Source organism: Primulina eburnea, chromosome 9, assembly GCF_022965805.1.
Source record: "Primulina eburnea isolate SZY01 chromosome 9, ASM2296580v1, whole genome shotgun sequence".
Classification (NCBI taxonomy): domain Eukaryota; kingdom Viridiplantae; phylum Streptophyta; class Magnoliopsida; order Lamiales; family Gesneriaceae; genus Primulina; species Primulina eburnea.
In genome coordinates, this window is record NC_133109.1 from 5,953,999 (window position 1) to 6,014,946 (window position 60,948).

Sequence of the window (60,948 nt, forward strand, 5' to 3'; positions counted from 1 at the left end):
TGATAAGGAAATTCCTAAGGGAATGGATGACTTCACCAAGGACGATATGAAACTTATCTCTCAAAATGCTAAAGCTATGAATATTCTTCATTGTTCCCTAGATATGAATGAATACAACAGAATCTCGGCTTGCACCTCCGCCAAAGAGATTTGGGACAAATTGGAGATTTGCCACGAGGGAACCAATCAAGTCAAAGAAACGAAGATAGATCTTCTCTAACTCAAGTACGAGACCTTTGAGATGGAACCCAAGGAGGATATCGACACCATGTTCCGGCGGCTCACCCAAATCATCAATGAGCTTGCCCAACTTGGTGAGAACTACCCAACTAAACAAGTGTGGAGGAGAGCCCTTCGAGCACTACCGGCGGAATGGGATGCAAAGCGCACGGCTATCATTGAATCCAACAAGGGAGATGCGGCATCCTACGACCTTGATCAACTTCATGGGACCCTAAAGACCCATGAACTTGAAGTATCTACCCGAAAGGAGACAAAGAAAGATGACGACAAAGTAAAGGCGAAAGGGATCGCCTTGACCAGTCAACTTGAAGATAGCGACGATGAAGAAATGGCACTCCTCACTAGAAAGTTCAAAAGATTCATGCGGAGTTCCAACTTCAACAAGAAGGACAAAAAGATTGAGAAGGAAGTGACCTGCTACAACTGTCAACAAAAGAGTCACTATGCAAACGAGTGTCCCTCCAAGAAGAAGGCCGGCAAAGACAAGAAGAAGGCCCTTCTAGCCACGTGGAGCGACAGCGACAACGAAGAGGAGTCTACCCTATGCTTCATGGCGAAGGAAGATCATCTGACCGACTCGGATGATGACGAGGTACCCTCTTACGATGAATTACTCTCCGCTTACACTAGTATGTACAATAAGGCTAAGTCACTTAGAAATGAGAATAAGCAACTTAAAACTGAACTAGAAGCTAGGATGCATGACAACACTAAGCTCAAGACAAACCTAAGAGACTTAGAGAAAGCCTTCAACAAGTTCAATGTGAGTAGCGGTAAACTAGAAAACCTCTTGAGCATGCAAAGGTGTAACTTCGACAAAGGAGGTCTAGGATATGAAAAGAAATCAGTCAACTTCGCTAGTCTTATCGCAAAGGCAAAACCAAGAACACCTCCAACATGCACTTACTGTTGTAAGATAGGCCACATAAGACCTAAATGCAAGAAACTTAGACACCAACACAACAAGAATAGTTATTGGAAATGGATCCCCAAATCCCCAACTACTACTAACCTCAAAGGACCCAATGAAACGGGTACCAACTATCAAACTGTATCTCAATCTTGTAGGGACAAAGGGGAGACAAGTCATCGAGCACTTGGTATCTTGACAGTGGATGCTCTCGACACATGACGGGAGAAAAGAAGCTGCTACAATCCATTCGACCAAAAGAAAAGGGATCGGTGACCTTTGGAGACAACAGCAAAGGGATCATAGAAGGCATCGGCTCAATAAGTATATCTAACTCTACTATTATTGATGATGTACTTCTTGTGAAAGGACTTAAACATAACCTCCTAAGCATTAGTCAATTGTGCGATAGGGGTTATGAAGTCAAATTCACACCACACGATTGCACTGTATCACTCACAACTGACAAATCCATTAGTTTCAAAGGTTATAGAAGTGAAAATGTTTACAAGGTCGATTTAAAGATTTCATCTTTTTCAAAAATAAAAAGCCTTGTAACATTAAATGTCGATGACAACATTCTTTGGCATAGACGACTTGGTCATGTTGGGATGAGCACCATAGAAAAACTTTTAAAACTTGACCTAGTTTCCGGAATGCCAAAGCTGAATTTAAAATTAGATTCTTTTTGTGATGCTTGTCAACTTGGTAAACACACAAAGGAATCTTTCAAAAATAAAACTTTTGTATCCACTTCTATGCCCCTTGAATTACTTCACCTAGATTTATGTGGTCCCTCGAGGACAACTAGTCTAGGAGGTAAATCCTATGCTTTTGTCATTGTGGATGATTTTTCACGTTTTACTTGGACATTGTTTTTAGCCCACAAAAGTGATGCCTTTGATCATTTCAAAATTTTTGTCAAAAAGGTTGAAAATGAGAAAAATCTGTTGATCAAACAAATCCGTAGTGACCACGGAACGGAATTTCAAAATGAAAACTTTTCAATTTTTTGTCAAAGCAAAGGCATTGATCACAACTTTTCTTGTCCTAGAACTCCTCAACAAAACGGTGTCGTTGAGAGGAAGAATAGGACCCTAGTAGAGATTGCAAGGACCATGCTATGTGAGCATTCTCTACCAAAATATTTTTGGGCTGAAGCGATGAGTTCTGCTTGTTACATCATCAATCGCGTATCAATAAGGCCAATTCTCAAGAAAACTCCATACGAACTATGGAGAGGGAGAAAGCCTAACATTTCTTACTTCCGCGCTTTTGGATCAAAATGCTTCATCCACAACAATGGTAAGGACAACCTGGGTAAGTTCGATGCTAAATCGGACAAAGGTATCTTTCTTGGTTACTCTACTTCTAGCAAAGCATATAGAGTCTTTAATAAACGCACTTTACTAGTTGAAGAATCTATTCATGTCATATTTGATGAAACTAACCCTTGCTTGCCTAGACCTGTTGTTTCTGATGATGATGATATAGATATCCTTGGCGAAAAGTTGGAGTCCACAAGCCTAGAGGATGTTCCTAAAGATCAAGAGGACGCACCTCTTCCGAAGGAGTGGACTACACACAAGGATCATCCCATGGACCTCATCATTGGTAGCCCATCGAAGGGAGTATCTACTCGCTCTTCTAATATGTGCAATTATCTTGCTTTTCTTTCTCACATAGAGCCTAAGAACATAGAAGAAGCTTTACTTGATGATTCTTGGATTATTGCTATGCAAGATGAACTAAATGAATTTAGAAGGAATAAAGTTTGGAATCTTGTACCTAGACCCACTGATAGACCTGTCATAGGAACTAAATGGGTATTTAGGAACAAGTTAGATGAGCATGGTACAATCACTAGAAATAAAGCTAGGCTAGTAGCTAAAGGATATAGTCAAGAAGAGGGAATTGATTATGATGAGACTTATGCCCCTGTTGCTAGACTAGAATCCATTCGCATGCTACTTGCTTTTGCTTGCTCTAGAGACTTTAAATTGTTTCAAATGGATGTTAAAAGTGCTTTTCTTAATGGTGATTTGAAAGAAGAAGTGTATGTTGAGCAACCTGTTGGTTTTGAAGATGTGCACTTATCTGATTATGTGTATAAACTTGATAAGGCTTTGTATGGTTTGAAACAAGCTCCTAGAGCTTGGTATGAGAAATTGTCTACTTTCTTGCTGTCTAACGGTTTTAGTAGGGGTAAAGTTGATATTACCTTGTTTACCTTGACTAAAGATAATGATTTGCTGATAGTACAAATATATGTAGATGATATTATTTTTGGTGCTACTAATGAACACTTGTGTAGAGATTTTTCTAAGCTTATGCAGGATCACTTTGAGATGAGCATGATGGGCGAGCTCAACTACTTCCTTGGTCTCCAAATCAAGCAATGCAAGGATGGTTTCTTTGTCAACCAAGGGAAGTACATAAAGGAGATGCTCAAAAAGTTTGGGATGGAGTCTTCCAAAGCCTCATCCACACCTATGAGCACGACAGTCAGACTCGACAAAGATGAGGGAGGTAAACCTGTTGACCAAAAATTATTTCGTAGCATGATTGGCTCCCTACTCTATGCGACTGCTAGTAGACCTGACATTATGTTTAGTGTTTGCTTGTGTGCACGATTTCAATCATGTCCAAAGGAATCACACTTATTCGCCTTAAAACGCATTTTCAAATATCTTTCAAATACTCCAAATCTCGGATTATGGTATTCTAAGAACTCATTTTTCGATTTAAAAGCTTACTGTGATGCCGACTTTGGAGGATATAAGGTGGATAGAAAGAGCACTAGTGGTACTCGTTTCTTTTTGGGAAATTGCTTGGTGTCATGGTTTTCTAAAAAGCAAAACTGTGTTGCACTTTCAACGACCGAGGCCGAGTATATGGCTGCCGGTAGTTGTTGTGCACAAATTCTTTGGATGAAGTATCAATTACTCGACTATGGTGTTACTTTTTCAAAAATTCCAATCTTTTGTGATAATACAAGCACCATATGTCTAACAAAGAATCCAGTTCAACATTCTCGTACTAAACATATTGACATTCGACATCATTTTATTCGTGATCACATTGAGCAAAATGATGTTGAACTTCACTATGTTGACACCAAGAATCAAATTGCTGATATTTTTACAAAACCACTAGATGAATCTACTTTTACTCGTTTGCGTGGTGAACTTGGCATGATTGAGTTGTAAACATTGGACAAATACTCTCGTACATATTTGTTAAATTAAGGGGGAGTATAATTAATGTGAGCATTATAATGTCGGATAATACAAATTAATTGTATTTATCCATAATTATGGCTCAACATTCATTTATGTGTTAAATATTTTAAATTTTAGGTGTTCCTCATCTTGGCTACTTCGGAATCACCGTTCCTTATTCGGATGCTTCGTTTCACTTCGGATCCACCGAAGTGTTCGGATCGTTCGAGGATGCGGATTCTTAGCTTGTGTTTTTGTTATTTTTGTTTATTTTTATGCATCATTGTATAAAAGACTTGCATTTATTAGTGGATATTTTACCTGTTTATTTGTCTCTCTTTATGCTTATGTCTTTTTGATTATCGCAAAAAGGGGGAGAATTTATTTGGTTAAAATTGCTATTAATTCAACCTCTTAGACTTGTTATTTGATTAAGGGGGAGTTATTTAATAACCATTTAGATTATGTTGATTATTGTTTCTCAATTTTTAACCAAGTTTTGTGATCATCAAAAAGGGGGAGATTGTTACGCCTTAAACGCATACAAATCTCGAGGATGAGATTAATGTTTTTAATGCTGTAACATATCCCAAAGTTTTTGTTTTGATGATACCAAAACTTGGATTAAAAATGTACTAATGTTTTATATTGAGGCATGCAGGAAATTAAGAACAAGGTTACGTTCGGAAGATCCGAAATTTGGTTCGGACGTTCCGAAATTGTGCAAATCAGAAGCAAATTAGAAGCTGTTCGGAAGCTGCGAGGAGAAAGTTCGGACAGTCCGAAGACGTGATCGGACGTTCCGAACACAAGAAATCAAATCGCTTCAATCCGGAGACAAATTGATCTGACTGTTGATTGAGTAGATTTCGGACGCTACGATGGACATGATCGGAAGCTACGAAGTGTTGAAGATTTCAAATCTCCGGAAACGCGGGAATGTTCGGACGGTACGAACTGGAGTTCGGACCTTCCGAAGCTGTTCATACACTGTCTGAAAGAATTGTTCGGAAGAAACGGAGTTTGATCGGTCCCTCCGAAGCATATGTTCGGACCCTACGAAGTCAAGATCGGAAGATCCGAAGTCATTCCAGAATTACGCAAATTGATTTCAATCACATCGGACGTTCCGAAGTATAAACAGAAGATCCGAACCTTGGCGTCCAAGACTAGTATAAATAGGCCTTTGAGGATGCATTCTCAATCATCCCACTCCACTCTCTCTTGTCTCTTACAAAGCTTTCTACTATCTCTTGTGTGCGTTGATTAAAAGAATTGTAATATCAAAAGAGTTGTAGAAAAAGAGTGAAAGTAATACTCTCGAGTGGGTTGTAAAGTTCGTGGCTATCCTTGGAGCCCTCAAGGCCAAGTAGACGCATCGAGGCGTGGTTGTAAAAGCTAGCTTGGAGCTCCTAAAGCCAAGTCGTTATAGTGATACCTCGATCCTCATCGAGAAGGGGAGACGTAGACGATTCTTCGTCGAACTTCCATAAACATCTCTATCCCTCTTTACTTTACGCATTTACTTTACTACGCATTTATTTTACGCATTTACTTTACGCATTCATTTTTATTTGTGATTGTCCCTCAAGTCTTCCGCTTGCAATTTTTGCAAACTCGTTTTAAAAACGCTAAAGGGCCTTAAAGAACCTATTCACCCCCCCCTTAGGTTCTTCAATATACCTTATCACCATCAAATTCAAACTATTTCCGCAATTCATTATTTTTAGTGGTCTAGAGAAGCTAATCATTCAAAAATATTTGTCTTAACAACATTAAAAATGTTAGAACATCTCAATTTTAAGAAAATATTTTAAAAGAGTTTATTCGGTTCTTCTAAACTCTTATATAATCCTAACAAGTGGTCCGAGACAGCTAGCAGCAGCGAAAGGCAGGAAGGAGGCAATGGCGTGATGAAGTTGTGGTGGTTCGGCCGTGGGTCTTTAAAAAAGGGGAGGGGCCGATTTTCTTTTGTGAGGTTGAAAGAGATCTTGAGAGATTTTCTTTTGTTGTATATATCCATTTCTTATTAATCAACCATAGATTAACATTTATTGACTCTCAATTGTAGAGTTTCATTCCGACTCAGTTGGCTGAAACTCTTGTTTCAATGTTTGATAAAAACTCTAGCTCTAAATTTAAAACTCTTTCATGGAGTTTGATCAAAACATTCTAGCACACGTAGTCAAAACTCTTGCCTCGTATTTTGAATAAAAACAAGACTCTCCAAGTTAATTAATAAAATATTTAATAATCATGTGTCCATCGTAATCTCGATTTGTCATCTCCAATGAGACATGTATACAAAACTCATGATCTCCAAAGTATCATACGCCCACAGACCATAAGGCTATGATCATCTTGTAAATTGTAAGGAAAATCTGCAATGAATTTCCTTTTCCATATTTTGGCCAAGGAATCGAGTTTTCGGAACTTTGGAATCAAAGGCTTCACTCCAAGAACTCCTTGCGTAGAATCCTCGACATGGGAATCCAGTGAAAAAATAAGTCCATCAGCCCATTTAATACAACCCATGCATAGTCTTCACCCATCATTCCTGCTTCTTTTGCTTTTAGGAAAAGTTTTGAAGCGAGAGAATTTGAAACGTTCACCACAAATACCCTCGTTTGCACAGTTTTCATGTTATATAGCTCTTGCAGCAGAAAATCATCAGTTGTTGTCAGAGGGATCGATGATGCTTCTGTATGATACTCGAGCATTTACATATTGAAATAAGGCATTAAACAGAAATGGAACTGTAGAAATACATTTCCTAAGTTAATTTACATGTATCATTTGTAGAATTAGTCATGTATAGGTGGCTTTAGTTACTATTATCTCTCCTAGTTTTATGCCTTAGTAGTTAGTTTGTTATTAGGCTTAGGATCTCTTGTATACTGTATATATTCGTTCAAAGTGGAACGAGAATTAATAGCTTTTCAAAAGTTCCACATGGTATCAGAGCTTTTAAGCTAGATCATGGCAAAATCAGAAACATCAACTGAGCTCACCATACCCTTGATCATCAACCATAAACTCAATGGCCAAAACTATCTTCAATGGTCCCAATCCATACTCATGTTCCTCTGTGGCAAGAGCAAAGAAGATTTATCAACAGTCAGGCCCCATCTCCTATGGTTGATGACCCCTCATACAAGACATGGAAGGCAAATGACAGCATGGTTAAAACATGGCTCGTCGGCTCCATGAATCAAGATATTGGTGACCAGTTCTTGTTCTGCAATTCCGCTGCGGCTATATGTGAGGCTGGACAATTGACATATTCATGCACAGAGAACACTTCTGAATTATTTGCTACTGAAAGCTTACTATATGAGCTTCGACAAGGAGATTCCACCGTGACTCAGTTCTTCAGTGACTTGACACGGCTATGGCAAAAAATCGATCTCTACGACAATCACAAGTGGACATGCTCGGATGATAGCATACTCTACAATAAAGTTGTTGAGACCAAGCGAGTGTTCAAGTTTCTGAGTGGCCTTAACAAAGAACTTGATGATGTCCGTGGGCGAGTCCTTGGAACCAAGCCACTGCCTACCCTTTCCGAGGCATTCTCCAGTGTGCGCCATGAAGAGGGCCGAAGGAAGGTGATAATGGGGGGACCTGCAATACAAATCTCCGAAGGATCAGCCCTAGTAGTTGAAACTGAATCTCAGGCCTATGCAGCAAATGCACCGAGGATGTCCCGTCCGTACTGTGATCACTATCGCAAGCTTGGACATACCAAAGACACCTGCTGGAAAATCCACGGAAAACCACCAGATTGGAAGCCACGAGACCAAAACTCCCGGGGTGATCAAGGAGGAAAGGGCAATTCAGCCACTACAGCTACTGATGCATCTTCATTCCCATTCAGCAAGGATCAATTGGATCTACTCCGAGACCTCATCAGCAAGGCTGTTCAATCAGGCCGTCACCTACACAAAACTCGGGCATTGGAACCGTGGCCCAACGAGGTACTCATCCACAGGCTATGCATGTTAAAGCAGATGACTCATCTTGGATCATCGACTCCGGTGCTTCAGATCACATGACTGGTAATAGAACATTGTTTTCAACATACACCCCATGTACCCACAATATCTCGGTGACCATTGCTGACGGCACCCAATCATCTGTTGTGGGCATTGGGACAGTCATTATTTCACGCAACATCACACTCAAATCAGTGTTCTATATACCACGACTACAGTGCAACTTATTGTCTGTTCGTAAATTCAATGAAGATATGCAATGCATAACTATCTTTAAACCTCATTCATGTGAATTTCAGGATCCGGCTTCGGGGATGACGATTGGATGTGCTAAGCTGTACTCGGGACTCTTTCTCCTCACACCAGACATCAGCTCTAAATCCTTCGTATCATACCCATCTTGTTATTTTTCTGCCAATAAAGATAGTGAGATCATGTTGCTTCATTTCCGTTTAGGACACCCCAATTTCATGTATCTTGAACGCTTATTTCCTTCATTATTTCATAATAAAAAGACAAGTGATTTTTCATGTGACATATGTCAATTAGCAAAGCACACTCGCAACACATATGCACCTCGATCATACACTGCATCCCATCCTTTCTTGATTATTCATTGTGATATATGGGGACCTTCTCGGGTTGCGAATCTAAATGGAACTCGTTGGTTTCTACTGTTTGTAGATGATCACACTAGATTGAGTTGGGTGTTTCTTATGAAAGACAAATCCGAAGCTTGTCAGTTATTTAAACAATTCAATGTTATGGTTCAAAATCAATTTAACACCACCATCAATGTCTTCCACACTGACAATGCAGGTGAATTCTTCAGTGACCAACTTGGCAAATATTTAAGTGACCATGGGATAGTTCACACCAGCTCGTGTGTTAAAACACCCCAAAAAAATGGCATTGCCGAGCGTAAAAATAGACACCTATTAGAGGTAGCTAGATCTCTTATGTTCACAACCCATGTACCTAAACATTTCTGGGGGAAGCAGTTCTCACGACAGCGTTCCTGATCAATCGTATGCCAACTCGGGTCCTCAAACACACATCACCCTGCAAGGCTTTACTCTCAGTTTACCCACACACTAGGCTCATCTCTACCCTATCCCCAAAACTTTTCGGTTGTGAAGTATATGTTCATCTACACGACCAAAGCAAATGAGATCCAAAATCAATCAGATGTATCTTTATAGGGTCTTCACCAACACAAAAAGCTATAAGTGCTACTCACCTACCCTTTGCAAATATTACGTCTCCATGGATGTCACATTCTTCGAATCCACGCCATATTACACCAATCCTAGAATTCAGGGGGAGAATGATTCTAGGGAATTTAAGGATTGGTTCTCTTCCACTAACATTGTCCTAGAGCCTCATCACTCCTACTCTGAAACTCCACCACCCATGACTCCTTCTAGGTCTCAAGAAATTCAAGATGAAATACAGCAGCACACCCAAGACTCATCCACGATTCTGGGTGCAGATATCCATGAATCAGGTAACATTTCTCCACTGCCCACTTCATCTACTGAGTTAGATTTGCCCATCGCACTAAGAAAATCATCCAGATCTTGTGGTCCTTATCAAATTAGTGACTATGTGTATTATGGTAATATATCACCGAGTTTTCAAGGCTTTGTATCGCAGCTTGATCAGGTAAAAATACCTTACTCAGTGGAGGAGGCCTTCAAAGATCCTGCATGGAAGGCAGCCACATATGAAGAGATACGAGCCTTAGAAAAGAACTCCACATGGGACATTACTGACCTACCTCCTGGAAAAGAGCAGTTGGCTGCAGATGGTTGTTCACGATCAAACACAAACCAGATGGGTCAGTGGATAGATTCAATGCAAGGTTGGTAGCAAAGGGATACACTCAAGCATTTGGTGAAGACTATGGCGAGACATTTGCCCCTGTGGCTAAATTGAATACCGTCAGAGTTATCTTATCTCTTGCTGTGAATCTTGATTGGCCATTATTCCAACTCGATGTGAAGAATGCATTCCTTAATGGAATACTCGAGGAAGAAGTATACATGAAGATTCCTTCTGGTTTCAGTAACGAAGCTAATACTAACAAGGTATGCAAACTCAAAAAATCTCTCTATGGACTTAAGCAGTCACCGCGTGCTTGGTTCGAAAGGTTCACTCGAGTGCTTAAATACAATGGCTATCAACAGTCATGCAGATCACACACTATTTGTGAAACATTCATCATGTGGGAAACGATCTATATTGAGTGTTTACGTGGATGACATCGTGATTACGGGAGATGACTCCGATGAGAATCGGCGACTGAAGATCAGACTTGCCTCGGAGTTTGAATTAAAAGACCTTGGAAATATGAAGTACTTCCTTGGAATGGAGGTTGCTAGATCACAGACACGGATAACAGTATCTCAACGCAAGTACACCCTCGACCTACTCAAAGAAACCGGGATGCTAGGATGTAAACCAGCATCCAGTCCAATGGATCCAAATCTCAAGATGAATGCTAGAACCACGGAAGAACTTGTGGACAAGGGGAGATACCAGCGGCTTTTTGGAAAACTGATCTACCTCGCACATACTAGACCTAATATAAGTTTTGCAGTAAGTATGGTTAGTAGATTCATGAGCAATCCATCAGTCACACATATGGATGCTGTAATGACAATCCTCAGTTACCTAAAAGCTTCACCAGGGACTGGACTGTTTTTCAAAAAGACATCACAACGTGGAGTTGAAGTTTACACAGATGCGGACTGGGCAGGCTCAATCCCAGATCGACGATCAACCTCAGGAATGTGTTCTTACGTGTGGGGAAACCTAGTGACATGGAGAAGTAAGAAGCAAACGGTTGTTGCTCGAAGTAGTGAGGAAGCTAAACTTCGTTCACTTGCAAACGGAGTATGTGAGGGAATTTGGCTCCAAAAACTACTAGCAGACCTCAAGGTTGAAGTTGATGGAGCTGTACGGATGCTATGTGATAATCAAGCTGCTTTGAGTATTTCTCAAAACCCTGTCCAGCATGACCGCACGAAGCATATTGAAATTGATCGTCATTTTATAAGTGAGAAGGTGGTGAACAATGTAATATCACTGGACTATGTATAGTCTAAGTCACAAGTAGCAGATATTCTTACAAAGCCATTGCCTCGGCCCAACTTTCAAGAAATGTGTAACAAGCTTGCCTTGTTAAACATCTACCGTCTAGCTTGAGGGGGAGTGTAGAAATACATTTCCTAAGTTGATTTACATGTATCATTAGTAGAATTAGTCATGTATAGGTGGCTTTAGTTACTATTATATTTCCTAGTTTTATGCCTTAGTAGTTAGTTTGTTATTAGGCTTAGGATCTCTTGTACACTGTATATATTCGTTCAAAGTGGAATGAGAATTTCAAGCTTTTCAAAAGTTCCACAGAACTATCCCATTGCCATAATCTGAATCTTCGTATATGAGAACAACTTGATTCCAGTGAAAATATCCAACTATGGCAGCAATAGCACCTACTTGAGCTGCATCAGTTAGGCCTGTTTGAACAAAATATCGAGATCTGGGATGGAGTGAAGGACTTGTAGCAGAGACAAATTATTGGAACATTTGCTCTATATATCTCCAAGACCAATCACAAAGCTTGCTTGTGCAGATTTTTGAGGACCAATGATTGCATCAACTTCAACATCCTTCCATAAACTGTGAGCTGCATATCCTTGCAGACAATACATCCGATGAGTAAACATCAATATATAAATAACTAGAGGATAAAAATATTGGATGTGGGAAGTGGAGAACTGGAACCATCGCTATCTGTAAAAATGGAAAGAATTTGCACAAGGAGTAAATGGTCATGTATTTACCATTGGCTGCCGCATCAATGACTTGTCCCTTTGAGTCCCTTAGATGAAGCACGAGTTTGGTAGTATAATTGGGGTTCGTTGCATAGAAATCGGCCATCCCCAGAGATAAGCTGGTCAGTCCTATACGCCCAACCAAGGAATCAAAATCAAGAATCGCTCAAACTAGAAATGTTATTTTACGAGCATCCCTTTGCATATAATGTAGTAATATGTACGTATATGCATGGTGAAAGCTCGAAGAAAGTAAGATACTTTTATACAACTTATTCCTTGCAAACTGTGATATCTTGAGGAAAACTAATATCACAAAACAATTGGTTGAAATTTTCCATCAAAGTTTGATTTATTCGGGAATAAACTGAATTGGTAATTGTTAGATTTTATAATAAGAAATCTGAGGAAGACTTTACTCATATTTCTGCGAAGAATTATGTGGAAACCGCGTCGAAATTATTTTGGTAAAGGTGTCGAAATAAAGTAAAGGTTGGGATAAATAGAGTTAGATTGTAATGAGTTTAAATACAAAATTCTGATGATATGTTATTCCGTATTCGATGGTATGCGTTACATTTATGCAACAAGGTTATCATCCGGTGTTAATGGAAAAATGAATTTAGGTCCAATAAGTTCTTCAATTTTAAATTGTAATCCATTAAATTATCGTACTTTGATTTTGGTACTAACTTTTAAATTTCATCTATTTTGGTCTAACTGCTTAGTGTGACACTAAACACGTCTGTAATATTTGTTGTCAGGTCACAACTTTTCCGTATCACGTCAAAACTCCGACGAAATAGGAGAAAAAAATCAAAATTGCTGCACCAAAACCAAACATTAAACGCTTAGTGAACCAAAACCCAAAATACAAAAATTTAATTGACAAAAAAAATTATTTTCCTGTATTTAGTTTAGCATGTTTTTCATCTCCTCGGTCGACTTTGTTAAGATCCAAGATGCAAGCTGTTAAAACGATGAAGGATCCATATGTCGTATTCGCCGCGATCCAGTTAGATCATGAACCTGACCCGTGACATACGTAATATTTATTACTAGTACATAAATATAGATAGAAAACTCATCAAGAATGGGATTACATGCTACAGAGTCAATAGACGAATAGAGAAAGACAGTAGGAACTTCTATCCACCAACAATAGTAATAATGAAAATTTCAAATACATCTTTTTTCAAATCAAATTCCTTCTCCAAATAAAATATTCTTCCACCTCAATACAACTTTAATGCATTTCAGAAATTGTAATAAAAACTAAGGACAGCAATACATGCACATGAAAAAAATAAAAATAAAATTGGATCATTTGTCCCTTGGATCTGCAATGGGACATGTACCAGTAAATAGGGTAGTTTATTTATAGTCGGACATGATATGTAGATTGTCGAGTGACTTGAAAACACGCCCAAAAAAACAAAATGATGGTTATAGCAACAAAACCAAGTGAGAAGGATTGAAGTTCATTCCAAAAGAACCCCAAAATTGATGTGCAGCTTTTACATTACATGACTACCATTTTGTTGGCATTGAATTATTAATAAGCAACTCATGAGTCTCATCATTCATCACAGCTGAAAAACAAATGCAGTTTCTTTATTGTTACTGATATTTTGATCCAAACTTAAATGATCAAACATAGTCTATACCAACACAGTTTGTAGGCAGGACATAAATGAAAAATATATTCTGGTTGTAACAGTGATCGTCAATGTCACCTCATTCAGGAGTATCTGTGCGCAGAGCTGCAAAAGTAAAATAAACGTTTAGACTAGAACTGCAAATGAATAAATGAAAGAGGGTTAAAATAAACCATAGTAGAGTAGACATCAAACTTGCATCCTCATTCAATCCACGGTGAAACAGTAACACTGAAGCAGACAGAATTGGATCGACGAGAGAAAACTCGCCAACCAAAAAAAAAAACAATATTCGGTATGAAATTGTCTATAGTTTCTACCTATTCTAATCTGCAGTGGCTCAACCCCGGGAGCATCTTCTAATTTTAGTAGACAATAGTTTTATTTTTTTTGAAAAAAAAGGCAGGTTCACTTGCCTTTTCAAACCAATAAGTACATGTATTGGGATTTGTAACCACAGACTTTGTAAGACACCTGAGAGATCATACTTCGGATTAGTATGCCCTCTAATAGTTGTGTCCTACAAAATCCAAGTTCACCAGTATCAAAACAATTAAAATCATAATCAGTATTTAGAAGATGACTATATGTGACATTGGTGTTCCGAGGAAGAAGGGTTTTAACTTGGTGTATTTTTTGAATGTTGAAAGTGAGTAAAACTTCATAACAATTGAGACATTGGTTCACTAAAATAATTAGAGACAGAACTGGAAATAAGCAAAGACAAAGACAAGCTGTATACTGAGGGATAAGAGGTGGAGAGATGGGAATCACTCCCACAAACCAAACAGATTGACTTCGACAAAGAATCCGCTTTAAAGATTTTTAACCCCTTTTACAATCCTTCCCACGTAGTCTTAGAAAGCATGGAAATGCTGCCAAAGTGTAAATAGTAAACTTCTATTGAGAAGACATAGTTGTCGCTCGTGTGAGCACATGTTCATCACGGCCTTGTCAAACAGTCTTCAAACATGTAGTTGTATTGTTAACAAAGAGAGAAAAAGATGTCTATTGGTAAGCACTTTGCACATAGAAAGTAAATGATCAGAAGCCACAGTAAATGTGATAAGGGAACCAAATTTGTTTTAATAAAAAAAAGTTGAGATGATTCATTCCTGGAAGAATCGGAACCACGCAATCTAGTTGATAAATAGTTTTTTTAAAATTTAAATAAAGCCCATGTAAGAATCTAACAACAATACAAAAAACTCTTCTAACCATTTAAACAAGATGAGGGAATTGAGTGCATCACAGAATATCAAAGACTACATCAACACATACATTATCTATTTTCCACTTCCATGGCTAAACCATTTTACAGTTTCGACCAAAGCCAATATATCTTTCTAAATCCACTCGATGACCCATCAACAACGTCCCAATATCTGAATAATCTCACAACCAAACCATTTTCAGAACAACTTATCATTTCCCAGAAAGAATGTATTGTAATGCTCATATCAGGACAAATCCATATCAGCATAAATAATAAATAGGGGAACTTGAAGAAAGCAACAAACATTAACACGGCCGGTCAGTGAGGAATCAGGAGTACCACAAACCATAAGTCTCTATTCAAAAGACATACATTGATCCAAAATAATCAAAAACAAAAACCCAAGACAAGATAAACTTCTATCAAGGAGTACCATACCCCCTAAAGGCAAAGTCACTCACATTTGATAAACATAATAAACATATTCAATGTGTCTGTAATACTCAATAAAATGAATCATCAATCATAACATTTTTCACATTCAGTAAAGAATGATATAATTTTAGCAAAATACAAACTGAAGCACTCATCTTTTTACATGTTTGTGTAGCTTCAAAATAGATTCAGCGATAAGTACAGCCTTTAAACAGAACTTTTCTGATTTAGATATCATGTTCCACAGCACATCATTATCCACAACTTTAATCCGGTTCAAGTCAACATAAAAATTAGCACACACTAAAGCTTCCAATCAATCAAAAGCACAAAGATCAATTCCACAATAACAAATAAAAACCTAAGCAATAAATTACAATTGATAGACGAAGAGACAGATAAATCAACGATAACAACACAAAATAATAATAAGAATAAAAAAAAAGCAAAATATATAAAATGAAAAAAAGAAATTACTTGGCTTCTGGGGTTTCCCGTCAACCCATTGGGAAACAGAGAAATGGACCTTCTCTCGGTTCAAGGCTTCAGATTTGTAAGGTTCTTTGAGACACTGTCTCACCAAATTAGCGCAGAGATTAGAGTAAGTGATGTAAGTCATCCCCGCAGATCTCCAAAACGGCACCGCCGCGTTCGACGCCATACCTTCCTCCGCTCCTCTTTCTTTTTTCTCCTTGCCTTCTGCTATAGATCTCACCTCGTCGCACAGTTTGTCTGTGGGCCTTTTTTTGCTCCATTTGCACCTTCTTTTGGGCTATCTTTTCTGGGCCTGTCGACTCGTATGTCCAATTTCTGAATTTTCTTATTTTGTTGCCAAAATGTTTTCTTTAACTAATTATAATGTATTTATATTCTTTTGATCAATTTTAGTTATTTTTTCAAAAATAAAGTAATTAAAGACCAATTTTATTGTTAAGTTTTTGTAAGTACATGGTTAAAAAAATTTCTCGAGATATACACGTGTATTTGACAATATAATTATAAATTTTAACAAAGATATTAGTCAGTTATTTATATGATTTTGACTAAACGACAAAATTGATCAAAAGAATATAATTATAAGATTATAATTGATTTAATGAAACAAATAGGACTAAAATTATCACATACCAATATATATTGTATTAAAATTGATATTTTGCCTATTATTATTATTTTTGGAACCACTACTCTTCAATATTTTAATTCATTATATTACTATTATCATTTATTAACACACATTAAATATAAAAAAAATACATATCAACATGAACTATAAGAAGTATACTTAACAAACTTTATCACTATATGCAATTTAGCAACAAAATATGTCATGGAAATATCGGTTTTCAGATTAATATAGATTTTTAAAGTAGTAGTAAACTACAGAGCTTGCAATACAGCCAAAAATTGCATTCCACTGATTTGATCATCTGGTAAAATGGGAAACTATGTGCTCCATGTATGAACATACATAATTTGCTTCTTGCAAATTGCAACAACTTTTGACCAAACTGTAGTGCTAGAGCCCCAAATCCTCTTGACAAAATCTCTATTATTGCACAGAAATTTCATGACAAAAATGGCAAGAAAAGTTGTTGTGATACTCCCTGTGATTGCAAAGAGTAGTTCAAAATTTGCCAACGAAATTCTAGTCAAGCCACTTATGCCATCTAGATCATTACTATTTGAAGGGCTTTTCATATTCCACTGCCCCTCGATTTCAAATATTCGGCCACTATCCATTAGCTCAATCCATGTACGAGAGAGACGTCAGCTACTAACTGTGAACCTTTTGGGAAAGCACAAGCAAATCCATCAGTCGGATAGATAGATTGGGCCAACAGTTGTGTGCTTATCACCGTATTTTGATTAGAAAAGATTGGTATAAGGTTGTACGGAGAACAAGGCTGCTATGCCACCATTTTCGCTTCCTCTGGACAAGGCTTCCTGGCAAAGCTCTGGACTCTTGTAAGTTCTGATCTAGGACTTGTTGAAGCCCAAATGTTGCAATTACCCAACAAGGAAAGAACCATTGTGACATCCAACATAGTATTTGCCTGGTCCCCGCAAGAGCTTCAGGGGGTTAGTCCAAAGATCATGCAGCACCGCCTCAATATACTTCTTGAGACTCGACCAGTCAAACAAAAAAAGAAAATTTGGCCCTGAAAAAGACAAGATATTAAAAGAGCAGGTGGATGAGCTTCTTAGGGCAGGACACATACGGGAGGTCTTTTCCCAACATGGTAATCAAATGTGGTCCTGGTCCCTAAGAGCTCGGGAAAGTGGAGGATGTGCGTCGATTTCAGAGATCTTAACAAGGCCTGCACAAAAGATTGCTATCCATTTCCAATGATTGATCAGCTGGTTGACTCCACCGCAGGTCATCAATATCTATGCTTAATGGATGCTTATCGAGGATACCATCAGATACCATTAGCGGAGGAAGATAGCATAAAGTAAGCTTCATCACCTCTACGGGGATGTTCTGTTACGTGGTGATGCCTTTCAGATTAAAGAATGCGGGGGCTACTTACCAAAGGCTCGTGGACAAGGTTTTCTCAGCTCAAGTGGGAAAAAACGTAGAGGTTTACGTAGATGATATTTTGGTGAAGTCCAAGAGTCCAGCAGACCTCATAGCTGACCTCCAAGAGACTTTTGCCACACTAAGATCTTATGGGTTGAAGCTGAACCCCCAGAAGTGCACCTTCGAGGTCAGGAGCGGAAAGTTTATGGGATATATGGTAACGGAAAGATGAATTGAGGCCAACCCCGAGAAAGTAAAAGGCATTCAATCTATGTCACCTCCAGGGAATCAACAGGAGGTCCAGAAGCTTGCCGGGAGAATCGCAGCTTTATCGCGATTCATTTCAAGAGCAGCACACCGAAGTCTGCCTTTCTTCCTACTTCTCAGGAAAGCTAAGAAGTTTGAGTGGGATGAAGAATGTATGAAGGCATTCGATGATTTAAAGAAGTATTTAGCTGAGCTCCCAATACTAGCCAAGCCAGCTCCAGGAGAGCAGTTATATGTTTTTTTCTCGGCCACTGAAATTGCTGTAAGCTCAGTCTTGATCAGACAGAAAGGCACCGAACAGAGTCCCGTGTATTACATCTCTCACGTACTCAAAGGAGCGGAGCTCAGATATGCTGTGGTAGGAAAACTTGCTCTAGCTTTGGTCACCACGGCTCGAAGGCTAAAACCATACTTTTTATCTCACCCCATTATGGTCCTCACTAACAGCCCACTCGGGAAAATAATGACTCATGCTGATATCTCGGGAAGGTTGGTTAAGTGGACCACTGAACTGGGAGAATATGACATTCAATATGGACCCCAGACCTCAATCAAAGCGCAGGCCTTGGCTGATTTCCTAGCTGAGACGCAGCATGTCGAGGTGGAAGACCTTTGGAAGGCCTCTGTGGATGGCTCGTCCACCAAAGAAGGCAGCGGAGTGGGAGTGTTACTAATCTCTCCAAAAAGGGATGAACTAAAGTTGGCTGTAAGGTTAGACTTCAGGGAATCCAACAACGAGGCAGAGTATGAAGCGGTTTTAGCATGTCTAAGGGCAGCTTGGCAGGTCGGAGCAGCCCGGGTTCACATATTTTCTGATTCTCAGTTGGTGGCCCATCAAATGAATGGATCTTATGATATCAAGAATGAGAGATTGATAGAATACGTAAGGGAAGTAGAGGCGGCCAAAGAACTCTTTACGGAACTTGTGTTTAAGCAAATCCCTAGGGAGGAGAATGAGGGAGCCGACACCATTGCAAAAATGGCAAGCTCGCTTCACAGTTGGAAATCAAGATATGTGGTAATCCAAGTGAAACTAAGTACTTCTTTGAACTCCCCATCTCCCGAACCCAAAGATCATGACTGGTGCACTGAGTTATTAGGATACATGAAAAATGGAGAGCTCCCCAGAGATCCAAAAAAAGCATAATGATGAAGCGAAAGAGCCTTTGATTTATACTTGTCGATGGAGCTCTCTACAAGAGGTCACTCTCTCAACCTCTTCTCAAGTGCTTGGGTCCCAAGCAATCTAACTACGTGCTAAGAGAGATTCACGAAGTCTGTTGCGGAAATCACTTGGGATATTACTTCTTGGCACGAAAGGCACTTCTAGCCGGTTATTTCTGGCCAACTATGTTAAAAGACGCCATAGCTATTGTCACCTCGTGCAATAGTTGCCAACGTCATGCTAAGCTCCAATATCAACCGGCCGCACTAAGGAAGAGTATTGTGGCAGCCTGCCCATTTGATCAGTGGGGAATCGATATTGTGGGACTTTTTCCCATGGTCCCAGCCCAAAAGAAGTTCTTGCTTGTTGCCATTGATTATTTTTCAAAATGGGTGGAAGATGTGACTTTAGCTAAGATAACTGAAAGTGAGGTACTCAAATTTCTCTGGAAGAACATTGTCTGCAGGTTTGAGGTCCCGAGGAAGTTGATATCTGACAATGGAAGACAGTTTCAAGGAAGTCGAATCCAAGCCTGGTGCAAGGAAATGAAAATCCAGCAACACTTCACCTCTGCGGCTTACCCTCAGTGCAATGGCCAAGTGGAGGTCACCAACAGGTCCTTGGTGCAGAGCCTTAAAACCCGACTTGGGAACACAAAAGGTAATTGGGTGGAGGAACTCCCCAGTGTGATTTGGTCATAAAGGACTACTCCGAAGATTGGCATGGGGGAGACGTCTTTCAGCCTGGTTTATAGAAATGAGGCAGTGCTTCAGGCAGAGATCGGCGAAAAGACCACCCGAGTAATATTCTATGATGAGCAAAACAATGAGAGGCGAGCAGCGGACCTAGATTTCTTGGTTTTGTTGGCCAAATTAATTGTAAAGTTAAGTCCATTGTTGCACACCTTGAAGCATTAGAGAATGTTGTTAAAAAGGTGTTTCTTAACTATCGATTTGGTAACAAAAATCAAGTGGTTTTTAACAAGTTGTGTTGATTGAAATGTTGTATAAAATGTTAAAAAATAGGCTTGTTAGCTGTTTTTTTAGTTTTTAAGAAAATTTAAGCAGAGTTTCCTTTGTAAATGTGATATGCCGAAAATACAATAAGTAAACAAATCCCAAGTAACATGCATAATGTTAACAATATATTTCCAATAATGAAGTTTGGCTTTCAAGCCACATTTCCAAGTCTACAAATCAGAAAAACACTTGTCAAACCATGAAAAACATGTGCAAAAAATACGACTACTATTCCTAGTCTATGTTTTTAAATTCTTCATAATGTGTGTGGCATTGCATATGTATTAGGCATGCTTATCGGTTCCACCGGACCGGTTTCGGACCGGTTACTACCGGTTCTGGGTCCGGTGAGTTTGGAACCGGTCCATACCGGTTAGGAACCAGTTCTGGTTCCAAGTTCAAATATTTGGAACCAATCCAAACCAAGACCGGTTCGGCTTCTAATAAACCGGTTCCGTTTCAGGTCAAACCGGTTCCGAACTCTAATTTATTATTTTTACTATATAATTAAAATTAGTAATATTAATGGACAATTTTTTATTTAGTATTTTGATTGCAAATAATTGTGATTACATAAAAAAAATTTAACAGAATAACTTAAACATTTATTTTTACAATTGAACATCTAAAATTCATCACGATTTATTAAAATATATTTTGAATATTCTGGATCTTCATCGGAACTTAAGCTTTGGAATTCGTCGATCGCGCCAGAGGTCCTATTCGTTTTTTCTACTGCAAACCAATCTTGTAGGCACGTTAGCATGGAAAGTGTTTTTGGCTTTAAATTAGTTCTTTGGTCACCAATGATCCTTCCACATACTGAAAAAGCTGATTCAGAAGCAACACTTGAACTTTGAATGGGTAGGACATCTCTTGCAATTGCAGATAACACTGGATAAAGTTTAGAATTTATTTTTCACCAATCAAGAACATCGAAATTAGCCGTAGTCTCAATATATTGACTTAGATAAATTTGGATCTCATTGTAATTGGTTGTTGTCACCGATTTTCCTTTGAACTTTTGTTGTTTCAAACTTTGAAAGAAATTCAGTTCTCCACTTTTGCTCTTATATGTCGGCATATCCTCCGGCTGCGCACTCGGTTCATCACATTGTTCACTAGCATACAAATCAAACAATTCTTGGAGAGAATGCATGATTGACTTCTTTTGATCGTCAACATTCTTCCCAAAAAATTTAGCATAATATTCAAATAAAACACGTCTAATCCTCCTTGATTTTGAGTAGGATCAAGTAATGTGGCTAAACCATGCACAATTGGGATAGTTTCCCAATATTTTAAAAATTTGTTTTCCATATTTGAAACAAAATCACGCATAACAGAATCATCGCGATATTCAATAAAACATATTGAAAAGCAAAGGTAGAAACATGGTTGAAGTAGGGTAGTTAATGCCAGAAAATTTTTCGGTTGCTTTTTTAAAATTTCTAACAAATATACACATTTACTCAAAATATTCCAATCATCGTCACTTAGCATTAAACATTGTGTTGTAATATTATTATAATATGGAGTAACTAAATCTTGAAAACATAATAAAGTATGAAGCAAGTGATATAAAGAATTCCATCTAGTTTCAATAGGAAGAGGAAATTTTTTAAATTTAATTCCGGTTGATTCGACTAGTGTTTTCCAGTCACGTCCATATCTTCTTTCACGTAATAATTTACCACATAATTTGAATTTTTCTATTACAGTGGACATTTGCTCATCGCAGGCACATTTAACACATAAATTGATAATATGACACGCACATCTAACATGAAGCAAATTACCTTTTAAAATTGGTTTTAGTGAATCTTTAAGATATTTAATTGCAAGAGTATTGGCACTCGCATTATCGAAATTATTTTATTTTGTATGCCATAAATCTTAACAACATTTAAAAAATATCTAGCTATAGTGTATGCGTTGTGAGACGATTCTAAATGATCTAGCGCTAAAATTTTTTTTGCATTGTCCAAGTTTCGTCAATCCAATTACATGTAACAACAAGATATGATTCATATTTTAAATTAGTCCAAATATCAGTTGTCAAACTAACTCGACAAGAAATATTTGAAAGATGCGATTTTGGTGTTTCTTTATATTCTTTGTAAATATCAAAACAATATTTCTTAAGTGTGTGCCTAGAATTATTGTGAAAACCAGGTTGAATAGTACTAGTAAATTCCACAAAACCTTCTTGTTTAACTATTATAAAAGGTTGACAACATTTGGTAACAAACTTTACGATGACTTTCCGTGAAATTTCTTTTGTAATTGTAAAAGTTTTACCACTAAAAGGATTAATTTGTTGTTGTATTGGTTCCCTACCGAATGGTTGTAGCGTATCAGTGTCAAGTTTATGTACCTTAACTAAATGTTTTTTCAAAATACCGGTACCACCGGAACCACCACCCGTTGACATTGTTTTTGCTTGCTCGAGTAGACGATGGCGTCCCTACATCTTTGTTGGGGAGTTCCATGGCTTCTTCATCCTCGTGGCTAGGTTCGACTTCATCAAAGTCGGGGATATAGCCAAAATGTTCACCAAAATCGGGAGCGTATTCGCCGCCACCACCACGACGGTTTGAAGAAAATGCCATTGAAATTTGAATTATTTATTTGAGTAAATTGCGAAATAATAAATAAATAGCCTATAAAAATAATACGGATTATAGATAAAATTATAACACAATTATTGAATATATTTGGAAAATGATAGCAAAGAAATATATCGATTGTAGATAAATGAGAAGTTGAGAAAAAATTGATATGTGAAATATAAGAAATGACTTGTGGGGACCCGGACGCTAATCACGTTCTAAATCATAATTACGACTAATTAATCAATTAGTATAAACAGGGTCTAAATTTTTTTCCTTAAATTATACAGCGGAAACGTAATGTAATTAAATTCAAATTACATATTAAACATAACATACAATTATTGTATAATCTACAATAATCCGACTAGGTTCAACTACAAGTCAGTGCTGAATCCTAAGTTGCTTCAAAGCCCGGATCTCCACGCTATCTAGTCCAGCCTCGTTCTCTTCTTGACCCTGATCCTAGCCCACCTGTTGCCATGCACACATACAAAACAAGACAATAGCCGGATAACTCCGGTGAGATATAAATATCCCAATATAAATCATGTATACATGCTATCATATAAACAATATAAAAGCATATATCAAAAATCATATCATATATCAAAATCATGATATAAATCCATAACAAGAATAAATCATATTCTATACATGTCCCCTACTCCGGAACATAATTCAATATCAAGAATAAATTCCATTCTAAACATGTACCAACATCAGGAACATAATTCAACATCCATCAATATCAATCGATATAACTGTCACTCAAACTCGTGACTCTGCGTTTTAGACTAGACTCAATCCTAGCCTAGGGATCCCGGTTTCCAGACATTGGCATTCCATATCGACCAACAGTAATAGAAAAGACTCCAGTTCTATCCACGTCGATATAGTATCGATCACCAGTAATAGAAGAAGCTCTGTTTCTATCCACATCAGTATAGTATCGATCACCAGTAATAGAAGAACTCCAATTCTATCCACATCGATATAACATCGATCAACAGTAATAGAAGAAGTTATAATTCTATCCACATCGATACAATACTGATCACCAGTAATAGAAGGAGCTACAATTCTATCCACATCGATAGCCAATTATCCATTGACAGACTATGGCACTTCCGCCAATACAATATCTCATGACATCGTGCAATGTGCCCGTGGTATTCCTACCACTATCAGGCACTTCTGTCACAAGATTACTCGTCTAACACCTGTTATCTATAATTCAAGAGAACAAGTATATCAATCAACTCAATGCAAAATATCAATGCAATAAGTAAAGTATGTGATTTAGGGAAACTCAAGTCAAACCTCACTCGAGTTGTGCAATCCCAACTCAACATTAATTTATACCTTTATCTTCTCGCTCAGAAGAAGAAGAAGTCTCGACTCTATCTCGGTCCATTCTCAATCTGGTAATCACAATATCAAACAGATTTAATATCAATAAACAATTCAATTCAGAACATGTTCTGATCAATACTCAAATCAAAACACATAATCTGATCGATGTCACTTGAGATACAATCTAATCCATATCGACGATATCACGATATAATCAAAATCACTACCGAATCTGTTCAATATCAATCAACTGATGTTTCGACGGTATACCAATACAGTCTCGATAACCCCGTCAGTCCAAACATCACAGATATAATACCAGAATACCTAATCAGTATCGATACCAGTCATAATCTCAATAACAATACATATCTGATATGAATTCTCAGTCAAATCGATTCCAGAAATCATGAAAATTACATAATCAGTCTGTTTCTCAATCTGACTTCGATTCTACGATGTCTAACATGTCAAGAACATCATATATGAATCCTATTCAATTCTGACAATATCGTAATTTCAAAACATGTTAAAACGTAGCAAAACTTACGTCCAGTTGTAGCCTACGTTGATAGGAACTCAGTACCGAAGTCGGATTCAAAATCTAACACCTGTTATCTAGAGCTTCCCTCGGTTTTCTTCTTACAATGCTGAATAAACGTTTGTATGTATATGTATATATATATACACATCGCACCTCACAAGACAAGTGGCAAGTTTACGTTCTGCATGACTGGCGCATATGCGCCGGAAGTACTGTCCGGGCTACTGGACTACTCGCGCATATGCGTGAGACCTACTGCCTCGTGCCATCGATCACCCGCGCATATGCGCGTCCATCTCGGCGCATATGCGCCCAAGGTTCTGGACCTCCCGCGCATGTGCGCGCTTACACTCGCGCATGTGCGCGAACTTCTCTGGACTCGCTGTTGAACATTCGCATGGCTCGCGCATATGCGCGCACACTTTCCGCGCATATGCGCGAGACCTTCGGGTCACGCACACCCAGCCCTTCCATTTCGATTTTCTTTCGTCTTTCCCGGTCCGATCCGTTTCATTTATATTTACCGTAATTACTCAATATATCATTTCAGATTAATTCCAGATTACGGTAATATACTCAAATCATTTCAGATTACGATAATCCAATTCTCGGGCCTTACATGACTTGTATTTATAGATGATTTTGAGGGTTTAAAAAAAATAATAATTGCAATTTGGCCCCCAAAATTGAAAAAAAAATGGCACATTTCAGTAGCCGTTCAAATGCAGCCGTTGGCTGCTGGCCTGCTGCATTTGCAGCCTTTGGGCCAAAGGCCTTTTTTTATTTTTTATTTTTAAAAATTCGATTGCCGGGTATGGGTCCGGTTCCGGGTCGATTCCGGATACGGCCCGGAACCGGTTCGAAAACGGATCCGGAACCGGTTGAACCGGTTCAGATAATACTGAACCGGGTAAACCCACATATTAATGGATTATACTTGGTTTCGGGTCCGGTTCTCACATATCGGATCCGGTTCCGGGTTTATCGGACCGGTTCCGGGTCGGTTCCGGCCCGAACCGATCCGTTAAGCATGCCTAATATGTATGTGCTCAGGCAATGGAAAAGATTTCATCTAAGATTGATCATTTCCTTGAAATTGGCTAGTATATCTCCATGAGACAAGCTTCTCCCTTAAAAATGACCTTTGAAATTCTCAGATCCTAACATTTATCTTTCTAGCCATTCATACAGAATAATTGAGAACCAGGTGAGAAATAATGGTGTGGTAATCAACAAACTATTAATGCTAAAATAGTAAAGCAACATAACAAAGTGGAAAAAAACATCTACCAAGCAATATTTGGATAGAAGATCAAAAAAAATTGATGATAAAGTTCATTATTTTCAGAGACATTGTCATGAAATAGCATAGTATGTCATGAGCTTGAGGAAAGTAGTGGATATCTTGGTATGAGTTTTCTTAAATTTATTACTTTACATTCTCTGTACACATGCTTGCAAAATCAAAGAAATGCAAATGAAATTCAACTCAAAAAAAATTGAAGTTAAGCAGAAACTTAAGCTCTTTAGATTCAAGTTTCAAAGTTAATGAATTGATGAAGATCCAAGGTGAACCACAAGGAAAATATTGAACACACAAACCCTATTCATACAAAATCTCAAACACCTTGGGTGCATAGCATGAGAGCAGGAGAAATCGTAAAGCATTTGTGTCATGAAAAATAAAAATAAAAACGTTGAAATCTGTAGTGACCCGTTCCAGAATCACCTACTAATCAAGAACTAAGCATGCGATTAACTTAATTAAAAACAATCAGAATTAAAGGCGGAAAAACTGTCACCAAAAGATAGTTATACAACCCAATCGAAAATCCAGGACAACTAAACTAAAAGGAAATATACGGTACAACCATATCGAATCAAAAAGATACCGAAGAACTAAACCAACCAGCTACTCAACGTCCTCCTCCGCCTCCTCCTGAGCTGTCCAACCTGAGGCCTGCCCCGTGGGAATGGGGTGTCCAAGATAAACAAAACCGAGGACGTGAGCGATAAGAACGCCCAGTACAAAAGCATGAGTATACAAGCCTATATGAAATGCACATGCTATGATATGATACCAGGGTAGTCAAGAAACAGGAATCACAAAAGATCTCAAAATGCTCAGTCTAGAGGCGCCAAGTGGATAGTGCCGCGCGGTCCTACCTCTGGGTCACTGCATCTACTGCAAGAACAGACGTGGACCTAAAATGTCCCGGATCACCGAAGCCCTCCGGACCCGTCGGCCACTGTGTACTCTCGGTGTCCATGCGTCCACAAGACAAGACAGGGCTGAGCGGCCCCACAAGATATAGCTTATCTCGAAAGAGATACAGCTCAACAGTAAAGGCTATCTCGAAGGAGATACGGCTCAACATGAAATGCAACATGCATCATACAGCGTGACATAATAGCATGCATTATATGACATATATCAATGCACCACATAATCATGCAACACATATAAGAATGTATACTCGACCAGGATATCTCGGATAGTACTTTCGTACCTCTATCACAGCAAGCCTAGCCTTACGCAACACCGCTAATCAGGTCTAGAACAAGCCTACGCATCAAAAGCATACCTAATGAACAATACTACCATGCTCGACTAGCAAAACCAGTAATACCAAAGGTTTAGGGTTTACCTTCGTCCGTCGACAGTCCTTTGATGTCAATTGCCTCGTAACTCAGGCGTCGCTACGCTACCAATCCTGGCAGCTCTTGGCTATCGCTCGACCAACAACTAACCCTAGAAACCTTCCAAACCTCTCAACTAGGAGACACAACTTCAAGAATTTGCAATCCAAAATGAGGAATTCCGAGCACTATTTATAGGCTATGTTCGGATCCACCGAACACACTTCGGAACGTCCGAACTCCTACGTGTCCATCGGCTCTTGACACCTCATGATCGGATCCACCGAACCTACACTTCAGATCATCCGAACTTGCATGCAAACTGACGTGTCGATCAACTCTTGACACCTCATGATCGGATCCACCGAACCCACTTCGGATCGTCCGAACTCTTCGGTGCTACCGAACCATCTTCGGTCCGTCCGATCATGACCATGGTCAAAATTACACATTAAACCTTCTTAATCACCATTAATCCGTTAATTACCCAATTTGGAATTCAGGCTACTACATTCTCCCCCCCTTAAAAAGATTTCGTCCTCGAAATCAAGTTTAGAGGATGAACAAAAAGGAGTAACAACCTTGTTATTAAATCTCAATTGTTGCTGAATACAACTGATATTTCGATTACAACTGAAAACACAAACATAAACAAAGTATAACTCAAAAGAGCTCTGGATGCTCCGAACGCATACGACTCTCTAGCTCCCAAGTGGCTTCTTCAGTGCCTCTGCGCTGCCACTGAACTAAGACAAGAGGAATGATCTTATTCCGCAACACCTTGTCTTTGCGATCGAGGATCCGCACTGGTCGTTCTACGTAAGACAAGTCCGTATTTAGTTGAACTTCAGATGGATGCAAGATGTGAGACTCATCTGCTACATATCGTCTCAACAAAGATACGTGAAACACGTCATGAATCCCAGACAGATACGGAGGTAATGCTAACCTGTAAGCCAAATCTCCCACACATTCCAGAATCTCAAAAGGACCAATAAATCTCGAAGATAGCTTACCCTTGAGACCAAATCTCAAAATCCTGCGAAAAGGCGAAACTCGGAGAAACACTTTCTCACCTGGCTGAAAATAAAGAGGTCGCCGCTTGGTGTTCGCATAACTAGCCTGTCGATCCTGAGCGATCTTAATCCGTTTCTTGATTACTGCAACTATATCAATAGCCTGCTGGACTAACTCCGGTCTCTCAACATGTCGTTCCCCAACTTCGTCCCAGAATAATGGAGTACGACAACGTCGCCCATACAACGCCTCAAATGGTGCCATACCAATACTACGATGATAGCTGTTGTTGTACGCGAACTCAATTAAAGGCAAATGATCCTGCCAAGCGGGTCCGAAATCCATAACACAAGCTCGCAACATATCCTCAAGTGTACGGATAGTCCTCTCTGTTTGACCGTCGGTCTCTGGATGATAAGCCGTACTCAAACTTAGTGAAGTGCCCAATGCTGACTGGAAACTACCCCAAAATCGTGAGGTAAAACGAGGATCCCTGTCACTATCAATACTGACTGGTACCCCATGCAAACGTACAATCTCTTGAATGTACAATCGAGCCATACGATCGAAAGTGAAATCACGGTTATATGGCAGAAAATGAGCAGATTTGGTGAGTCGATCCACCACTACCCAAATAGCATCACTATTCCTCGAAGACAATGGCAAGTGAGTAATGAAATCCATCGTGATATGCTCCCACTTCCATTCAGGAATAGGTAGATTCAACAATAATCCTCCAGGTCGACGGTGCTCTGCCTTAACCTGCTGACAAACAAGACACTTGGAAACAAACTGATAAACACTGTGCTTCATCCCTTTCCACCAAAATCGTGTCCTCAAATCTTTATACATCTTATTGCTTCCTGGATGGACACTCAACTTGCTTCGATGAGCCTGAGCCAAGATCTCTTCCCTCAAAGTATCATCCTCTGGTACCACAACCCGATTAGACAAACACAGAAGACCATTAGACTGATAATGGAAATTGCTATCTCCACCAACCAATCGGGCTAATCTCTGAGTCTTGAGATCAGACATCTGTGCATCTCGAATCCGAGCGAACAAAGCTGGCTCAGATAAAATGGTAGCAACACGAATGCTCTCCATACCTTTCCGATGTTTGAAATTAAATCCCAATGAACAACAATCCTGGATAGTACTAATCATAGCACTGGTCTGAAGTGCAGAGGCTCTCACCTTGCGACTAAGAGCATCGGCTGTGAGATTCGCAGAACCTGGATGGTATTTGATCTCGCAGTCATAATCTTTAAGTAGATCCATCCAACGACGTTGTCTCATGTTCAACTCAGCCTGAGTGAACAGATACTTCAGACTCTTATGATCAGTAAAAATTTCAAACTTAACCCTGTACAAGTAATGACGCCAGATCTTCAGCGCGAACACAATAGCAGCTAGTTCTAGATCATGAATAGGATACTTTTCTTCGTGAGGTTTCAACTGCCTGGATGCGTAAGCGATCACATGATCATTCTGCGTCAACACACACCCTAAGCCTTGAAAAGAGGCATCGGTGTAAACACTGAAACCATCAGATCCTGACGGTAACGCCAAAACAGGTGCAGAAGTCAGAAGTCGACGAAGTTCTCTGAAACTATCTTCGCACTCAGATGACCACTCAAATGGAACATCCTTCCGAGTAAGTTGCGTCAAGGGTCTAGCTACCTGAGAGAAATTCACGATGAAGCGACGATAATACCCTGCCAGACCTAGAAAACTATGGATCTCAGCCACCGTCGTAGGACGTGACCAATTCAGCACTGCCTCAATCTTGCTGGGATCCACAGAAATTCCTTCCTTGGAAATCACATGACCAAGGAATACTACACGATCAATCCAGAACTCGCACTTACTCAGCTTAGCATACAATTGCTTCTCGCGAAGAATCTGCAACACAATCCTCAAGTGCTGGATATGCTCTTCCACACTGTGAGAATAAATCAAGATATCGTCGATGAAAACCACAACAAACTGATCTAGAAAATCTCGAAAGATTCGATTCATCAGATCCATGAACACTGCTGGCGCATTCGTCAATCCAAATGGCATAACTAGAAACTCGTAATGCCCATATCGAGTACGAAATGCAGTCTTGGAAATATCATCATCTCTAACTCTCATCTGATGATAACCCGATCGCAAGTCAATCTTGGAGTAAACAGAGGTACCCTGAAGCTGATCGAACAAATCATCGATACGAGGTAATGGATACTTGTTTTTGATCGTCACACGATTCAGCTGGCGATAATCAATGCACAATCGCATCGATCCATCCTTCTTCTTGACAAACAAAACTGGAGCTCCCCAAGGTGAAACACTCGGACGAATATAACCTTTATCAAGAAGATCCTGCAATTGCTGCTTCAATTCTCTCATCTCTGACGGAGCAAGACGATAGGGGGCACGAGAAATCGGTGCAGTCCCTGGCATTAACTCAATGCCAAATTCCACCTCTCTAACCGGAGGAAAACCAGGAATCTCATCTGGAAAAACATCAGGAAATTCACAAACCACTGGAATATCCTCTATACCAACACTACATGTGGATGTATCAATCGCATAGATGAGGTAGCCTTCCCCGCCCGCCTCTAAAGCACGACAGGCTTTCAGAGCAGATACCACTGGCATCGGAGGTCGCGCTCCCTCACCATAGAAAAACCAACTAGAGCTCTCAGTCGTACGAAACTGAACAAGCTTCTGGTAACAATCCACAGTAGCTCGGTAGGTAGTCAAAATGTCTATACCCAAAATACAATCAAAGTCTTCCATTTCCAGAATCATAAGATTCGCAGTCAATTTGTTACCCTCGAAATCTAAAGGACAACCCATCACTAGACGCTTGGCTAAAACCGAATGACCCATCGGGGTAGAAACAGAAAGAATAACGTCTAGAGAAACATACGGTAACTTATGACGCTTAACAAATCGTGCAGAAATGAATGAATGAGATGCTCCGGTATCTATAAGAACAAAAGCAGGAATACCGCATAAACAAAAAGTACCTGCTATGACTCTCCCGGTCTCATCTGCAGCCTGATCCTGGTTCAGCGCAAACACCTGACCTTGGGCACGAGGTCGAAGATTCGAACTACCCACTGCCTGACCCTGCCTCCTCTGCTGAATAGTCGTCTGAGATCTAGAACTGGATCCTGCTCCACCTCGCAACTGAGGACAATTCTTCTTGAGATGACCCATCTCTCCGCACTGAAAACAAGCTCCCGCGGCTGATCGGCATTGCTCCGATGGATGGTTCTTCCCACAATGCGCACAAGATTCCTTCTTCTTACCAAAACGGAAAACACCGCTAGATCGAGATCCAGATCCAGAAGAAGACGAACCAGATTTCTTGAAAGACTGAGATCGAGGGCTCAAAGTACTCGGAGGTCTAGAAGAAAGAATAGCCCTACCACGCTGGAGACTGATCTCTGCCTGGCGACACCGGTTCACTAACCCATCATACGAAGTAGGATTATCACAGACAGTGACTCGATCAAAAATCTCCTGGTTAAGACCCTGGAGGAAATGGTCATACTTGGCCTCAGAACTGCCACTGATATGAGGGGCAAAGGGTAACAACTCGAAGAACTTCTGCTGATATTCATCAACAGACATACTCCCCTGCTTAAGATTCAGGAGCTCAATCGTCTTTGCCTGGCGAAGGGCTGGAGGAAAATACAGCTGCATGAAAGCTGCACGGAAATCGGCCCAAGTCACCCTACCCTGGGACTGAACTATCGGCGCAGAAGTCGATCGCCACCACTTGCGCGCACGGCCCTCGAGAAGAAAACTAAGGGTCTCCATCCTCTGCTCCTCGGTGCACTGGAATGCTCGGAAACAACTCTCCATGCGCTCTAACCAATCCTCAGCATCATCGGGAGTCTCCCCGCCAACTAAAGGCTTAGGCCCCATCTGAATGAAACGGTGCAAATCAAAACGCCTAGGACCATCCCGACGATGACGATGTTCACGATGACGCCTACGATCGTCCTGGTCACCCCAACGACCTACACTTCCCTGACTACTCTCATCACCAAAATGGTCAGCCATCGCTACAAGATAGAATAGGGAAAATGGTAAAATGATCCACGAAAATCCCAAAACAGAATCTATATCCCAAAATCATAAGCATGCTCTGATACCATAAATGTAGTGACCCGTTCCAGAATCACCTACTAATCAAGAACTAAGCATGCGATTAACTTAATTAAAAACAATCAGAATTAAAGGCGGAAAACTGTCACCAAAAGATAGTTATACAACCCAATCGAAAATCCAGGACAACTAAACTAAAAGGAAATATACGGTACAACCATATCGAATCAAAAAGATACCGAAGAACTAAACCAACCAGCTAGTCAACGTCCTCCTCCGCCTCCTCCTGAGCTGTCCAACCTGAGGCCTGCCCCGTGGGAATGGGGTGTCCAAGATAAACAAAACCGAGGACGTGAGCAATAAGAACGCCCAGTACAAAAGCATGAGTATACAAGCCTATATGAAATGCACATGCTATGATATGATACCAGGGTAGTCAAGAAACAGGAATCACAAAAGATCTCAAAATGCTCAGTCTAGAGGCGCCAAGTGGATAGTGCCGCGCGGTCCTACCTCTGGGTCACTGCATCCACTGCAAGAACAGACGTGGACCTAAAATGTCCCGGATCACCGAAGCCCTCCGGACCCGTCGGCCACTGTGTACTCTCGGTGTCCATGCGTCCACAAGACAAGACAGGGCTGAGCGGCCCCACAAGATATAGCTTATCTCGAAAGAGATACAGCTCAACAGTAAAGGCTATCTCGAAGGAGATACGGCTCAACATGAAATGCAACATGCATCATACAGCGTGACATAATAGCATGCATTATATGACATATATCAATGCACCACATAATCATGCAACACATATAAGAATGTATACTCGACCAGGATATCTCGGATAGTACTTTCGTACCTCTATCACAGCAAGCCTAGCCTTACGCAACACCGCTAATCAGGTCTAGAACAAGCCTACGCATCAAAAGCATACCCAATGAACAATACTACCATGCTCGACTAGCAAAACCAGTAATACCAAAGGTTTAGGGTTTACCTTCGTCCGTCGACAGCCCTTTGATGTCAATTGCCTCGTAACTCAGGCGTCGCTACGCTACCAATCCTGGCAGCTCTTGGCTATCGCTCGACCAACAACTAACCCTAGAAACCTTCCAAACCTCTCAACTAGGAGACACAACTTCAAGAATTTGCAATCCAAAATGAGGAATTTCGAGCACTATTTATAGGCTATGTTCGGATCCACCGAACACACTTCGGAACGTCCGAACTCCTACGTGTCCATCGGCTCTTGACACCTCATGATCGGATCCACCGAACCTACACTTCGGATCATCCGAACTTGCATGCAAACTGACGTGTCGATCAACTCTTGACACCTCATGATCGGATCCACCGAACCCACTTCGGATCGTCCGAACTCTTCGGTGCTACCGAACCATCTTCGGTCCGTCCGATCATGACCATGGTCAAAATTACACATTAAACCTTCTTAATCACCATTAATCCGTTAATTACCCAATTTGGAATTCAGGCTACTACAAAATCTACCTCTTTGAGATGGTGTGGCTGGATGTGAAGGGGTTTGAAGATGGCGATTTGCTTGAAAGTTTAATGTTGTTCAGGTAGTGATCCACGATTCAGCGGCAACTGGCGAAAAATCATAAAAGAGAGTAAGAAAGCAATGATTTGTTGTGCCAAATGGGCTACATTGATTAGCATAAATTTGAGGGTGATTAGAGGAAAAAAGCCGGCTGAGAAGTGCATGCTTGAATTTGACAATTTGGGCCGGAGGAATGTAAGTTACTACAAACAACTTAGCTTCATGTCTCTGTAAGTACTCACATCAAGGAAATTTTAAATTGAGCCTCACTTGTGGATCAATAACAATGAATTGGACATTGTAGTCTTAGATATAGTCAAATTGGCTTAATGGCCAAATTGGCGGCAATTGTTGCACCCAAGTTCAACAAAAGCCCAAATTTTGCAAAAGCAAACAACAGGAAAAACACGTCAGCTTTTAAAACCCAAATTGTCAAAGCCTACGATGGACTTGGTTTGGGAGGAAGGTCGGACGACTGAGGAAGTTCATCCACGATCCATGATTTATGATCGTGAAAGATTGCTAAAACCGCTTAAAAGAATTCATCAACAAACAACTCTACAACAAAAAACTAATTCAAATTTCATTTAATCAAGTTCATCCTCGTTTGTTTATTTCCAGTTATCAGTGGCATAATTCCCTTAGTTTTTTTAGCATATTCGTTCAGCTTTTATTTTCATTTTTATTGGTAAAAAATGGTAAACCAAATTAATAATAATTGCAATTAATTTTGATGTTCATGAATTTCTCTTATGCAATTTTCGCCTAATTCTTTATTTAATCTCTTAATTTTTTGGCTTACTGATGTAGTTAGGACTAACAATCGAATCCAGATTCACGTCGCTTGATCGTAGAAATTAGATCATTCAAAAAATTGACAAGATTTCATGTCTGGAACGTCCTCAAATTTTATGTGAAAACAATAGTTTAAAAAATTAAATATTTATAAGAGTTAAATGTGTGAAAAAGCGAGTAGAAAAAATGTGTGAAATAGTAGTTTTACTGTTTTAGAATTAAGAAAAATGTTTCACCAAAAGGTAGTTACTATTCTACTATCTTTCTTTATTAATAGGATAGATGTGAGTGTCGACAAAGAATGAAGCAGAAGAGAATAGCAAGCAGCAAAATTTGAAGACGGAAAACGCGGAATTGACGAAATGAAGCAGAAGAGAAAACGCGTTTTTATACGCGTTTTCACACGGACAGGGGGCTCTATAAATAGAGCTCCCCTCTTCATTCTGAAATCATCTCTTTTTCGAGTTTTCTCTCATCTTATAAGCATTTGAATGCTTAGTTCTATAATATTTGTAAGGTGTTTTGTTCTCCTGTATTAAAAGAAAGAAAACACAGTGAGTGAGTTGTACACCGTAAAATATTATAGTGGAATTCTTTTCATCTTGCACGTGGTTTTCATTCTTAATAATTTTTAGGGGTTTTCCACGTAAATCTTTGTGTCCAGTTTATTCTTTACCTTCGTGTTTTATTATCTCAAATTTCGCACGTGGGATCAACAAGTGGTATCAGAGCCTAGTTCAAAATTTCTTAAAATTCTGAGTATGCTATGTGGTTGCAGTCTAGACTGATCTTCCACATCAGAAAAGATTTTTTGAGATTTTTTATTTAAGGTAGGATTATTTTGTCCAGTCTATAAAATTGTTGTAGACATAATGGCGGGAAGGTACGAGATAGCAAAGTTCAATGGAAGCAATTTTATACTGTGGAAAATAAAGATACACGCAGTTTTAAGAAAGGAGAATTGCTTGGCGGCTATTGGAGATAGACCGGTGGAAATTACGGATGATGAAAAGTGGAATGAGATGAATGATAATGTTGTTGCCAATTTACACTTGGCTATAGCAGACGAAGTTTTGTCAAGTATCTCTGAGATAAAAACAGCCGAAGTTATATGGGATACTCTGACAAAGATGTACGAGGTCAAGTCGTTACATAACATGATTTTCCTAAAGAGAAGACTTTATACTCTTCGGATGGCGGAATCCTCATCGATGACCGACCATATCAACACACTAAATACTCTATTTGCCCAACTCACTTCCATGGGACATAAAAATAGGGGAAAATGAACGTGCGGAGCTTCTACTTCAAAGTATACCAGACTCATATGATCAACTTATCATCAACATAACCAACAATATCTTATGGGCTTTCTAAGATTCGACGATGTCTTAACTGCGGTTCTCAGAGAAGAAAGTCGACGAAAGAATAAGGAATATAGGTTGGTAACCTCGAAGCATGCAGAGGCTTTACCGATGATAAGAGGAAGATTCATGGACCGTGACTCCAGTGGGAGCCAAAGACGAGGTAGATCAAAGTCAAGAAGTAAGAAGAAAAATATTTACTGCTTTAAATGTGACGGTAAAGGGCACTTCAAGAAAGAGTGTACGAGTATCGAGAAAAGTTCTCAAGGAAATATGTCCAGTACTTCAGACGGTGGTGAAATATTATTCAGCGAGACGTGGCACATGACGTCTCAAAGAGAATCGTTTGATCATTATGAACCAGTCTCAGGAAGATCTGTATTAATGGGAATTGATCATGCCTTGGAAATCACTGGGGTCGGTATTGTTAAAATTAAAATGTTTTATGGCACTATTCGCACCATACAGGAGATACGACATGTGAAAGTACTGACGAAGAATCTTTTGTCCTCGGGGCAATTGGATGACATCGGGTGCAAAACTCGGATCGAGAATGAGATCATGAAAATTGTGAAGGGTGCGCTTGTGGTTATGAAGGGGGAAAAGTTGCTTCAAATCTGTATGTACTTTTGGAGGAAACATACAAAGAGGCAAAACTAGCTGTTGCATCAATTGGTTCAGGAGAAGAATTAACAGTGTTATGACATAGAAAGCTCGGGCATATGCCAGAACGAGGGTTGAAAATTCTCTCAGAACGGAAGTTGCTGCCAAGACATACAAAAGTGTCACGACCCTTTTGTGAGCATTGTGCTACCAGTAAACAAAAATTAAAGTTTGGCACTTCTACTTCCAGAAGCAAAAGTATATTGGAACTGATTCATTCGGATGTTTGGCAAGAACCGGTTGTATCAATAGGAGGAGCGAGATACTTTGTCTCGTTCATTGATGATTTCTCTAGGAGATGTTGGGTGTATCTAATCAAGAAGAAATCAGATGTTTTCCAAGTCTTCAAAGATTTCAAAGCGCGGGTTGAACTTGATTCAGAAAAGAAAATCAAGTGTCTGAGAACTGACAATGGAGGAGAATATACCAGTGACGAATTTGATGCATATTGTCAACATGAGGGCATCAAAAGACAGTTTACGACGGCTTACACACCTCAACAGAATAGAGTGGCGGAGTGGATGAATAGAACCTTGTTGGACTTAACAAGAGCTATGTTGAGGATTGCGGGTCTAGACAATTCATTTTGGGCAGAAGCAGTCAAAACCGCTTGTTATATTATCAATCGTTCTCTTTCAGTGGCGATTGATCTGAAGACTCCGATGGAGATGTAGACTGGGAAGCCGACAGATTATTCTCATTTACATATATTTGGAAGTCCGGTGTACGTTCTGTACAATGAGCAAGAAAGATCAAAGTTGGGTTCGAATCCAGAAAATATATCTTCTTGGGTTATGCTGATGGAGTAAAGGGGTTTCGCTTGTAGGATCCTAATGTTCACAAGCTTGTCATCAGTAGGGATGGTATCTTCGAGGAAGATAAAGTAAAGGGATACAAAGGCACATCGAATTTAGAAACTACTATTTTTCAGGTGGAAAATAAGAAGGACGAAGGTCAAGTTTCTTGTGAAGCAGTACCAGAGCACGAAGAACAAGAACATGTTGAGTCTAATGTTTCCAATGTGAGGCAGTCAACTCGAGACAGAAGACCACTAGGTTGGCTTTCAGATTATGTCACTGAAAGCAACATTGCATATTGTCTATTATCAGAGGATGGTCAGCCATCGAGTTTCCACGAGGCTAATCAAAGCTCGGATGTATCCTTGTGGATGATAGCAATGCAAGAAGAATTGGAGGTATTAGACAGGAATAAAACTTGGGATCTCGTTACACTACCACGTGGGAGGAAAGCCATTAGAAACAGATGAGTCTATAAGATCAAGCGTGATGGCAATAACCAAGTGGAGCAGTATCGTGCTAGATTGATGGTAAAAAGGTATGCTCAGAAAGAATGCATTGATTTCAATGAGATATTTTCTCCTGTGGTTCGGCTTACAACAGTCAGAGTAGTGTTGGCATTGTGTGCGGTGTTTGACCTACATCTAGAAAAGCTAGATGTGAAAACATCATTTCTTCATGGAGATCTTGAAGAAGAAATTTATATGCTCCAGCCAGAAGGTTTTGCGGAAAAATGCAAAGAGAACTTGGTTTGTAGGTTGAACAAATATCTGTACGGTCTCAAACAGGCGACGAGGTGTTGGTACAAGAGATTTGATTCTTATATCACGAGCTTGGATACAACAGACTGAGTGCAGACCCTTGTACATATTTCAAGAGGTCTGGTGATGATTATATCATTTTGCTGTTGTATGTGGACGACATGTTGGTAGCAGGGCCCAACAAAGATCAGGTCCAAGGATTGAAGGCACAGTTGGCTAAGGAATTTGATATGAAGGACTTGGGACCAGCAAACAAGATTCTAGGGATGCAAGTTCACCGAGACAGACGTAACACAAAAATTTGGCTTTCCCAGAAAACTTATTTGAAGAAAGTCTTGCAACGCTTCAACATGCAAGAGAGTAAGCCATTATCGATCCCTCTTCCTGTTAACTTCAAGTTATCCTCCTAGATGTGTCCTAGCAGTGAAGCAGAGAGGATGGAGATGTCTCGAGTACCATACGCATCAGCAGTGAGAAGTTTGATGTTCGCTATGATATGTACAAGACCGGACATTGCTCAAGCAGTGGGAGCAGTTAGTCGGTATATGGCGAATCCTGTACGAGAGCATTGGAGCATTATTAAGAGGATCCTTAGATACATTAAGGGTATCTCGAATGTTGCATTATGTTATGGAGGATCGGATTTTACACTCAGGGGCTGTCTTGATTCAGATTATGCAGATGATCCTGATAAAAGAAATCTACTACTGGTTATGTGTTTACACTTGCGAGGGGAGCAGTAAGCTGGGTTTCAAAACTGCAGACAGTTGTGGCGTTATCTACAACGGAGGCAGAATACATGGCAGCTACTCAAGCTTGCAAGGAGGCAATGTGGATTAAAAGGTTATTGGAGGAGATCAGACACAAACAAGAGAATGTTTCTTTGTTTTGTGATAGTCAGAGTGCCTTGCACATTGCAAGGAATCCAGCCTTTCATTCCAGGACGAAACACATTGGAGTACAATTTCATTTTGTGCGAGAATTAGTAGAGGAAAGAAGTGTACATATATAGAAGATCCATACAAAGGATAACATAGCTGATTTTTTGGCCAAGCCAGTGAACACTGAAAAGTTTGAGTGGTGTAGATCCTCAAGTGGTCTAGCGGAAATGTAAGCATCAGGGAATTTGAAAGGATGTGTGCAGATGTGTTGATTCTCAATCAAATCTCCAAGTGGGAGAAATGTAGACAAAGAATAACAATGCATTAAATGCATTGTCATTTAGTTGGTCAACAAATGAGCTGGATTCAGTGAGAATAGCAAGCAGCAAAATTTGAAGACGAAAAACGCGGAATTGACGAAATGAAGCAAAAGAGAAAAGCGGACAAGGGGCTCTATAAATAGAGCTCTCATCTTCATTCTGAAATCATCCATTTTCGAGTTTTCTCTCGTTTTATAAGCATTTGAATGCTTAGTTCTATAATATTTGTGAGGTGTTTTGTTCTCCTGTATTAAGAAAGTGTGTGTTCTCTTTGGAAACACAGTGAGTGAGTTGTACACCGTAAAATATTATAGTGGAATTTTTTCATATTGCTCGTGGTTTTTATTCTAATAATTTGTAGGGGTTTTCCACGTAAATCTCGGTGTCCAGTTTATTCTTTATTTTCGTGTTTTATTATCTCAAATTTCACACGTGGACCAACACTGAGGAATTCATATAATTTGTTTGGACATTAAGAAAATTATTATCAGGGAAAGATAGATCAACTCACATATGTTAAGACACAATTTTGTATGAAGCATGATGCATTAAATGATCGCATTGTTCATGTTTTATCCAATGTTCAGCTCATTTTTACAAATTATTAGAGTTTATATATATATATATATATATATATATATATATATATATATATATATATATATATATATCGATTTTCATCCTTAGATTATACATCATTGTTATCTTAATTTCAAGAACTAAATAGTGCGTAAATATTAAAATTATCTTTTTTCTAATTCTATAACGTTTCTTACTCTTGAACATTCAAAATTCAGTTTTTGTAAGGTCGTCTTACTTTATTGAAAATTATACCTATCCCTATAAATTATTGGCATGTATAGTAAGAGATCTGTGCTCATTTTTAAATTTACCAAATTACATTTACTTTTGAGTAGGTCTCTTGTTAAACGGTCTCACGAATTTTTATCTGTAAGACGGGTAAATCCTATCGATATTCACAATAAAAAGTAATACTATTAGCATAAAAAGTAATATTTTTTATAGATGACTCAAATAAGAGATGTGTCTCACAAAATACGACTCGCGAGACCGTCTCACACAAATTTGTCTTTATTTTTTGAGCGGCCGTGGCTTAAAGGATTAATCCAAATCTTTCAATTAGCCTTATCTTTATCTCTAAGGCTGCGTTTGGTCGGAAGGATAGGATAAACTAATGATTAGTATGTAAATGATAAAGAAAATGATTGTGATAGAATTGTAATATATGATGTAAAATAATATTATGTTTGGTAAGATTTTTAAGTGTAGGATAATTTTAAATTTTTTGATGAAAAGACGAAATTGTCCTTCCCCTTCGCGACGGCGACAGTGGCGGCCGGGGGCCGGCGGAAATGGTCGATCGGAAAAGGTCAGCAGGTGAGACGGCCGGAAACGGCTGCCGGAAACTTACCGACGGATTCTCAAAGACCGTCGCTCATAGCGACGGTTTTTGGGAAACCGTCGCCGATCTTGTTTTGAGTTATTTTAATTACTAAAAATTAGATATTTAGCGACATTTTTTAAACGCACCGTCGCTAATTGCGACGTTTTATAAACAAACCGTCGCTAATAGCCACGGTGTTTTGACAAACCTTTCTACACAAACCGTCGCATGAGCGACGGTTTTTGAGAAACCGTCGCCGATCTTGTTTTGAGTTATTTTAATTACTAAAAATTAGACATTTAGCGACATTTTTTAAACGCACCGTCGCTAATTGCGACGTTTTATAAACAAACCGTCGCTAATAGCCACGGTGTTTTGACAAACCTTTCTACACAAACCGTCGCTAATAGCGACGTTGTTTTGACAAACCGTCGCTAACCGCTGTCGGCCGCTATTCGGCCGGTGGTCGGCAGTTCGTCGGTGGTCGGCCGGTGCTCGCCGCGGTCGGCGGTCTGTCTGTGGTTGGCCGGCGGCGGTCGGTGGCGGGAAATGGTGGTGAGTTTGAATTTAGGAGAAGGGTAAAATCGAAAAAATAGGAGGTATTAAGAGTGAGATAAATAATCCTAGGAGGTGAGGAGGTATTATTTTAACCTACCTAATATAACCTAATCATACCTAGGAGGGCTAAGGTATGTTTATTTAAAATTGAACCAAACACTTGATTGGGCCGGATAAATTAGTCTATCACTCTTAATTCCTCGAACCAAACGGGGTGTAAGTTTATTTTTATCTTTATTTGATTTAGGATTATGTTCGTTAGTTTTCTACGAGAATTTGGAATCTAATCGACGAAAATATTATTAATGTTTCAGGAGAACAAATTCTTGTTAGAGAATTTTCTCAACTGAAAGTGATACATTTTTTATTTCGCTCCACTTCTGTCCTAGACAAACCGATACGTCTAGATTACAGGAGCATGCAGATTTAGAGTTCAAAATTCAATTCCATTATTTGTCTGAAACAATACATATCGACCTATTTGTCATACCAACCATCCACTCCACTTTGTGACAAAAACTTGTCTGAAACAATCTCACGGATTGTATTTTGTGAGACAAATCTCTTATTTGAGTCATCCATTAAAAAGTACTTTTTATGCTAAGATTATTACTTTTTATTGTGAATATCGATAAAATTGATCCGCCTCACAGATAAAAATTCGAAATATCGTCTCACACAAAACATACTCCCTTTTTTTATTTAAAAAAAAAAGCTTAAATTTTTTAAAAATTTGTATTTGATCCATTTAGCGTATTACTATTAAATTTACCGATCTAAACATATTAAAACTTTAAGCTTAAACTTCTAATTTTTCATTTATTAAATTATCAAAACAATACCATTTTTACTTGAATCTTTATCAAAATTTGTTTACATTGAAATACCAAAGATTGTGCATGAGTCATGCACGCAAACGATGCCCGCATGATCAATCAGGTCTTTTATGAGACAATCTCACGAATCTTTACTTTTGAGTGCGACGTGTTTTACTAACTTTAAATGTCACAAAATAACGTGTTTTTTAAAACATTTGGAAAGTGGTTTTTACGCGGGTCTCGAACTCGATATCTATCTCATATCGGCCTACCATCTTGCAAGGTTATCGTTGAACCTTCATTGATTGATTACCCAATAGGTTTATCAGTCCAGTTTCCTTCGAAAAAAATGCTCGTGAAAGGACCTTGCACCGGTCTTGATTTTACCCTATCGAATGTTTTCACAAGTTATTGGCGATGAAATAAAGCTTCAAGTTCATACTTTAACTAGTGAAACGAAAATTGCTCCCAAAATTTAATGGACTAAGTCGGTACAATACCAAACAAAATAAATGTGTAAATATGGCCCTCGCCAATGCTTCTACACAAGCAAAACAGCATTGATACAACCATCGTTTTCAGGATTATTTGTGACTTGAGCATATTTCCCTGTGTTTACCATCCATCAAAAAATAAATATATAAGGTAAAAATTTACGTAGCTCAAATATCAGCCTAAATTATTAGGAAGATCGAACTTACCCCAAACAACTTTACCAGCAGGAGTGACAAGACCGAGTTCACTAACATTCACCTGAAATACGTAAAGAAATGGTATGATGAGCATTCAATGATAAGATAAACCTAAAAAAACTTCAAGTTGGAAGTATAGATTAAGGAGGAGCATGGACCTCAATTATGCTCCCTTTGGTCATGACACCGAGAGAAGTATACATGGGGCCATTTGGGTTTTTCTTTACACCAATAATCTCTAAATTAAAGGTACATTTAAGTTCCGGGTGAGTCACATGGGCTTTTGTAAAACGTAACCCAGATGGTCGAATGAAACGCTCATATTTTGGAGGTTTCCTAGTAAAACTTGGTCCAACGAACGTTGCTTTTGTTATCATCCTCTTCCACTGCTTAGCTGCAAATTGGAGGATACATTCACCAAAAGCACAGTTAGCATCATCTGTTGTTTCATGATATTCATGGTAGGATAAATAAACAGCAAAAATCTTCCCAACATTTCAGATAGTATCGTATAGAACAAGGAAATATCCATATCTGACATCCCTGGGATACTTACTCTTCCGTTTGCCAGATCTGACAACCCTAAACATCTCATCTTCAGCAACAGGTCTGACCTATGAAGTCAACAAATATTCCAATTCAGATATTTCTTGAATTCAAATTAGTAAATAGTAATACTTCTCAATCAAACAATCATCACCAGAAATACTACTGAACACAATCATGCGCGTATTTGAAAGTATGATAAGGCAAAGACGCACAATATTTTCAAAAGGTCACAAAAATGTTACACATAATAATATGGTTAAGTTTTCTACGTTACTTCAGTAGACAGCACCAATATTAAAATGTTTTCAGAAAGATAACCAGACAAAGATGATAACATAAGGTAGTGATGGATTAAGCTAATAAAAGATGAGAAGACCTCTTAAATGGTTATCTCCAATTGATTTAAGTACAAGGATCAAATATTTGTAATGGCTGTGAATCAAGGTATCACAGCCTTATAGATCTGTGCTCCATCTCAAGCCCTTACAAAAAAAGGCACAACAAAAAGGCACATCACATAGACAAGGGAGAAACTGCAGAGCATACCTTTGGTAGAGGCACCTCCCACTTCCCGGCTTTCTCTTTCCTCTTTTGTTTTATGGTGTTGCTAAGAACCTGGATATTGAAGGATGATATTTTCAGCGGTATTGGAAGATGGAGATTTTTATCCAAGGTTCATGTTTTCACTGAAAATTTATGAAATAAAGCAAACAAAATTAAGACTACCTTAGCCCTTGTTGTCTCGTCACGATCAAGAAGATAAGCAGGGATGGCACCTTCATGGACATTGTCATCAACCTTGCGCCGGACTGACGATTCTTCATGCATAGCCAATCTGTCAAATAATGATACCAAAGCAAGTATGCCAATTACAACAAGCACCAACACGTTCGTGAAAGGACAAAATTGATCTTGAAGAGATGTGGAATATGATATCAATCAGTATAATAAGCTTATAAACCAGGAAATTTAGCACTTGAGATCTATCAAAATGTTTGAGAAATGTATTGATGATAATCAGCATCTGTACAACCAATAGGAATTTCCACCTCAACAGTCGCAAACCAAGCGGATAATCAATATCTCTACAACCAAATGAAGCACACACAAAAACATAGCAGTGCAGTAAGAAAAATTCCACAGAAGCTTACGTTTTCTTCATCAGCGCCTTCTCAGCATACCGCTTCTTCGCAATGATCTTACCCTTGATACCCAACGCCTGATTCGATCAAATAAACAGTTACAACATCAAATCTTTACCTCAAAGACTGAATTAGACAAATAACCAAAAAATCAGAGTTAAGAATAACCTTCTGAGCAATTTCCGATCGTTTATGAACTTCTCGCGCCTCCTTCTTGCGTTTCCGCTCAAAATGGTCATGGCGGTAGCCATGCCTTTTCCTGTGAAGCTCTATATAATCTCCTTGCGGCTGAGAAATTAAATTTTTGTTAATTACACATGAAAAAACGAGTAGTACAACCCAATTTAAGCAAAGGAACCAAAATTCTTCGGAAATTAATAGATATTCGGAATGATGCATACCATGATGAATCTTTTGAAACCCTAATATTCGTTCGTCTGTGAAATCCGGCGTCTTAAGCCAGCGATGGAAACAGGCCTTCGCTTCATCTAACAAGTAATGGGCTGGGTTTCAAGTATGTTGGGTTGTACTATTGGGCCAATTACCAAACCAAGCCCATCAGAACCTCCACAAAATAAATATAGATATAAATATTTAAAAATAAACGATTCAGCCGGTGAGCTCTGTTATCGTCAACTTCGTCTTCCCATCTCTGCCACCCCCAAATCGTCAAATTTTGGTACATCAAATCCAAAAATTTCCCAATTTCAATCCCAAATGCTTCCACACATCCAATCTATCTCCTCTAGTGTTCCTCCTTCACTTTTCCCAGTAACCCATTTTCCCTTTCCTCTTGTTTCGCTTTCTGAACCCAGAAACAGAGTTCTCTTTAAGCCATTGAAAGTTGATAGATTAGCTGCCCGTAAGCCTTTAAAATGTTTGGTTTCAGTGGTTTCAGAACCGCTCCACTTGGAGTCAACCAACGGCCAGAGGCCTATTCCGGCTGAGGTTTCTAGAACTATTATGGAACTTTCCAGTGCGGGGACCCTTTCAACGGTGACGCCAGAGGGTTGGCCTTTGGGTTTTGGCGTTCGCTTTGCTGTTGATGGGAATGGAACGCCGGTTCTGTGCTTGAATGATTTCGCAAAAAAAATTTCTATTGATAGATGTAGTCTTCATGTTCAGGTGCGTGCGCCTCGATGATAGATTGATTATATCTCCTCTGGTAAAGTTTAATTCTTGATGGTCTTTCACTGTTTCTTGGTCATGTCCATTTGTGATGATGTGTATGATGGCATTTTTCTTTTTCTGCGAATTTGACTTTACCCCTTCATATGTTGTGGAAAGAAGTTGTTTGTATATGTGATTTGAGTTGATTTATGCCAGTTAGAGCAATCTGGGGTGCGGACGCCACAGTGCACGATTCAAGGGAACCTTGAAAAACCTAGAGATAGGATGGCTCTTCGGGTAAGAAGAAATCTCATTATTTTTAGTTTGTTTTCTCGAGTTGAATTTAAGTTTCCTAGCGTCTTACTACATAGTTTGTAAGTCTGTTATAGTTCATATCCATTTTAAGAAATTTATGCCTGTTCGAACGAGATGAGTGATTGATTGATTGTTAGATTTTTGTGAACAAATGGATGCATCCACTAACTACTGATATCGTCTCTAGTTTGACTGGGAACCATGCATATTGCCAAATACATTTAGCATAAGTTCAATTCTCATTTGCGTTTTCAACTTCATTTTGTCACAGAAACTCTGTTCAGCATGGAACAAACGATTTAATGAAGAAGTAGATGAAAGCTACATCTATGCAATTAATGTTGAGCGTGTGCTTCAGATGGAAGATTTTCCTGAGGTATGTTGTTAATTCAATGTCATTGTTCTTTAATTCACTCGATATATATTGTTATCAGATATTAAGAAATTGTGCTGGATATATATTGTTATCAGATATAAGAAATTGTGGATGGATTCATGAAATTTACTTGATAATGATTAGAACTATTACAGGATGGTATATGGGTAACTTCTCTGGAATATTCATCAGCAGACCCGGATCCTCTTCGAGATTGCGCAGAAAAGATCGTAGATGAGATAAATACCAACAACTTAGAAGATGTTTATCGTTTTAGCAACGTATTTGTGGATTCGGATTTCCAGGTTTGTGCCTCCAAAATTTCTGACTATTTTTTTGGTCATCTTTATTTATTGATTTAAGTTCCTGTTTTAACAATTTCGGGTCAAAACTTTATTCTTCTATCTGTTACTTCATAGCTAAATTCATAATTCAAGTAAAGTTTTATTTATTTGTGCTGGGGAGGTTGCATTGGAATCTGTGATTGTTTCTCAACAAGTCCATGTTGGTTCCAACAAATTGATAAATCATGAGATTTTGTGAAACAATAACAAGTAACGAAGTGAAAGCATGACAGACATCTTATACAGTTGAAGGACTGAGAATTTCATGCAATTCAATGGATTAATGTCAATTGATGCTTGATCAGGAGACTTTCGATTTTGTGGATGAATGAAAATTTAGTTGACCAAGAATAAGCTTTTTTCGGGCCGCATCTGTTAGAAATAAAACCATGCCAGCGCCATAAATGTTTATAAGAATTGTGAAACATGAGTGTGAGTGTTACATGTATTCAACTGAGTGTGTGTAACAATTGGATATTTTCTCTCAGTAAGTAAACTCATCGAGTGCATGTGTTTCATTAGGTGTTAGATGCCAAAATGGTGTGGATTGATCGTCTAGGATTTGATGTGCGTCTGAGATCAGTTCAAAAGGATGTATACGAGGTTCGAATTCCTTTCCCTAGAGAAGTGGCTGACGAAAAGGGTGCAAAATCTTCTTTCAACGGCATGTCTCAGTTTGCTTGGGAGGTGGAAAAAAATTACCATGTCCCTGAGTTCAATAAAGTGAAGCATCTGAAGAAGATCTCAAACACTGCCATATTAGTTGAATGAGGTTTATTTGAAATTTTTGTTATTCCTTTTATGCACAATTTCTGCAGTGTTTCATTCCCGGATCTATATAAATTTTTTAGATAAATTTTTGTAGTTTCTGGTGAGGCATTGTACAATGTTGTTGAGTTGTTTGTCACTAAAGAGAACATTGTGTTCGAATGAAAATGCTGACCCGGAAATTCTTCTTCATCTTGCTGTCTTGAGTGCAGAGGATTTTATCCTTTTTCATTTTATTTCAGAACAGCCAAAATAGCCACGTTAGAAAATAGCCCGTTACGGTTTTCGGATCAAAACCTGTTGATATGGTGGGTTGGTGATATTTTTTAAAATAGATAAAATGGATGAATGTCTAATTCTGTATCTGAGATTTAGGAATTTAAATTGATGAAGCATGTGCAAGAAAAAAAAAATGCACGCACTAACATTCTTGTTTTGCGAGAATCAAGGAAGATCGACAAGAAAGGCTCGGGACATCAAAATGTAATATTAGACTTTTTTATAAGTTTTATTTAATATATATATTTTTTATTTTCTAAAAATTTAGATATAATAATTAAGAGTGTTTTCATTTATATAAACATGCTTATTTGAAAAAATAATAATTTTTTAAAAAAATTTAAAATCGAAATGAATCTGACTTAGATCTGGTGGTTAATTGGGCTCGTAACCGTCTATTTACGGTTAAGGGTCAAGGATTTTCCCGACCCGAACTGGCTTGTGGCTAGGTCTACTTCAACCTACTTTGCTTAAAGAGCTTAGGCCATCTCCAACCCATATCCTCTATCATCTAAAATAGAGATTCATGATCTCTATTTTTAAAAATCTTCTCTAACATATATCATCTAAATATTACCAAATACTCTATTTTTTTAATTTACTAGTATTTAACCTGTGCAATGCACGGGATGATATTATTAAAAATTATTGAAAATGAATAGATATTTAAATTGAAAAAATAATATAATTATAAAATATAAAAAAAATATTTTCGTTGATTAAAAAACTTTCTTAAATACAATGCATGTCGATTAATGTTTTTGCTAATAATCAGTATCATATGTCAAAATTTTAGATTGTGTTAGCCTAAGATAATGACATGATGCTTACCATGTTTAGTGTATTGATGTCGGCAACAACCTTAATACATATTTAATTCTTTAATTTTCAAAAAACTATATATTATTATTTTGTAACATGTGATAAAAAAACTATTTTTAAATCACATTCAATAAATTTAATGATAAATACTTTTTAAAAAATTCAAAAATTTCGTCAATATCGACATTCATAAACAATTTTGTGACATGTCACGTATTTGACACATTGAATGATAATAATAATTGTTTCATCAATATCTTTATCCAAATGAGTTGTGATTTAATTTACAAAATCTATTCATTATATGCACAGCAGCTTATTACTCCGAAAGAAAAATGAAACATGTGATCATAAGTAAATTATGTATAAATCAGGAAAGTTATTTAATTAACATTTATTACGTATATTACAAAACAAAATCAATAAATTTTATAAGGTGTCGTTTAATAAGATGCTTAATTTTTTTAGAATTGGTTTAATCACTTCCATTACGGGCAATTTTATACTATCATCTATCCATGAACTTTGTAATATAGAAGAAAATTATCACATTAATAATACGTAATAATTAAAATTTTTGTATAAATAGATGAATAATATTTTTTACTTCTCAATCATGAAAGATAGACTTTAAAGTGTCTTGTTGTTCTCGTTGTTCTCATATATAGGTAGTTCATAACAACGAACAAATCTAAATTTAAACGAATCTTGGAAGGATTCAACTCATATATGATGCTGAAAAGAGGGTCATTTCAGAATGTAATTTTGGAGTAGATAAATTTAGTAAGATAAATAAAATAAAATTGGTTTCTAATATAGTATGCAATATTGCATTATTTATAATTTCAAATTCAAATAAGACATCCCAAGGTACAAAAATTATACATTGGATGCTTTTGACAGAATTATATCATACATTAACTCTTTCAAATTATAGAAATCTCGAATTGAATGCATTGGGTGTCAAATATTTCTGATTATTGAAGGTAATATACATGTTTGTTGAGAGTAATTTAATGTCAATTTGAAACTATTTTGAATCTCTATTTTAATTTTTTTGTGTTATCTTATTTGAATTTTTAAGTGACAATTCAAGATATATATAATATACATATGGTTTTGGAAGAAAACTACCAAGCATTAATTCTTTCAAATTAAGGTAATTTCGAAATAATATGTATTTGAGATAAAAAAAAATTATGATTAATAAATGGTAAATTAATGTTCATTGGAAAACTTTAGTGATAACTTTTAACACTCAACCAATTTTATTTTTAGAAAAATTAAATAAACTAATAAATATCGTATTTCTTTTTTAGTAAGTAATTTGGGTAGGAAATTACTTAAAATAGGAAAATTTATTTTTGAATGATTTACCTCATTAGTGATACTGAATATTGCAATCATTTGTATTTTAAATTTATTTATACATTTTTAATTGCACTGATTGATATAATCAATGCAAAATTTTTAATATAGTTTATTTTTTCAATAGAGTTTAGTTTTAATTTGAGTAAAAAAAAACATATAATACATAAATTACATTTGAATTAATATAAAAATTACTTAAATTCAAAATTGAATTAAATGAATTGATATAATCAATGCAAACAATAATTGAAGTCATCATTTATTGCAGTACACACACACACACACACACATATATATATATATATATATATGAGTGATGCTGAACATTGCAATCATTTGTATTTTAAATTTATTTATATAGTTTGTAATAAAAATTAAATAAATCATAGTAACACAAAATCATATCACAAATTAAGATTGAAATAATCAATGCAAAAATTTATTGTAGTTTATTTTTTCAATAGAGATTAATTTCAATTTAAATAAAAAATAAAAAACATATAATACATAAATTATATTTGAATTAATATAAAAATTAATTAAATTCAAAATTGAATTAAATGAATTGATATAATCAATGTAAACAATAATTGAAATGTTCATTTATTGCAGTACAGATATTTCAATATGCATAATATATATTTCTTTTTTAGAAATGACATTTTGTCGAGAAATTACTATTTGTGGCAAAAACTCTACTTATATATATATATATATATATATATATATATATATATATATTATATATATATATAATATATATATTTAATTTTCAACTCATTTCCTTTAAATATTAAGAAATACTCTATTTCTTTAATTTATTTCATTTTCAACTCATATCTTTTAAATATTATCAAATATTTCATTTCTCTAATTTATTTCATTTTCAAATACACACACACACACACATATATATAATTAATTAATTTCATAATGTATTATTTAACTAAACTTAATTAATTCGCTAAACATAACACAACTACATGTGTATTCGACTCGTTTATTTAAAACAATACATTTATTTTGTCATTAAATTGCAAACAAAAGACAACATTCATCAAACGGACATAAAATATAAATGAAGACAAACATAAACGACACATGATTTAAAGAACAACATACAAATTGACCATTAAAAATACTAATATTCCGAATTACTGTACTCCTCCCACAAATGGTCATAAGAGCATCTCGGAGTGCATAGTGAGCCGATTTATCTTTTATTTTACGATGGCGTGCAAGAAACTCTTGAAATCGGACATGCTCATCACGTGCCATTTCAACATCTGGGATGGGTGCCTCGCGATAATCTGTGACTGGCACATTCAATTCCCTTTAGTCTTCAATAATCATATTATGCATTATAATACATGTTGTCATGATATCATGCAGCACTTTTTTTGCTCCAAACTCGTGCAGGTCCAGTGATTATCGCCCACTTTGATTGCCATACTCTAAATGCTAGTTCAACATCTTTTCTACAACTTTCTTGTCGTGCTGCAAAATATTTCTTCTTTGGACATTGTGGATTGTGGATTGTTTGCACTAGAGTAGCCCACTTTGGATATATACCATCTGTTAGGTAGTATCCCATGGTATATTCTTTTCCTTGTATGACATAGTTAGCAGGGGGAGCTACACCATTGGCCAAATTAACAAAGAGATGAGATTTTGATAACACATTAATGTCATTGTTTGAACCTGGCAAACCAAAATATGCATGACATATCCACAACTCGTAATCTGCTACGGCCTCCAAAATGATGATTGGTTTTCCGCTACGACCAGCATATTGTCCAGCCCAACCTGTTGGACAGTTTTTCCACTTCCAATGCATACAATCTAGGCTTCCTAGCATCCCCGAGAATCCACGTTGTTTTCCAATAAGGAGAATCCTTTCAATGTTCTCAGAGATACCAGTCACCAAAAACCTCCACCACAGCCCGACAAAATCTTTTTAAACTTTCAATCGCAGTAGACTCCCCGATTTTAATATACTCATCTGTTGAATCTGCCGCCATACCGTATGCTAAGATACGCATTGCAGCTGTTATCTTCTGGTATGGGGACAACCCGGGCCTCCCCAACGCATCTACTTTCTGTACGAAGTAATTGTCATGTTGTTGAACGGATTCCATAATTCGCAAGAATAGCCGACGGGACATTCGAAAACGTCTCTTGAACATTGATTCATTGTACATTGGAGACTCAGAAAAATAGTCATTGTACACGCGTTGTTCGGCAGCTAATCTGTCTCGATTAATCACAACATGGCTAGTGATCGAGCCTTGTCGGTGCAAATTATCACTTTCTTGGAAGTAATTGGAGACAACGGTAGCACTGTTTATGAGCTGGCTTAAAACCATTTGTTGTTCGTCAATGCGATTCAACTCATTCTATACGTTGGCACTAGATTGATCTTCGTCGTCAGATGACGACGAGGACGCATAGAAAGAAAAACTTGAAGGACCCCTCCTTCATCAAAATTCATTTTTGAGCAAGTTGAGTAAATTATCAAGAAGTCACTGGTCTTTAAATAAGTGGTGACACTTATGAGTTTATTTATATTAGATATTTTAATTTATTTTTAATATTATATGGAATAAAAGCAAACTCATTTTTTTTGTCACGGGTTGTGTATTTCAATAAAGCCAACTGACGAGGGGGTTGTCTAATTTATATAATGCATGTTGTCGTGGGCTATGAATTTCCACTAAAAGCCAACTGAGGAGTTGTCTAGTTGCAGTCAGCTGTCACGTGGTGTCTAGTCACAATCAGAGACAACTCAATAGCCCACTCTTGTCTATATACTAGTTGTCACGGGTTGTGCATTTAAAATAAAAGCCATGTGATGGGTTGACTAGTTGCAGTCATCAATCACGTGTTGTCTAGTCACAGTCAGAGACAACTCATTTGTTAACTCTTGTCTATATTTTTTGCAGTTGTCACGGGTTGTGTATTTGTCAGCAAAGAAAAGTCATCTGGCACGAGTTTTCACCCACTAATAAAGAAACTCTATAATATGTCAGAGATGCATTGTACATTTAAAATAAAGTTCTTTCAATACACACCTTTAGATCAAATTTCGTATCCCCAAACAAATCAATCTAATTAATTTAAATTTCTACCGTTAGATCATATTTAATTTTAATTGATCCAGATTTCTTATCAAAATGTTTTGGCTATAAATTGAAGCATCATACGAAGCATTGAGACCACTCCTACAAATTGAATAATTATTTACAATCAAATGACTTCATCTAAACGCGGTGCTGCCTTCTCAATCGAGGAGGACAAACTACTTGTGATGGCTTATCTTGATGTCTCCCAAAATCCAATAATTGGTATAAACCAATCACGCGATAGGTTATGGTCACGAGTGGCAGCTACATACAACGAACAACTCGCTGGTAACTCAACAGAGCCTCGAAGTACTAAGGCCCTCCAATGTCTCTGGTTCAACATAAATAAGATTGTCCAAAACTTTAGTTCATGTGTTAGCCAGGTGGAACTTAGCCGTCCAAGTGGTGCTTCTGAGAAAGACATCGTGAGTAATTAATTTTTTTTATCATATTTCTGTGAAACTATATTTTTTTACTTTATGTGACTAAGATACAATTCATACCTTATTATAGTTGGATCAAGCAAATGTAATGCCCGAGAATTTAATTAACGTAATCTGAGATGATTTGTTGATTATGACTTGATGTAATTATAGCCGGGCCAGTTCGAGATCAAATTGGAAAAATTATGAGGGACACAAGATTTGGGCCGAATGTCATTCGCCCGGGCGGGAGTTTATGACCGCCCGAGCGAGAGGGTTTAATGGTAGAAAGCCGAGAGTCCTTCGCCCGGGCGGCACTTTTTGTCCGCCCGAGCGCGCATGTAGAATTGTGAGGGCCGAGAGTGCTTCGCCCTAGCGAGCAAGTTTTGACCGCCCTAGCGAGCGACGTGCAGCATGAAGAATAAGCCACTTGCCTTTCATGCGAGATGTGTATATATATATGTATATACAAACGTAATTAACAAGAATCAGAAAGAAATAAGAAGGAGAAGGGAAAAAGAAGAAACCGAGGGAAAAGTTGGAGATTGTGAACAATCCGCCCGTCCGATTTTAAATCCGCCTACAGTACTGTGTTCCTATCAAAGCAGGCTTCATCTGGACGTAAGTTTTGTTACGTTTAGACCAGATTTGAATTTATGATATTGTCAGAATTGAATATGATTCAGATATGGTGTTTATACTACCGTAGATATTGTATAATCGAAGACAGATTTAAGAATAAGTTGGTTATACAATTGTTATGAATTTTAGAAGATATTGACTGAGACTTCAAACTAAATGGTAGTATTCTTGATTTAAGAATGAATAGAGGATTATTCTTATGGGTCTGGATAGGTTATTCAGTAGTTATGTGAAGTCAGATAGAGGAAATAATACCGTATGTCTGTATTATATATTTCAGCATTTCTGAAGATGCAGTTGTTAGACATTCATATGCTGGAATTAGAAGAATGATATTATGGTATTGACTCCAAGTTCTGATAGGTTATTTGTGATGTTGAGATTGTCGGGTTATCGACATGATATGATATGCCGTCTAAACATCAGTTGGCGCAGATTGGTCAGATTCAGTATTGATTTATGTTATATTATGATCTTGTTGATATGAATCAGATTGTGGTTTGTTCAGATATGGATCAGATTATATACTGAATTGGGTATTGTTCAGAACAGATTGTGATTTGAACTACATATTGATACAGTGTATTTGTTATTGTCGTTTCAGATCAGGGATGAACAGATTCGACTTCGAGACGTCGTCTTCATCAGATCAGGAAGACAAAGGTATAATTCATGTGATATTCGGGACGCATAACTCAAATTAGATTAATTTGAGTTTCCCAATAAAATCACATACTAGATTATTGTTTATATTGTTATCTGATTATGCTTTGATTATAGAATCTGTATTCAAGCAGGTAAGATAATTGTGATATTCAGTTATGAATATGATTATGCTTTGTTTACAGATTGTTATTCATTGCAGTTAAGATAGGAAAGTCTTTGACAGGCATTGTCAAATATCTAGACGTTTCGGTGTATCTCAGCATAGGAGTAGGTATTACTCTTATTGCCGCCGTTGATACAGCTCAGACCGAAGTCTAGGAATGAGACGTTCATTACCCCGATTGGAGGGTAGGTAGTGACGTCTTATTCACACCGGGATCCCTAGAGTTCTAGTCGAGTCAAGTCTAGACGTGATTTGATTAGGACTGCATGCTTATATGGATGTGGTTCCTAGATCATAGGACCCATCATTATTGCTTCCAATTGTGCTAGCATGTTTTTATGATTTAGATTGGTTATATGCATGGTTGGTTGATTTGAAGTGCATGCTTGTTGTGTGATTAGATTTCATAGCTTATGAAATCTAATGTTTCGATTTTATTCGTAACAGCATGTTTCATGAATTATTTTATGTATATACATGTTTACCATGTTTTATACTGGGATTTATTCTCACCGGAGTTATCCGGCTGTTGTCTTGTTTTGTATGTGTGCATGACAACAGGTGGGGCTGGATCAGGGTCGAGATGACGATGAGAGAAGACGAGTTAGCGTGGTGATTCCGGACTTACAGTAGATTGGGTTTTATTACTTGAATTTAGTAGTTGAACCTTAGATTAGATTATTGTATGTTAATACTGAAATGTATTTTATACAGATATGTATATTATTAGATGCCATTACCTTCCGCGTTTATATTTTAAAAAGAAGAATTTTTAGACCCTGTTTATCAGAATAGATAATTACATCCCAGTGATGATTAAGAAGATGATTAGCGTCCGGGTCCCCACAACAGGTGGTATCAGAGCCGATAGTTCCTTTAGCGATAGTTCCTTTAGCGATAGTTCCTTTAGAGATAGATCTTTTAGATTGAGATAGTAAGAACTGATAGATCTTTTAGACTGACTCAGATTAAGATAGAAGAGAATGAGCGGGGTAGATGAATTTTCTTTCCTTGCATGTCTGTGCTAGCATGAGATTGATTTTCATGTTGATTGACATTGTGTGCTAGCATGAGACTATGTGTTATTGCTTTAAGATACATGCTTACCTGATTATATGATTTGAATTGGGATTATGTATTCTTGAATATGAATCGGATCGGATTCATGATCAGCAGTAAGATGATCATGATCAGCAAAAATTGGCACATATTTGTATTATTGGGTTACTAATGTGTGTGGTAATCAGATGTACCTCCCAGAAGGATTGTGGAAACAGGCCGTACTTCGTATGATCCGCCATACATACCAGAACCGCAGATAGATGTGTCAGCGACTCCGATGGAAACTAAGTTGGCAGAATTTCAGTTATTTGAGCCGCCGATTCTGAATGGTACAGAGACGGCTGAAACGTGTCAGCACTGGGTTGAGGACATAGAGATATTGTTTGATCTACTGGATTGTACAGATGACCAAAGAGTTAAATTGGTATTTCACCAATTACAAGAGGTTGCCAGAAGTTGGTGGATTACAATCAAAAGAGTATTAGCACTACGGGGTACCGTGATCACGTGGGAAGTCTTCAAGACTGAATTCTATCAAAGGTTTTTCTCCGCCTCGTACCGAGAAGACAAGAAAGCAGAATTTGAGATTTAAGTCAAGGTCAATTGAATATTGATGATTATGCTGCTAAATTTTCTACTCTGTTGCGTTTTGCTCCTCATATGGCTAGGGATGATGAAGCTGTAGTGAATCAATTCATTAGAGGATTGAATTCGGAGATAGTTGCATTCATGAATCTACAGCGACCCTATCACTTTGCTGATGTTTTGAGTAAAGCAAAGAGAGCAGAAGAGAGTCTGATTCGGCAATTAGCAAGGTTGTGTGTGAAGCAACCCCAGACACCACAATTCCCTTCGAGATTCGAACATGGCAGCACGAGTGGAAAGCAAGATTTGCTGAAAGCTCGGAAGAAACAGTTCAAGAAGTTAGGCAGTGGTTCCTCCAGTTCCAGTGGTTCCAGTCCGAGTTATACTGGAGTTTATTGCGCTAGGTGTGGAGGGAGACATCCCACCGAACAATGCCAGGGAGTGACTGGTAGATGCAATGTCTGCGGACAATATGGGCATTTTGCTAGAGTGTGTCCTCAGAAGGGTTCCCAAAGATTTTGGGGAGCAGGACCATCGGGTGGCAATGCGTGAGAAACAAACCCAGAAACTACCACAGGTACTATTCTTTATGATTATACTGCAGATGTATTGATATATACTAATGCATTCGCCATGAGTATCTGTGATTGAGTAGCATGATGATATGCTATATTTATGGGGTCTGTTTGTGCTGTAGTATTGATTTCCTTACTGTTTGGAAGAATATGTTGATATCAGAGATTTCTGTGACATGTTATATACTACAGTAGAATGAAACCGGGATTGGGCTAGATATGATGTACTGGTGTTATATGATTTCGATCTCAGTATGGATATGTACTGCTAAACAAGTACAGAAATATTGTAGCATGTGTTCTGGAAATAGTTGATAAATGAGGATTCTAGATCTAGAATTCCTTAGATCATTGTACTGTTCTTGACTCGATTAGTACAGAAAGGAATATATAGTATCCATATGTATTCAGTAGATCCACTGAAATCGAGTCTAGCAGTAACACATGGGCTAGTAATCTAATAGTTGACTGGTGTTGGCCTAGATAGGATGTCAGATGTGTTTTATATCAGAATGAACAGGAAGAAGTGACAGATTAAAGTATGGGCTAAGGAATCCAGTTGATTGTGTATTTCTCTGGAAGACATTTTAGTTGGTTTCTAAATTGACAGATTATGTGTTCAGGGGTATTTTGAAGAATTATGCTTGTTATATCTATGATTCCGGGATATATCCATAGCATCTGATTGTTTATATTGAATATTTGAAGACTGGGTTAAATATTCCGAGAACTGTGATTATTGTATACAGCAATGGGTCAGGTATGGATCCGAATGCAGTTATTGATACAGGTTTATATTCAGACTATGTGGTATCAGGAATGTCAGAATTAGCAGAATGTCAGATATGTCAGAACTTCCTTATCTGATTTGGACAGATTATCTTATTCTGATTATCTTTTTCTTGTATTACTTTACATCTGCTGAGTATTGTTATGATTCTAAATCAGTATTTGAGACATCTTATATTGGTTGGGAGTATATTCTATTTGCAGATGAAATATAGCAGTTGATCTGGACAGTATGAAGATTGGTCAGCCAGCCAGAATCTATTATGTTATGAGTTTTCTTAAACTCACTAGATCAGCATAGGATATTTATATTCTGAGTTTGATTTGGTGTTATTGTAATTATTATTCAGTGTGTGATACTATGCAGTTCCAATTGTATCAGAGTTGTTTGTGGAAAATACAGTAGTCCCGAACAGTGATCCGAATTTTCAGACCTGTATTTTGTTGATCAGATCAATTTAACAGCTATATGAATTTGCATTTTATATGGGTTTGGTTATCGTGTGTTATCAGAAGTTGTTTACAGCTTTTGGTATTGATAGTCAGAGCCGAATACCAGGTAGGTATTTCTTCGTTCTTTTATGTTATTAACTGATCTTGTACAGCATTAGTTCGAATCTGAAGTCACAGGTAGTGTCAGAACTGCACTGGGGTGGATTCAGGTTTCATTCAGCTATTTCAGAATGTAAGATATTCGAACAGATAATGTGGCATAGATAGATGAGATCAGTTGGGACAGCAAATTATGTTGTAAGATTGGTAGAAATGGTACTGATATGTTTGAATTGAGAACAAAAGAAGCCAGAAAGATATGAATCAGAAGATGATTACCGATTTAGTATATTTCTGAATAAGAAAATGTGAGTATGGCTTTCGGGATAAAAGTACCGTCAATTCTACAGCTTATGATATGATATGATTATGATTGACAGAATATTCAATCTATATCTATCAGTTTGTACCAGATTACGTACAAACAGAACCAGATGACATAGATCAATGTCAAAGGAATTGTCAGATTTACTAGAATGCTGCATTAGATGATATCAGATTGTGATTTGGATGGAGCGGTACTTGTGACGGAAATATCATGAGTTCTCCCTCGCAGAGTTGTTACAGATTGACAGGTAGTCAGCGTGTAGTAACCAGATATTGGCGGATATGGGTAGAACTTTAGTACTAGATGTTAGTACTAGCTGTTATGAATGGTTGTCAGGGTATGACTTACGGTATGACCATAACTATCCAGCTAGATTAGAATGAATAGATGTAAGAAACCAATGTCGGATGATGACGATTGGTATTGGGAGCCGAAGATGGAATAGCAACTACAGGTGGTATTGCTTTGTTATAAATTGCAATTGGCGTATACAGGTGTTATATAGCCAGTAATATGGGATTGATTCGGCTAGTGAAATGAGTTTGGATGTTAAACTCTGTCATATATTTCTTCTGACAGATTTGGTTTGATGATTGGTGAGTTCGAGGACGAACTCAGATCTAAGAGGGGGAGAAATGTAATGCCCGAGAATTTAATTAACGTAATCTGAGATGATTTGTTGATTATGACTTGATGTAATTATAGCCGGGCCAGTTCGAGATCAAATTGGAAAAAATTATGAGGGACACAAGATTTGGGCCGAATGTCATTCGCCCGGGCGGGAGTTTATGACCGCCCGAGCGAGAGGGTTTAATGGTAGAAAGCCGAGAGTCCTTCGCCCGGGCGGCACTTTTTGTCCGCCCGAGCGCGCATGTAGAATTGTGAGGGCCGAGAGTGCTTCGCCCTAGCGAGCAAGTTTTGACCGCCCTAGCGAGCGACGTGCAGCATGAAGAATAAGCCACTTGCCTTTCATGCGAGATGTGTATATATATATGTATATACAAACGTAATTAACAAGAATCAGAAAGAAATAAGAAGGAGAAGGGAAAAAGAAGAAACCGAGGGAAAAGTTGGAGATTGTGAACAATCCGCCCGTCCGATTTTAAATCCGCCTACAGTACTGTGTTCCTATCAAAGCAGGCTTCATCTGGACGTAAGTTTTGTTACGTTTAGACCAGATTTGAATTTATGATATTGTCAGAATTGAATATGATTCAGATATGGTGTTTATACTACCGTAGATATTGTATAATCGAAGACAGATTTAAGAATAAGTTGGTTATACAATTGTTATGAATTTTAGAAGATATTGACTGAGACTTCAAACTAAATGGTAGTATTCTTGATTTAAGAATGAATAGAGGATTATTCTTATGGGTCTGGATAGGTTATTCAGTAGTTATGTGAAGTCAGATAGAGGAAATAATACCGTATGTCTGTATTATATATTTCAGCATTTCTGAAGATGCAGTTGTTAGACATTCATATGCTGGAATTAGAAGAATGATATTATGGTATTGACTCCAAGTTCTGATAGGTTATTTGTGATGTTGAGATTGTCGGGTTATCGACATGATAT

General features: G+C 37.9%; 6 protein-coding genes across 6 annotated transcripts; 3 read left to right on the forward strand and 3 right to left on the reverse strand.

Annotated features, from left to right (window-relative positions):
• The first annotated feature begins 7,144 nt into the window (after nucleotides 1–7,144).
• Nucleotides 7,145–9,339, forward strand: LOC140841217 (uncharacterized). Its single transcript, XM_073208482.1, has 2 exons — nucleotides 7,145–8,432; nucleotides 8,669–9,339. Exon 1 carries the CDS (start codon nucleotides 7,434–7,436, stop codon nucleotides 8,427–8,429), a length of 996 nt encoding a protein of 331 aa, XP_073064583.1. The 5' UTR covers nucleotides 7,145–7,433; the 3' UTR covers nucleotides 8,430–8,432; nucleotides 8,669–9,339.
• Nucleotides 9,340–13,763: 4,424 nt separating this feature from the next.
• LOC140841218 (ATP synthase subunit epsilon, mitochondrial) lies at nucleotides 13,764–16,254 on the reverse strand. Its single transcript, XM_073208484.1, has 2 exons — nucleotides 15,998–16,254; nucleotides 13,764–13,974 (listed from the first exon to the last, which is right to left on the reverse strand). The coding sequence occupies exons 1-2, from the start codon at nucleotides 16,179–16,181 to the stop codon at nucleotides 13,949–13,951; spliced, it is 210 nt and encodes a 69-aa protein (XP_073064585.1). The 5' UTR covers nucleotides 16,182–16,254; the 3' UTR covers nucleotides 13,764–13,948.
• Nucleotides 16,255–18,315: 2,061 nt separating this feature from the next.
• LOC140840687 (uncharacterized) lies at nucleotides 18,316–19,458 on the forward strand. The gene has a single exon (XM_073207859.1). It carries the CDS (start codon nucleotides 18,316–18,318, stop codon nucleotides 19,456–19,458), a length of 1,143 nt encoding a protein of 380 aa, XP_073063960.1.
• A 23,660-nt stretch (nucleotides 19,459–43,118) lies between these two features.
• Nucleotides 43,119–45,601, reverse strand: LOC140840413 (uncharacterized). Its single transcript, XM_073207615.1, has 9 exons — nucleotides 45,480–45,601; nucleotides 45,247–45,366; nucleotides 45,088–45,155; nucleotides 44,663–44,771; nucleotides 44,483–44,551; nucleotides 43,944–44,001; nucleotides 43,546–43,781; nucleotides 43,397–43,448; nucleotides 43,119–43,304 (listed from the first exon to the last, which is right to left on the reverse strand). The coding sequence occupies exons 1-9, from the start codon at nucleotides 45,480–45,482 to the stop codon at nucleotides 43,237–43,239; spliced, it is 783 nt and encodes a 260-aa protein (XP_073063716.1). The 5' UTR covers nucleotides 45,483–45,601; the 3' UTR covers nucleotides 43,119–43,236.
• Nucleotides 45,602–45,694: 93 nt separating this feature from the next.
• On the forward strand, nucleotides 45,695–48,183 carry LOC140841219 (glutamyl-tRNA reductase-binding protein, chloroplastic). The gene is made up of 5 exons (XM_073208485.1): nucleotides 45,695–46,203; nucleotides 46,405–46,485; nucleotides 46,775–46,879; nucleotides 47,035–47,184; nucleotides 47,746–48,183. Exons 1-5 carry the CDS (start codon nucleotides 45,796–45,798, stop codon nucleotides 47,992–47,994), a joined length of 993 nt encoding a protein of 330 aa, XP_073064586.1. The 5' UTR covers nucleotides 45,695–45,795; the 3' UTR covers nucleotides 47,995–48,183.
• Nucleotides 48,184–51,847: 3,664 nt separating this feature from the next.
• On the reverse strand, nucleotides 51,848–52,829 carry LOC140840688 (uncharacterized). Its single transcript, XM_073207861.1, has 2 exons — nucleotides 52,388–52,829; nucleotides 51,848–52,269 (listed from the first exon to the last, which is right to left on the reverse strand). The coding sequence occupies exons 1-2, from the start codon at nucleotides 52,827–52,829 to the stop codon at nucleotides 51,848–51,850; spliced, it is 864 nt and encodes a 287-aa protein (XP_073063962.1).
• Nucleotides 52,830–60,948: the final 8,119 nt, after the last annotated feature.

Coding starts and splice junctions, on each gene's coding strand:
- LOC140841218 (XM_073208484.1), bottom strand. CDS start 16,181: ATGGCGTCGAACGCGGCGGTGCCGTTTTGGAGATCTGCGGGGATGACT. Junction 13,975..15,997: donor CGGGAAACCCCAGAAGCCAA/GTAATTTCTTTT, acceptor TTACTTTTGCAG/CTCTGCGCACAGATACTCCT.
- LOC140840687 (XM_073207859.1), top strand. CDS start 18,316: ATGTCACCTCCAGGGAATCAACAGGAGGTCCAGAAGCTTGCCGGGAGA.
- LOC140841219 (XM_073208485.1), top strand. CDS start 45,796: ATGCTTCCACACATCCAATCTATCTCCTCTAGTGTTCCTCCTTCACTT. Junction 46,880..47,034: donor AGATGGAAGATTTTCCTGAG/GTATGTTGTTAA, acceptor GAACTATTACAG/GATGGTATATGGGTAACTTC. Junction 47,185..47,745: donor TTGTGGATTCGGATTTCCAG/GTTTGTGCCTCC, acceptor GTGTTTCATTAG/GTGTTAGATGCCAAAATGGT.
- LOC140841217 (XM_073208482.1), top strand. CDS start 7,434: ATGGTCCCAATCCATACTCATGTTCCTCTGTGGCAAGAGCAAAGAAGA.
- LOC140840413 (XM_073207615.1), bottom strand. Junction 45,156..45,246: donor GATCGGAAATTGCTCAGAAG/GTTATTCTTAAC, acceptor TGATCGAATCAG/GCGTTGGGTATCAAGGGTAA. Junction 43,449..43,545: donor CCAAAGGGAGCATAATTGAG/GTCCATGCTCCT, acceptor TACGTATTTCAG/GTGAATGTTAGTGAACTCGG.
- LOC140840688 (XM_073207861.1), bottom strand. CDS start 52,829: ATGGTTTTAAGCCAGCTCATAAACAGTGCTACCGTTGTCTCCAATTAC. Junction 52,270..52,387: donor GGCTGTGGTGGAGGTTTTTG/GTGACTGGTATC, acceptor ACTGTCCAACAG/GTTGGGCTGGACAATATGCT.